Source organism: Rutidosis leptorrhynchoides, chromosome 3 (assembly GCF_046630445.1).
Source record: "Rutidosis leptorrhynchoides isolate AG116_Rl617_1_P2 chromosome 3, CSIRO_AGI_Rlap_v1, whole genome shotgun sequence".
Lineage (NCBI taxonomy): Eukaryota > Viridiplantae > Streptophyta > Magnoliopsida > Asterales > Asteraceae > Rutidosis > Rutidosis leptorrhynchoides.
The window spans coordinates 241,598,030-241,670,118 of record NC_092335.1 but is presented as its reverse complement, the minus strand read 5'-3'; the positions used below and the strand labels follow the sequence as shown (position 1 = coordinate 241,670,118).

General features: G+C 35.0%; 1 protein-coding gene across 1 annotated transcript; it reads left to right on the top strand.

The window, feature by feature from the left end:
• Positions 1-50,362: 50,362 nt before the first annotated feature.
• LOC139897309 (zinc finger CCCH domain-containing protein 14-like) lies at positions 50,363-53,786 on the top strand. Its single transcript, XM_071880004.1, has 3 exons — positions 50,363-50,448; positions 51,135-51,195; positions 52,752-53,786. The coding sequence occupies exons 1-3, from the start codon at positions 50,391-50,393 to the stop codon at positions 53,491-53,493; spliced, it is 861 nt and encodes a 286-aa protein (XP_071736105.1). The 5' UTR covers positions 50,363-50,390; the 3' UTR covers positions 53,494-53,786.
• Positions 53,787-72,089: the final 18,303 nt, after the last annotated feature.

Here is a 72,089-nt window from a genome sequence, read left to right as displayed (position 1 = left end):
AAAATAAAATATATAAAATTTTTAATAATGATAGTAATAATAATAAAATAAAAAGGTTGTATTAAAATCACTAATTTTAATAAGATTTAATACTAATAATACTTAATAATAATACTTGCTAATAAATATATTAATGTTAATAGTAGTAATAATAATAATTATGATAATAGTAATTATAAAAATGATAGTAATAATAATATTAATGATAATAATAATTATTTGTATGATTATAGTAATAATACTAATTAACTTAACAATAATAATAATAATAATAATAATAATAATAATAATAATAATAATAATAATAATAATAATAATAATAATAATAATAATAATAATAATAATAATAATAATAATTATTATTATTATTATTATTATTATTATTATTATTATTATTATTATTATTATTATTATTATTATTATTATAGAATACAACCTTTGAAGAACTAAGCATTTAAAAAGATACGCCACTGCCCGGGCTCGAACCCTCGACCTCACGTTAACGTATCATAACCCCAACCATCTGCTCTATCACGTTTTTCTGATTTAAATCAGATTTTAATTCTATATTACTCGTTTTTTTGATTCATCTTCTTGTTCAATTCATTAATCAGTCTCATCATCTAATTACAATTGGGCTTCAGCCCAAATGAAAACTGCAATATAACGGCCAATTAACAGCCCACCAGCAGCAAGACTGTAGCATGGATCAAAACCGTAGTAGGTAACAAGTACGGTTTCTGTGTTCGTGTTGTTTTTTTTTTTAATTTCGACTTTAACAGCTCACGAAGCAGTCAATATATTATTGATCATTATCTTATATCGTCTTTTGATTACCATTCATTATTATCCAACATAGATCATCACCATGCTCTATTACTCGATTAACTCCAACAGGAAACATCCAAACAGAAGCATCCACGAATAATTAGTTGTTATATGGTGTGGGGTTGTTTGCTTGATATTTGTTGACCAAGAAGAATAAAGGAGCACGCTATAAACAGTTTCGGATGATAAAGTTTTTCGGAGATTACAAATTAAAATATATATATATATATATATATATATATATATATATATATATATATATATATATATATATATATATATATATATATATATATATATATATATATATATATATATAGCGATAATGTGGTTTGAGGGTTTACATAACTGCAGCGGTTTAGTAGAATTGTTCAGGATTCTTACGATTTGAAACAGAAGACAGGAAATAAATCACGTGTTCATGTGGTGGTGTTCGTTGATAGTTGCAATCGTAGTAAACCAAACCAGAAGGGTTTTTTTTCATGGTGATGGGTTTTGGTGTTCTTGTTGATGGGTTTTTGGATGGTGGTCTTAGTGATCGACAATAAGCTGCAATAGCAGAATTGGTTCGAGATGGATTTCTAAAGGTGGTAATGGGTTATTTGTTGGTGTTGTAGGTGGCGGTTTACTATAGTTCATTGTGATTGTATGATGATGACATCGATAAAGATGGTGGTCTAGGGTATTTGATCGTTTTACGAAAACAGTAAGCAATGATGGATTTGTAACTGCACATAAATCATACATGGGTTTCGTGGGTTGGTTAATTGGTGGTGAAGAAGGTTGTGGTAACAAGTTGGTTTTCGGTGGGGTGTTGAATTGAAGAGAAAATTTCTTGAATTTGGGTCGGGTTACTTAAGAAGGTAAAATAGGATATTAGTTCTAATGGGTTTTAGTTTTGGGAGTGGCACTTCGACATAATTAGGATCAAGTTTGTATTGATGGGTGTTTGATTATGGTATGCAAAGGTGGTGTTTGTCTTTGTTAGAATTATAAAACAGGAAATGGGTGTTTGGGTTAATATCTCTATATGTATAAGTACCATATGTATATATATAACTTGCAGAGAGAGAAAAGAGATGAGGTGGTTGCCGGTTGCTTAGTAACAGAAGAGATAGAAACAAAGTACGGCAGTAGTGAAAACAGAAGGAGACAGGATCAAGGACCTAAAACCGAAGTGGTTTAATAACAATTCACTTAGTGATAAAATGGTGGCGACTAAATGGGTTAAAGGTGGTGGTTTTGGGTGACGGATTAGTTGCAGAAAACACAACAATAGTGGCGTGGCAGCTGTTGTGGTTTTGAGAAGAATTCACAAGAAAGAATGTGTTTGTTCATGGGTGTTGTGGTTTTTGCATGTAAAGTATGTATATGTGTATATATATATATATATATATATATATATATATATATATATATTTAGAAGTATTAAATGGTAATCAAAAAGAAACGAATGCCTAGTGGGGTTTGCAAATGGTTTAGTTTGTCAAAATGGAATCTAAGAGGCAAACACAAAGACATCAAAAATAAAGGTTGAAAGTGATAAACAACTTCACGGATGTAATTTAACAAATTAAAGTAATAATATAAAATTAATAATAATTAATAATATTAATAATTTAATAATAAATAATATAATAATGATGAAAGAAATATAAACGTGAAAATTGTTAGCCGTCATCTACTATTTCATTCACGGACTGAAATTCATGCCCGTTGTTAATGGATAAAAGTACACCGAAAAATCCCAAGTTTTTACATTAATTATATTTATTTATTTGAGTTATTATTGTATAAAAATTGGTCATCAAATATTTACAATTATTAATTAAAAATTAAATTAATTATTAGCTCCCAACTCCAAGTAAAAATACTAAATGTTAATATCAATCAAATAGATTCTAATTATATTTTTACAAAGCTACAATTCATATAACTTATTTTCGGATCATCGTTTATCTTTAAAATTCATTTTTAACTTGTTTGATCTCCATCGAATGACAATTGAGGGTTACTGTCCTTTACTAAATAGCTTCGAAATCCCAAAATATCTATTTATTATATGTTATTCATATATATAGATATGTTTTAAATAATAATTATCATAATATTATATTTTCATTTTATTTCACATAATTAACTTTAATAACAACAACATATAATCTTTAAAATTATATTTTCCAATTATTATGTATATATATACATACACACATATCTATTTACAATTAATTTTCGTGAATCGTCGAGAATAGTCGAAGGTCAATTGAATATATGAAACAGTTCAAAATTTTTGAGACGCAACATAACGGACTTTGCTTATTGTGTCGGAAACATATAAAGATCAAGTTTAAATTTGGTCAAAAATTTCCGGGTCATCACAGTACCTACCCGTTAAAGAAATTTCGTCCCGAAATTTGAGCGGGATGGTCATGGATGACAATAAGTATGTTTTCATGATACATACAAGCTGAAAATTAGAGTTTTATCATCATCAATTAATATAGATAAAACAATTTGATTTTGTGAAGAGTACGAGTGAAGCTATCACAAAAGAGTGAAATGAGTAAATGGAATTTCGACTTAACCAATAACGTAGTCACGGTTGATTTCCGGGATTTAAGGGATTTAAAGAAAATTTCCATAATAAGATTTGATTCTTCGGTAATTAAGGAAATTAGAATCCTTTTTGGTTAAATGAGATAATCTGTTTTGATTGCTCTGTCGGATATTTCACTATAAATCCACCCTCTTCGTTTCCTTTAAATTTTGGAGTTTCATCCTTTTGTTTTCTCTTCCTGACTTTAAGTCAAGCGAATAATGGTCCATAATTCGTAGGTATGAAGTTTCGAATGAACATGACTAATGTTCTAAGATGGAGATTGTAATAGCATGATATTGATTGGTTAAATTACCAGAATTCAAGAGAAAAGATAAAACTATCAAGAAAATATGTTCTTGATATGTTTATAGATTAGGTAGAATGTAAGAGTCGTGTAACATAGTACATGATGACGTTATAATCTGTGAATCATCACGTTCCATTAGAAACTCAGCATGACTTACTGTAATATAATCACATTGATCAAGTGTCATTATATTATACTAACTCATGCATCAATTCCCAACACTACTTCAAAAACATTCATAATTTAAATTCAATGGTTTACAGAATATAGAAACTAAAACAGTTTCCTTTTATGAGATAACATAGATAGCGAGGAGAGATAATTAATATCGGACGAGAATATTTATGAAGATATCTTCAGAAATATTGAGGATATTTATAATGAAAGATATGATAATATCTTATATTTCTGCAATCAAAATGTGATGAAGAAATTCATTCACAATGATTTAGAACAATTACAGAACAAGGTATTCGCTAAAGATTTCATCAGAAACAGAATCATTAAGATTCTTTATGTACAAGTTTAGTCCTTGTGATTTATTCAGAGTCTCCTTCATGGTTTGCTCAATTCTTTATTATCAAACTTTTGACTATTAAGGCAGTCTCCAGTTTTCACTGCTTCATCAGCTTTTTCAAAACTCAGAAAACTGATTCATAGGCTAAAGCGCTTTTCGAAAATTCAGAATTGAAGTTCGTAAATCCAGGAGATAGAAGTTATATATATATATATATATATATATATATATATATATATATATATATATATATATATATATATATATATATATATATATATATATATATATATATATATATATATAATTGTTGTCGTAGAATCGCTGAGAAATTCGAGATTATTGATTGATGCCTCCCGATATTTGGTATGGTAATTATTGTTACAAGATGTCGATGAGTTCATGATAAGACTTCAATAGATAAATATAGTGATTTATCGAAGAGATTTAAGCCAAGGAGCAATGTGGTTGCTGGTACGTTTGCTGGTAATATGGTGGAATATAAAAGGTTCCCCGGTAACAATAAAAGAGTACGTATATATATCAAGGTTATATTAAGGTTGTTTTGAACGAAAAGTCGAAGTTGACTTGTTGGAGCTGTGACAAAATTTGCTAATTTGGAAAGGGATTGTAATGTTATTTTCGGTAATAACAACGCCAAAGGAGCTAGCACAAATACGTGTTAAACGTTTACTCAGGTTTCGAGTGTTTTCAGGTGCATAACTATATGCATCAATCTTTTCTTCCGTAGATGAAGTGCAGTTGGTTCATCCTCTCGATTGAGGTGTTTTCAAGAATTATGAAAGGTTTGAATGCAGATTGTAATCGTCAAGATACAAATGAGGTTTAAGATGAAATCAAGTGGCAAACTTGAAGAAATGTTTAGTTTCATATGTCATAATCAATATTTTAATTCATTTTAATTGTCCAATGTTATTAGTCTACAGTCGATAGTCCACATTTAACAGTCCAATAATTCATATATAGTTTAATATATAATATTCGAAATAATTAATATGTATCGTGACCCGTGTACATGTCTCAGACTCGATCACAACTCAAAGTATATATATTATTATAGAATCAACCTCAACCCTGTATAGCTAACTCAATCATTAATGCATATAGAGTGTCTATGGTTATTCCAAATAATATATATAGATGCATCGATATGATATGTCAAAACCTTGTATAAAAGTCCCGATATTTAAAGTGCGTAAAATAAATAACAGAAATTAAATGACGATAAATAAAATTGCGAGAATATAAATTGCGATAATTAAATTACGATAAATAAAATGTAATCAGTTAGCTAGGAACAGTTAGCTAGGAACAGTTAGCGTGGATTCTTAACAAAATTTTTCATAGTTAATTTGTTTGTTTCTAACAAATTTTATTTTGTCCAATGTTTTCTTTATTATGCCACTTGTTGGATTCTGATAGGTCAAAATTCAAATATGAAATTGAATGAAAATGGTTATTCTGCGGTGAACGGATTCGTATCTTTGTAGATGTAAGTAGGATAGTAAATGAATGTTGAATCAGATTTGAAGAATGTACAGTGTAACTTATTAATGTGAAATCTAAATATTCCTCGGGTATTACCTACCCGTTAAAATATTTTCACCATTAACAGTTTGTACGAAAGAACTTTTAATTACAATCTTTATGAAAATATATATACATGTATATTTTCTTCAAATGTAATATGGATTTAATGAGTTAATATGATATTAATCTCATTTGCTTTTCGGTTTTAGCTAGAATAAATAATCTCTAAGACTTTAGAGATTACGTAAGCGTCGCCTAATAGTTCTCCAATGAAGTTATGAATCAATACTTCATCGTTGATTCTTATTAGTACTCCTTGGTATCTATGGTACGTACGACGTTGATGCTCGAGGTACAGATTGTGATGTTGAGGCATGTGTTGTTGATAGTACGGGTGTTGTTGCTGAAGCTGGTAAGTTTTGCACCATGTTTTCTAAATTGATTCCTCGAGCGCGAAGCTCGTGACTTCTTCGATTACTCCGGGATGATTGTCTGTCGGAACAAGCGGATGAATAAGGTTTTGAATTAGAGATAGTATATAATCATGGCGATATATTTGGGAAATGAGTGTGAAAATAGTGTCTCGAACAGGTTCGCCGGTAAGTGCTTCAGGTTCACCGCCAAGAGGTGAATTTGGTTGATGGAAAGGATCACCTTCTTTTTGTCTCCAATGATTAAGTAGGCTACGAACCCATCAGATGAATTGGTTGATTCATTCTGGTGACACTGCTTTCGGAGCTTAGGTGAAACTCCATATCGGAATAGCTGTCGAAATCTGAGGAATTCGAACTGGTTGAGGGATTCATCTCATACGATCAGATGAAGGATTTTCGATGAGAAATAGATTATAGGATGTAGATTAATAGCCTGAAATACATAATTTATATATGCATATATAATACTAAAATCCCATAAGTTACGAAGGAATCTACGAAAGCTGTCAGGCAAAGGTAACAATAACAGATACGCTAAGATTTGAATTTTGTCTATACACTATTCATGCAATCAATGCAATAAGATGTGTCTAGACTAAGAATGATAAGCAGGTAATTTTCGACACGAAATGATAAGTAAAACTTTTGACATGCAGACACGGTTGAAGTCCAGACTCACTAATGCATCCTAATGACTATCAGTTAGACACAATAATGCAGACCTGGTTCGCTAAGACCACCGCTCTGATACCAACTGAAAGGACCCGTCCTATTCCATCTGGACGAATACATTACATTTGGTTACATCGCGTGGTACTTGACCTATATATGATACATTTTACAAACATTGCATTCGTTTTTAAAAGACAAACTTTCATTACATCGAAAGTTGATGGCATGCATGTAACGACCCGGATTTTCCGATCATTTTATACTTATGAGATTAATATTTACATAAAATAAACCTTACCAACATGATAAGCAATCCAAACTGTTGAGACTTATGTTTTTGAAAAGAGTTTCACACAACGTTTGACCGTCCAATTTGACCGATGATATCAAGAACTATATAACACACGATAATTATACGATTATGTATATGTACATATCTATACATATTTAACATGATTTAAGGATGGTTTAACATTTCATTGTGAATTAACAACAATGAGTTATAAGAATACTTTGAGACCACAAACTTAAGTTTTCAAAACGATAACTATATGTAACGTTCTTTGACATATATACTTACAATCTATAATGTGTTGGTGATCTATGTCACCAATATGATTTAAGTGTAATGGGATTAATTTGTAACCAAAATAATCTTGATAAATATCGAACAAGTTTGGGGAAGTGTGGAGTGCACACTTGTTTGAAGTTATCTTGATTATGACGGGGGTTCGGGGGCAGCGCCCCCGATAAGCGGGGTCCAAGGGGTGGCAACCCCTGGCGGGGTCCAAGGGGCAGAGCCCCTGGCTGGTGAATCCGAGGACAACCTTGCACTTGTTTAATGCCATCATATGTATTTTTAATATGAAATACAGTATTGTGAGTTTCATTTGCTCCCTTTTTAAATGCTTTTGCAATATATATTTTTGGGACTGAGAATACATGCGCTGCTTTTATAAATGTTTTACGAAATAGAAACAAGTAATCGAAACTACATTCTATGGTTGGATTATCAAAATCGAATATGCCCCCTTTTAGTCTGGTAATCTAAGAATTAGGGAAAAGACACCCTAATTGACGCGAATCCTAAAGATAGATCTATCGAGCCTAACGAGCCCCATCCAAAGTACCGGATGCTTTAGTACTTCGAATTTATCATGTCCGAAGGATGTCCCGGAATGATGGGGATATTCTATATGCATCTAGTTAAGGTCGATTACCAGGTGTTCACCATATGAATGATTTTTATCTCTATGCAGTTTGCGAAATGCCTGATATGAGATGTATGTTTATGAGAAATGGAAATGAAAATCTTGTGGTCTATTAAAATAATGGAAATGATTGTTTATGATAAACTAATGAACTCACTAACCTTTTGGTTGACACTTTAAAGCATGTTTATTCTCAGGTATGAAAGAAATCTTCCGTTGTGCATTTGCTCATTTTAGAGATATTACTTGGAGTCATTCATGGCATATTTCTAAAGACGTTGCATTCGAGTCGTTGAGTTCATCAAGATTATTATTAAGTTAATTATAGTTGGATATATTATGAAATGGTATGCATGCCGTCAACTTGCGATGCAAAGAAAGATTGTCTTTTAAAAACGAATGCAATGTTTGTAAAATGTATCATATAGAGGTCAAATACCTCGCGATGTAATCATATGTTATTGTATTCGTCCTTATGGATTAGGACGGGTCATCTCATAAACTATACCATATCCTAAGCTTATCACTAAGTATGGGATTCCAACCCAATATTGAGCTTAGACACATTTTCCGACATGTTCAAACTCTAAGTGTGGGATTTTAGGTCCCTAAAATCTAAGAATGAACATTAGGGACAATGTTCCTCTAAGTGTGGGATAGCGGTGTAGTACACCGTTATTAGCTATGGGATGCTCGAAAAATGTTCTTAGGTTAAAATTTTACTAAGCTTTTCGAGTATACCTACTATTTAGATTCTTTGTCCTCAACGTAAATTTTCCAAAAATTTTGACTAAATGATACTGTCTGAAAAAGTACTTTCGAAAATCAAGTGTGTTTGTTCTAAAATTAAGACAAATGAGGACATAAATCTTCTTAAGGATGAACCGATTCTCTAAAAGAGCATTGCATGACTAGGCATTATCAACCCAATATAATTATTGTGAGGCACCCCAAAAATGGCCCAATAAGCATTCATTTTTAATGCTTCACTATCTTTTCCGTTAAGAGTGCCGATGTTAGCATTTAGAGTTAGAACTTGACCTTGAAATACATTTCAAGGCCAATGGTTAGTAAGCGCCATACGTGGTGTAGGTGCGATACTTCTTCTGAAATCATTCTGAATAGAGAAGACAAAAACCATCCGTTTTCGTTTTCACTCCACACATTTAAACCGACCAACTCACGCCAAAGAGTTGATGAATCAGAAAATACTCACCCACAAATTCACTATCAAATACGTTACCCTTTCCATCCTCTTTCCTTTCTCATTTCCAAAATCTAGAAATTCAAAGAGATAGATCGACCAAGTTTACTTCAAACACTTGTCGAAAAATTTTGAAATTCCATAGTGTTTTTGATAGGTCATAAAAGACCTATTTCTGGTGAAATACCTTTCTCTCTGGGCACAAGAAGATATAGACAAAGTTATGAAGATGGGATATACAAAAAAAAAAAATGATGAGCAAAGTCTCCAATAAAGAGAAGAGAAAAGTCTTCAAATAAAAGCATAAATCTCCCAAGAAAATGAAGATTGTGACCCAGGAGGATTGCAGAAAAGAAGCTCCCTCTAAAGAAACTCTTCAACAAAAATAGAGTACCATCTTTCTTAGAAACGGTATATCATCATGAAACCGAAATCTATCAAATCTCTCTAAATTTCAATGATTCGAAAATCACCCTTTTCACCATATCAAAACATTTGCTTTTCTTCGCAAACCAGCCTTTAACCTGCTCTTCCACTTGAAAGAATGATTAAGGAGAAGATCAGTGCCGTCCTTATCTAACCGGTGGAGATTTGATTCTTGGTCAAGCATATGACAATACTTGCAACATGACTGGCTATGAGCGAATTCATTTCATAGATTGATAGGGAACCCCAAAACAATTGAGTGATTTGAGTGACCCGTGTATGGAATCCAAAGTCATGTAACCTCCCCTCATGCTTGCAGAGATAGTTTCTAACCCATTTAGAAGACGGTTTGTCTGATCTTGCTCTTATAATAAATAACAAGCCACTTGAATAATAGAATGAAAACCTTAGAAGCACCCTTGAACTCAAAATAAAAGAGAGGTTTGCTTGAGGACAAGCAAAGTCTAAGTGTGAGATATTTGATATCGGCTAAAAAGTCACATTTTTACCCCCGATATTAGCCCCATTTATGATCAAGTAATTGACTTTATCATCCAAATAAGCATTTATTTGCTTCATTTGGTAGATTATGTCATTATTAAGACTATGTTTCAAGAATCACTTAAAACGGATGAAAAACAAGAAAAAACGAGCAAAACCGGCTAAGACGATTAACTCGCGTTTAAATAACTTATTTTATAATTTATGGAAAAGTTTATTTACTTAATCTCATGTTTTAGGATATTTAGTTACGAATGCGTGGGCGCAAGAATCATCAGAATCGGAGCTAAAATGAAGATTGTAGAGCGAAAACGGTGAAAGACCAGAAATCAAGTTACGATCCAGTGAATTCAGCAAACCAGGGCTGGCCAAACGGCTTGCCAAATAGCCTGACACTATGGCAAATAGTCTGCCATATGGGTCAAGCAAACGGGCACATCAAATGGGTAAGGCTGGAAAACGGCCCCTGCAAACGGCCTGCCAAACGGCCTGCCAAACGGTCTGCCAGCTGTTTGCCAGCTAAAATTAATTATTTGGCCTTCAAAATTAAAAGATGCCAAAATGATGCCATAGAGATGCTTTACTTGCCCACCAATTTATAAGATGCCAAAGAATATTCCAAGATGCCTTACTTGGTCACCATGCATGTGCACTTTTCAAGATATTTACAAGACTGCCACCAAGATATTTACAACTTTGCCATCAAGCTTTCCTATAAATAGGTGGCTCATCCCACCATTTCAACACACACCTTCTTCAATTCTCTCTCTAAAACATCTCTCTATCGTCGCTCTCTAGTGATCTATAGGAGATTAGTTCTCTCTCTACTTTCTAGAGAGAGAAAAGTACAGAGATTAGGAAAAATAATTATCTCTTTATTGTCGCTCTCTAGTGATCAATAGGAGAATATTATGTAGTTAGTAGTAGAAGCTATCAAGCATTGTAACGCTATGGATATTATGAAGAAATACAAGTGTTATTCTGCCGACATTATTCGGTAACATTTATCCTTTCTTTTATTAATTTATTATAATATTCTTTTTTGATGTTGTGATTTATTAATATTAGAAATGCTTATTGCCATGATGTGTGAGTAATTGCTTGATTGTTTGCCATAATTTAATAATGTTAGTTAAGGATGATTATCATTTCGTATTCGCTTTCTGTCTATGTTATTAAACCTCGTTATTATCGTCCTTCCACCAATAAACGTGATTAAAACCTTTTATAAAGTCGACATTATAAAGGTAATTAATTATCTGTGTTTATGCATTGGTCAAGGTATGAACCCATCGGAAATACTATAAAGTACATGGGGAATTACCATAGGACCAGATCAAGACATTGATCAAGAGTATAAGACTTGAGGAAATACTGTTGCAACAGTAGAGTACAGTGTTGATGTACTATAGGACCACTTGAGCATGGTTAAGGTTAAAAGCTATGGAACCACTATAAGTCTAGTACATGGTGGATAACTAAGGAATTTATTGGGTAGATTTAAGTAAGGGCTGGTTTAAATCCTAAATGGGAATTCAATGCACTAAAATACAAACTAAGCTTATAAATCTTTAAGGATGACTGAGAACTATCAGATGTTATAATTTGTCTACAAATCCTTAGATTTTACCAAACCATTGACAGAAAGGAATTCGAAACACAATCATAACCACTCACTTGGGTGATACACTAAGGTGTTAAGAAAGGTTGGATATTATATGTATATGGCTATGCTACTTTATTCGTGCGCCCAAGGTATGCACTGCATCCAAGATGGGCTGCTTGTATCCTTAACCCAGATAAAGCGTCGGGAGTTGAGCACAGTCCATCCGATCAGAATCTTCAAAGTCTAGTTCCTCGTGACATGCTAATCGGGAAACCGCTTAGTAGGGAATCTAGTGTTCACACAAAGGTTTATCTATCCAATGAGTGTCTCATAATCATCCCGACACTACGTTATCTTAAATCATGGTGAACCACGTCTTCTCTGTCCTTAGTTGTTGCATGTTAGCTAACTTATTGTAATTATATTGCTTTAATATCTTAAATACAATTATAAATCAAATCAACCCAACTATTGCCTTTACATAATTTGATATTCCGGATAAAGTGGTGTCTAGAATAAACCAGTTGGACTTGGTTGTTGGATTATCTGAACAGTCGCCAATTTATTGGGACCAAAAAGATCATGCCTCTCCACACAAGGTGTACCTGGCCACTAGTCTTGGATACTAAATTGTGTATAAACCCAATCTTAATTACTAAATTATCTTAATAAGCTCCGTTTCAAATTCGACCGCTCAAGGAATGACCCTAGGTCATATTTGCTCTTGCTAACCCATAGGAAGGAATAATAGATCTAGGCCCAGCATATATAAATTAAACAATCAACTTCTTCTGTTGCTATCCTGAATTAACGTTTTGCGACCTAACGACACCGCATAAATAAACCGTCAAATTCGGGCATATCATAGGTAGAGTTAATCAACCAGACGGTTTTATTTGTGCGGTGTCGTTAGGTCGCAGGATGTCCGATTTGGTAGCACACAGTGTCTTTGTTTATATATATTGTGTGGGGCCTAAATTTACTTTTACTTTCTAAGGTGTAGAATGTGTAAGTTAACCTAGTGTCATGTTTTTTCTATGGATTAACGAATTGAAGATCAAATGGATAATTGTCTTTTAGTTAAATTGCCTAGATAAAAGATAGTAGTTGGTTTAAGCTAAAAGTCCTAAGTGCGGAAAAGTAAATAAGTGAAAGGATATCCGGAGTATGCAGATCAGGGAAATGTTGACCAAGATATCAGTGTTGGGTTAGGGAAAGGTAATTATGCTTATGTTAATACTATGCTTGGAATGATGTAGATCTAGTTGGATGAGCCAATTACACAGACCTACTTGTCTCTGAACTCTCGGAGTTCTCTTTGAGCATCGAGAAGTATGTCACTTGGTCGTATAATTTAAAGGTAGCAATACCTCGGAGGTTATCCTCAGTAAAGTACTAGGTTTATTAGTGAGTTATGCTCTAATCCTAACCCTCGTTATTAGTTTAGTTAACTGAATAACAACGTGCCGTGTTGATTGAACACTGATCACAAACGGAAGGAATCTGTCGTTTGAAGTTGGCAAAACTTTAAATAAAAACTAACAACCATTCCATCATACTAATGATATCATATCAATTCAAACATTATAAAGCATCACAGTTAATATACTGATAGTAAGGCAGATAGAAACCTAATGAGTACCTAAACAGTTAATATGACTAAGACCTATGGCAACAATCAAACAAGAACATGCAACAGGCTTGGGTTGTAACATCCCGTCTTTTTCCGTTTACTTTCAGTTATACTAATTTAAAGTCCGTTATATAATTATAACATCCTCCGTTAATAATCGTTTTAAATTATCTCATTTAGGTAATTCACGCACCCGATTCAAACTTGAGGGACTAAACTCGCGAAGATGCCAAACATTTGACTAGGTCAAATGGTCAAGCCTCTCTCATCCATTCATTCTTCACCTCCCTCCCTAATACTTCCATTCTTTTTCTCTCAAATAACCAAACAAAGAATCATCATCTATTTTGAATCGAGCAAGCACTAACTCAAACAAATTACATATTCGGAATCCTTGCATCTTCCTCTTCAAATCCATACCAATCTCATTGCATTTGGATAACTTTCTAAAATCACTAGATTTTGTGTTCTTGCTAATTTTGACTTATAAAAGTGTTAATTAGTGTCTATGGCTCAAGTCTAATATGAATATGTGTTTGGTTTGCTCGATTTGTTGTTTTGAGTAACTAGCTTGAATATGAAAAATGGGTGTGCTTAATCTTGAATTTTGTATGATTAAATGTTGTTTAAATGTTAAAGTTCATGTATTAAATGTGTTACTAGCATCATTAGCTTCAATTTGATGTGTAGGTTGATTTAGAAAAGCTTCATTTACAAAATAGTTGAATTCATGATTTTGGTTAGGGTTTGATGAACTTTAAAATGAACTTTTGATGCATTGAATGCTTGTTAATGTTGTTAGTAAGTGTTTAGTGCAATCTATGTTTAAATACCTTGGAAATGGCATATCGTATGTGTAAATTGGATTCCCAAATCATAAAATATGTTTTACGAACTTGAAACCTTCATAATGAACCTTTAATGATCACTTGATGAGGATTTGGTAATTGTAAATGATATTTTTGTGTGATGAAAAGTGTTTAGTTGTATTCCTCATTAAATTACCTTTCCAAACGATGTATGGTATTCGTTTTAGGTGTTTACGGTTCATTAGTTATGATAAATTGAAGTTTGGTCCGAGACTTGTAAATTTTTTTAAGCAGTTTCACTGAATCAGGTAGGGATGCGGTGCATCTGCCTTGGATGCGACACATCTTCTATTGATGCGGCGCATCACTTGCAGATGCGGTGCATCTGAGGGCTGCTGTCCAAATTTTTTTATTTTTTTCGTTTAATTCCCGGTATGCTATACATGTCCGATTAACATGAAACTTGGCCAACATACTTATATATGCTTATCTTTCATAGAAAAATTTTCGGATACCTGACCCGACCCCGTTGACTTTGACTTTGACTTTGACCAAGTTTGACTTTTAATCAAACTTAACCGAATACTTATACGATCGTTTCTAACATGCTTTTATACTTGAATCTTGCATGAAACTTGACAATTTGATTCACATGCTACATTAATCGAGTCGTAACGAGCCATAGGACTAATTGAACATCTTTGACCAACCGTGTTTACCGTTATTGATACAACCTACTTGTTTAGGTCAAGACTAGTACTTGTTCTTGCATACGTTACTTGTGAAGTACTTTATTTACTCGTGTACTCAAGGTGAGATCATAGTCCCACTTTTACTCTTTTAAACTTACATTTGGGATGAGAAAAACATAAACGTTTCGATTAACAAAGTGAACACAAGTACGAAAACAAACATTCTACATTCGAGTTAGAACAAAATCCTCAATTCGATTATCATTAGTTACATTTGCTGGGTGTAAGCGAGAACTTATGTTGTATGGCCATATGGGTTTGACAAACCCTCATTCGAACGGTTCGCTACCGTTATGCGGATGAAATATATTTTCGAGAAACAGTGTATGTTCTAACACTATTGTGATGGGGTAACGTTAGTTAAGCATTGATAATTGGGTGCTCGCGATAACAACTTTTAGAATGTTCTTACTATTACTTCAACGCTATAAATCTTGTGGTTCAACTTACTTACGTACTCACTTACTAAACCTATGATTTCACCAACGTTTTCGTTGACAGATTTTCTATGTTTTTCTCAGGTCCTTGAATGATATGTGTTACATGCTTCCGCTCACTATTTTGATACTTGCTTGGATGTCGAGTATACATGCATACATGGAGCATCTTTTGAATTTACATTTAAACTGTGTCGCATAGGTTTCATTTGTACGTAAATCGTTGTAACGTCACTAGTTGTTGAACTACTTTTGTAAACTCGAAACATCTTTACATTTGAAATGAATGCGACATATTTTGGTCAAACGTCATATTAACTTATGATCAAGTAATGGGACCCAAGTAGACGGCGCCGTCAATGACAATTTTGTCGGGTCGCTACAGATGGTATCAGAGCGTTGGTTGTAGGGATTTAGAGTTCATTGGTGTCAACCCCGAGTCATAGTGTACATTAGTGAGTCTAGACTACAACCAGCATATAGACTTGAAGTAGGAATTACTTGACTACTTGTGCATTTATACTCGAACGTTTCTACTCATATCTACTCTTATTTCATCTTAATCTCACATTGTTTAATTTGATTGACACACCACCTTGACTTAGTGAAATAATGTCGAATGCACATATGAATTAGGGTAATATAATTTCCGGGATTATATTACGGTGACTCATATGAACGTTCCGACATTATGACATAGAGAATTTAAGGCGAGTCAAGGAAAATTTTCTCTTTATCCTCATTCCATATCACAGTTAGTATTATTAAGAATACTAATCAACGATATTCTTTTGTTTTGAAGGAACAATGCCGCCTCGCCGTGTACCACACCATGAAACACCCGAACAAGCTCTACAACGAATGATAGCCACCGCCGTAAATGCGACCATGGCCGGTCACTCATCCAACAACAACAACAACAATAACAACAACCACAACAACAACAATAATGGAGTCGGTAACTCAAATGAGGGATGCTCCTACAAAGCTTTCATGGGGTGCAAACCTCATACTTTTGATGAGACCGGGGGACCGGTTATGCTCACCCGATGGTTTGAACAAACAGAAGCCGTCTTTAGCATAAGCGGTTGTCGGGACCAAGACAATGTCAAATATTCCACCCACACTTTCGCCGGTATCGCTCTCACGTGGTGGAACACGTATGTACAATCGGTGGGTACCGATGAAGCCCACGCACTCTCTTGGTCTGACTTAAAGAAAAAGATGATCATCGAATACTTCCCACGTGAAGAGACTCGCAAGCTCGAACAAGAGCTAAGGACTCTAAAAGCGGTCGGAAACGACCTCAAGGCTTATAATCAACGATTCACCGAGCTATCCTTAATGTGCCCAAACCTCGTGAACCCCGAGTCTTTAAGGGTTGAACTTTAAATGGATGGTCTTCCAAAGAGCATCAAACATGGGGTAATGTCATCCAAACCTACCAATCATCAAGAAGCTTTGAATATGGCCTGCAAATTAATAGAAACGGTGGACAAAATCGATGTACCGGAACCTAAAGTCGAGGATAAGTCGGGTAACAACAAAAGAAAATGGGAAGCCCCCCAATCAAGCAACAACAACTTCACCAAAAAGCCTCTCACCTCCGACGGCAAGAAAAGTTATGCCGGAACCAAACCTTTTTGCAACAAATTCCACAAGCATCATTTTAGTGAATGTGGCACGCTAGTTTGCCACCGGTGCAAGGAATTGGTCACATGGCCAAAGATTGTAAAAACGTCGCCCCCGTCGTTCAAAAGGGGCCCAATGCACCAAAGGCGGTCACTTGTTACGGATGTGGCCAACAAGGTCATTATAGAAATGAATGCCCAAAGAAGAAAGATAACCCCAATACGCGTGGCCGAGCTTTCAACATTAACACCGAGGAAGCCCGAGATGACAATGAACTAGTCACGGGTACGTTTCTTCTCAACAACACTTATGTTACTTGTTTATTCGATTCGGGTGCCGACAAGAGTTTTGTATCCAAGACTTTGACTCATTCTTTTAGCACTCCACCCCTTTCACTAGATACCACTTATACCATTGAAGTGGCCAACGAGAAACTATTGAGTGCCGATAAATTTTATCGGGGGTGTACGTTAAACTTAATGGGTAAAGAGTTTGAAATTGACTTGATACCTATATAACTAGGGAGCTTTGATGTAATCATTGGTATGGATTGGCTAGCCAAAATGAAATCTCACATTCTTTGCGATCTTAAAGCGATTCAAATTCCTATCGAGAATGGTGAACCCTTGATTGTCTATGGCGATAAGAGTTGCACTGGACTCAACATCGCCTCGTGCCATAAAGTTCAAAAATACCTTCGTAAAGGTTGTTTCGCGATTCTAGCCCATGTTAAGAAAGTCGAGATCGACGAGAATCATATCGACGATGTGCCAATTGTTAGTGACTTTTTCGATGTATTTCCCGACGAATTGCCGGGTCTTCCACCTCATCGGCCGATAGAATTCCAAATCGATCTTATTCTGGGAGCCGCACCCGTAGCACGTGCACCGTATAGACTTGCTCCATCCGAAATGCAAGAACTGCAAAGTCAAATCCAAGAACTACTTGACCGTGGTTTTATCCAACCTAGCCATTCACCATGGGGCGCTCCGATTTTATTCGTTAAGAAAAAAGATGGATCCCTACGAATGTGTATCGACTATCGTGAACTAAATAAATTGACGGTTAAGAACCGATATCCTCTTCCACGCATCGATGACCTCTTTAATCAATTACAAGGATCTCGTGTATATTCGAAAATCGATCTCCGCTCAGGTTATCATCAATTAAGGGTTAAGGGGGAAGTTGTCTCCAAAACCGCTTTCCGGACTCGTTATGGTAGTTATGAATTTCTTGTAATGCCATTTGGTCTTACTAACGCACCGACAGTGTTCATGGACCTTATGAACCGTGTGTGCAAACCGTATCTCGATAAATTCGTTATTGTGTTCATCGATGACATCTTGGTCTATTCTAAAAGCGAAGAAGAACACGAACAACACCTTCGACTCGTACTCGAACTCTTGAGACAAGAACGACTCTATGCCAAAATCTCCAAGTACGAATTTTGGTTGAAGGAAGTTCAATTTATTGGTGATGTTGTAAGCGATCAAGGTATTAAAGTCGATCCCATAAAAATCGAAGCCATTAGCAAATGGGAGACCCCTACTACTCCTACCCACATTCGTCAATTCTTGGGTCTCGCCGGGTACTATCGTAGATTCATCGAAAACTTCTCTTTGGTTGTACGTCCTCAAACCACGTTAACCCACAAGGGAAAGAAATTCATTTGGGCGACCGAGCAAGAATCCGCGTTTCAAATCTTGAAGACAAAACTAACCACCGCTCCTATCTTGTCACTTCTCGAAGGCAATGATGATTTTGTTATATATTGCGATGCCTCAAAACATGGTTTTGGTTGTGTATTGATGCAACGAAAGAAAATCATTTCTTATGCCTCTCGACAATAGAAAATTCATGAACGGAACTACACAACACATTATATCTAACTCGGAGCCGTTGTCTTTGCACTCAAAATGTGGAGACACTATCTTTATGGAACCAAGAGTACTATCTTCACCGATCACAAAAGCCTTCAACACATCTTCGATCAAAAACAACTAAACATGAGACAACGATGGTGGATTGAAACTTTGAACGATTACGATTGCGAGCTTCGTTACCATCCCGGAAAGGCAAACGTAGTAGCCGATGCCTTAAGTCGAATGGAAAGAGCGGTGCCTCTTCGTGTCCGAGCTTTAAACATCACCATTCACACCAACCTCAATAGTCAAATTCGGGTAGCCCAAGATGAGGCTCTCAAGGATGAAAACATCTCTCTCGAACACTTGAACGTCCTCACCTCTCAATTCGAAGTTAAGGAGACCGGACTTCGATATTTCACCGGGAGGATTTGGGTGCCTAGTTATGGGGACTTACGAAGCCTTATTTTAGACGAAGCCCATAAGTCAAGATATCCGATTCACCCCGGTGCCAATAAGATGTACCACGACCTTAAGAAATAATATTGGTGGCCGAACATTAAAAGGGATGTCGCTACTTATGTTGGAAAATGCCTAACTTGCTCCAAAGTCAAAGCCGAACATCAAAGACCGTCCGAACTACTTCAACAACCCGAAATTCCACAATGGAAGTGGGAGAGAATAACGATGGATTTTATCACAAAACTACCAAGAACGGCGAGCAGTTATGATACTATTTGGGTTATTGTAGACCGTCTCACCAAGTCCGCCCACTTCCTAGCCATGAAGGAAACCGACAACATGGAAAAACTTGCACAACTTTACATTAAAGAAATCGTAGCCCATCACAGTGTACCTTTATCGATTATTTCCGACCGAGATGGCTGTTTTATTTCTAGATTTTGGCGTACTTTACAAGAAGCGTTGGGAACGTGTTTAGACATGAGCACCGCATACCATCCGCAAACCAACGGAAAAAGCGAGCGCATAATTCAAACTTTGGAAGACATGCTACGAGCTTGTGTTATCGACTTTAGAAAAGCTTGGGACAAGCACTTGCCTCTCGCCGAATTCTCTTACAACAATAGTTACCACGCGAGTATCAACGCCGCACCTTTCGAAGCTTTGTATGGCCGAAAATGCCGTTCTCCTCTTTGTTGGGCCGAAGTAGGCGACACACAAATCACCGGACCCGAGCTCATTCATGAAATAACCGAGAAGATTGTTCAAATCTGAGATAGGCTTAGGACGGCCCGAAGTCGTCAAAAGAGCTATACCGACAAAAGACGCAACGACCTCGAATTTCAAGTCGGTGACCACGTAATGTTAAAAGTCGCACCTTGGAAAGGTGTAATCCGTTTCGAGAAATGCAGAAAGCTAAATCTGCGGTATATTTGTCCTTTCAAAATCTTGGAGCATGTTGGAACCGTTGCTTATCGTTTAGATCTTCCGCCTCAACTGAGCTCCGTTCATCCTACTTTCCATGTATCGAACTTGAAGAAGTGTTTTGCCGAACCTGAACTCGTCATCCCTCTCAAGGAACTTACTATTGACGACAAACTTCATTTTGTAGAGGAACCGGTTGAAATTGTGGACACCTCCGTCAAGACACTAAAACAAAGTAGAATTCCGATCGTTAACGTCCGTTGGAATGCCAAAAGGGGACCCGAGTTTACTTGGGAAAGGCAAGATCAAATGCAAAGGAAATACCCTCATTTATTCGTGGATTCGGAAACGCAAGATCCCGAGGAAGAAACAACCACTACTGCGCCTACTTAAATTTCGGGACGAAATTTCTTTTAAGGAGTAGGTAATGTAACATCCCGTCTTTTTCCGTTTACTTTCCATTATACTAATTTAAAGTCCGTTATATAATTATAACATCCTTCGTTAATACGCGTTTTAAATTATCTCGTTTAGGTAATTCACGCACCCGATTCAAACTTGAGGGACTAGACTCGCCAAGATGCCAAACATTTGACTAGGTCAAATGGTCAAGCCTCTCTCATCCATTCATTCTTCTCCTCCCTCCCTAATACTTCCATTATTTTTCTCTCAAACAACCAAACAAAGAATCATCATCTATTTTGAATCGAGCAAGCACCAACTCAAACAAATTACATATTCGGAATCCTTGCATCTTCCTCTTCAAATCCATACCAATCTCATTGCATTTGGGTAACTTTCTAAAATTACTAGATTTTGTGTTCTTGCTAATTTTGACTTATAAAAGTGTTAACTAGTGTCTATGGCTCAAGTCTAACATGAATATGTGTTTGGTTTGCTCGATTTATTGTTTTGAGTAACTAACTTGAATATGAAAAATGGGTGTGCTTAATCTTGAATTTTGTATGATTAAATGTTGTTTAAATGTTAAAGTTCATGTATTAAATGTGTTACTAGCATCATTAGCTTCAATTTGATGTGTAGGTTGATTTAGAAAAGCTTCATTTACAAAATAGTTGAATTCATGATTTTGGTTAGGGTTTGATGAACTTTAAAATGAACTTTTGATGCATTGAATGCTTGTTAATGTTGTTAGTAAGTGTTTAGCTGCAATGTATGTTTAAATACCTTTGAAACGGCATATCGTATGTGTAAATTGAATTCCCGAATCATAAAATACGTTTTACGAACTTGAAACCTTGATAATGAACCTTTAATGATCACTTGACGAGGATTCGGTTATTGTAAATGATATTTTTGTGTGATGAAAAGTGTTTAGTTGTATTCCTCGTTAAATTACCTTTCCAACGATGTACGGTATGCGTTTTAGGTGTTTACGGTTCATTAGTTATGATAAATTGAAGTTTGGTCTGAGACTTGTAAATTTTTTTAAGCAGTTTCACTGAATCAGATAGGGATGCGGCGCATCTGCCTTGGATGCGGCGCATCTGCTACTGATGCGGCGCATCACTTGCAGATGCGGCGCATTTGAGGGCTGTTGTCCAAATTTTTTTATTTTTTTCGTTTAATTCTCGCTATGCTATACATGTCCGATTAACATGAAACTTGGCCAACATACTTATATATGCTTATCTTTCTTAGAAAAATTGTCGGATACCCGACCCGACCCCGTTGACTTTGACTTTGACCAAGTTTGACTTTTAATCAAACTTAACCGAATACTTATGCGATCGTTTCTAACATGCTTTTATACTTGAATTTTGCATGAAACTTGACAATTTGATTCACATGCTACATTAATCGAGTCATAACGAGCCATAGGACTAATTGAACATCTTTGACCAACCGTGTTTACCGTTATTGATACAACCTACTTGTTTAGGTCAAGACGAGCACTTGTTCTTGCACACGTTACTTGTGAAGTACTTTATTTACTCGTGCACTTAAGGTGAGATCATAGTCCCACTTTTACTCTTTTAAACTTACATTTGGGATGAGAAAAACATAAACGTTTCGATTAACAAAGTGAACACAAGTACGAAAACAAAAATTCTACGTACGAGTTACAATAAAATCCTCAATTCGATTATCATTAGTTACACTTGTCGGTGTAAGCGAGAACTTATGTTGTATGGCCATATGGGTTTGACAAACCCTCATTCGGACTGTTTGCTACCGTTATGCGGATGAAATATATTTTCGAGAAACAGTGTATGTTCTAACACTATTGTGATGGGGTAACGTTAGTTAAGCATTGATAATTGGGTGCTCGTGATAACAACTTTTTCTATTTTTTTCTCAGGTCCTTGAACGATATGTGTTACATGCTTCCACTCACTATTTTGATACTTGCTTGGATGTTTAGTATACATGCATACATGGAACATCTTTTGACTTTACATTTAAACTGTGTCTCATAGGTTTCATTTGTACGTAAATCGTTGTAACGTCACTAGTTGTTGAACTACTTTTGTAAACTTGAAACATCTTTACATTTGAAATGAATGCGACATATTTTGGTCAAACGTCATATTAAAGACTTATGATCACGTAATGGGACCCAAGTAGACGGCGCCGTCAATGACGATTTTGTCGGGTCGCTACATGGGTCACACAGTGAAGGCACTAACTAGATCTTAACAGCTGCTAAGAAGTCTCTTTGGAACATCAATAGGCATACTAGGTCATTCATGTCTCAATTCCTAAGTTCCGTGTCCTAAACGCGCATTAAATGCCTCTCGGGAACTCCGATCATACCGAGTTCATAGAATCTTCAGATACAGTATAAATAGGGGCTTAATCCTATGAACTAGCTAATTTCATATAGGTGGACAAGTCCTTATCACAACCTAGGTTGGTCAATCCTTAAGATGCTAGCATACAAATCTATCAGACTTCCTAGTTCAGTATTATAACAGTAATCGTACTAATTTAACATAATTACGCTAACCCAAACTTCTATCACGGCAACATACAGATTAATTAAGCTATCATGGTAATATCAGAACGCATTATTAAACATAAAAAGTAAGAACACATGTTTAATACAAAAGACAAGCGTTTCGGATAAAAACCTGAAAAGGCCGAAGAAATCTGCCCGAGATCGCAGGGACTCGCCGGGATATCCTCCAGAAAATAAAAGCTAAGCTAACTACTACTAAAAACTAGCTAAAAGCTTGAAAATATGAAATGAATTATAAATTGAGTGTGTGTTGAAATGGATGAAGAAAGCCCTTTAAATAGACTTGGAATGTAACGACCCGGAAATTTCCGACCAAATTTAAACATTATTCTCTATATATCTCCGACATGATAAGCAAAAACCTTAACATTGAGTCTCGAAAGCTTTGAAATCTATGTCATGTATCCAATTACATTCGACCCCTGATTAATCCCAACGATTCACGAACCATTAATTATGGAATATATAATTATATAATGTATAATGAATATATATATTATATTTTTTTTTTCCACATAATTATTATTATATGTATAATGTAAAATATACTAAAAGATATATACTCAAAATATGATATTAAAAATAATCACTAAATATTATATGATTAATAATATATATTTTTATCATTAAGATTATTATTATTATTATTATTATTATTATTATTATTATTATTATTATTATTATTATTATTATTATTATATTATTAATTTGTAATATTAATTAAATATGAAGTGGAAAATTTAAAAGGCATAATTTACGGGTAATTATTACCCCAATCAGATTTATTAAATGGTTCCTGCTCCCCACTATTTTACCCGTGATTTTTTTTCTTTTTGTCATCTATCAGCAAAACCTAAACACTTGATCCTCTTATAAATCTTCACACTAAAACAATCAGGTTCTTCAATTCCATTTATAAACCCAGATTACAAGTATCATTCTTTCTCTATATATTTGTAAGCACATATACATAAACAATGAGAATTCTTTCCTCTTGCTATCGTCTTCTTCAAACCGTAACACCACCGAAGCTTCCATCACCACTCGAGCTCTTTCTGTTTTTATTCGTATGTACACCTACGAACTAAACCTTTAACCATCTCCAACAAACCACAGGCCACCATGTCGTCTATTATCACCACCCTAACAGCCATCAAGAACCGTCACCTCATAATCACCCTACAACCACCACCAGCTCCTACATCTCTTCTCTCTCTTAAATTACAACTATCTACAATCACCACCAAGGTCTCCATCGAACACCATAACACCACGAAACCCCTTTCAGTTTTGCTACTTCTGATTCCGTGTTAGACAGTCACCACTTCAACCTCAACACAATTGTTGGACCACTGCTACTGTTCAGTTTCTGTTTCTTCACGCAAACAATCATCACCTTCAAACCACCAAGACAATCACCATCATCACTCATCTATATATATTTCCTTTTTGTACTTCCTGTTTGATTCGAATTTAATACCAAACCACCATTCAAACCGATACCACAATTATTTCTGTTTCTTCCTTTCAGTTTCGTGAAACCAACCAACCATCTTCGAAACCCATTTGAAACGTTGCTGCGTTTGTTCCTTTTCTATCGAGCCCCAAACAACAAACCACACCCACTACGTTCTATTTCTAGTTCTTTAACCTGCTAATGATCAATGATGATTTGAAGAGGATAATGATTACAGGTGACCTTGATAAAAGATAAACGAGTTAATAAAGTTAACGATATATTGGTGAAAACAGCGATGTCGATGATAATGATGTATGATGATCATGGTTTATAATATAAGATAAAGATAATGAAAAAAAAAAAAAAAAAGAAACAATGAGTGCTTCATTACCTGTTTGATGTCGGTAAAAAAAAAAAAAAGGGGAAACAGTACAACATCGAAACCCTACTTGTTTTCCCCACTACGGTTATGATCTGGCCAAGGTGTTGCAACTTGTGGGCTGTCATTGGATCATAAGTGTTCTTGGGCCGTGAATCAAAATCATGGTTTGGGCTTGAGCATATTAAAGGACTAAATGGAAATAAAACCCGAATTAAAACAGAAAAACAGCATAGCTTGGACGGTTAGGTGTTGGTGTGTGTAATCGGGAGGTCTTGGGTTCAAGCCGGGCATAGGCATTTATTTTTGGAGCTTTTTCTTATGAGGTAGTATTATTATTATTATTAATAATTAATAATATTATTATTGTTATTATTCTTATTATTAAGTAAAAAGTGTTATTATTAAAATTTTTATTAAACTTATCATTATTAAAATTATTTTTAAAAGTTATTATTATTATTATTATTATTATTATTATTATTATTATTATTATTATTATCATTATCACTACTAATATTATTATTATAATTATTATTATTACTAATAAAGGTATTAACCTATAACATTTTATTATTAGTATTATCATTATTTTATTAATATTAATATTGTTATTACTTTAACAAACAAAAGATATTCATATAAAAATATATTTTACTACATATATCATGACTATATTAATATTTTAATGGAACATATGAGTTCTAAGAGGTTATCACTAATAATATATAAATTTGTTCGATTACCATTTTATGTGTTAATATATATATATATATAATGATATAGGTTCGTGAATCTGAGGCCAACCTTATACGTGTTCGATGATGTTATATGTATTTTTGCTACAAAATACAGTATGGTGAGTATATAGTTCCCTTTTAAACTCTAAATATTTTGGGCTGAGAATACATGCACTGTTTTTATAAATGATTTACGTTATGGACACAAGTGACTAAAATTACGTTCTACATGGGTTTGAATCAAAAATCCCCTAGCTTGGTAACTTTAACTATTGGTTTATGAACTGGTAGGCGCGAATCCTAAAGATAGATCTATCGGGTTTTACACCCCCACCCAGATGTTGTTCTAGTAAACTAGAAGAACGGGTGTTTAGTACTTCGAGGTTAACGGAACGCACTTGATTCGGTGCATATATTATTATAACTCAGGGGTACACACTCTTGTTAAGGCTAGTTACCGGGTGCTCACTGCTTGGAATGCTTTTCATACACTTGCGAGTGTATTATGTTTATAAATATGAAATCTTGTGGTCCATAGTTATAACGCTGCTAGCATCAAACCTATATATCTCACCAACTTTATGTTGACTTTTAAAGCATGTTATTCTCAGGTACGAATTAAGTCTTCCGCTGTGCTTTTGCTCATGTTAAGGACCTTACTTGGAGTCGATCATCGCAATGGAACCAGATGTTGTTGATTTCGTCCAGGGGGATAAGGACGGGTCACTACAGATGGTATCAGAGCGTTGGTCTTAGCGAACCAGGTCTTGCATTAGTGTGTCTGACTAGTAGTTGTTAGAATACATTAATGAGTCTGGACTTTGACCGTGTCTACATGTCAAAAGTTTTGCTTATCACATTTAGTCGGAAATCATCTGCTTATAATCCTTAGGGAATTGCCTGCTTATCATTCATAAGTCTAGACACGTCTTACTGCATTTAGTGCATCGATAGTGTATAGACAAGATTCATATCTTAGCATATCTGTAGACTTGCCTGATATATGCCGTAAATTCCTCTGTAGTCTACGAAATATATATAGATATTCTATATAGTTATAATATCATCCGATATCTGAAAATCATTTCACATTGAAAATCCTTTCCATCCATCCAATTACCCCTTGGCGATGAACCTGAAGCACTTACCGGCAAACCTATTTGAAACACCATTTTCTCGCTCATTTCTAGAGTATCTCGTCACGATTACATAATATCCCATATCACAAATCTTGATCATCCGCTCGCTTAGACCGCCAATCATCCCGGTGTACTAGCAGAAGTTAACAAACTACACGCTCGTGTGACGGCTTTGGGGAACCTGGTACGAAGGTTACAAACACCAGCGGCAGCACCGACAGCATAACCAGTACCTCCAGTAACATCAACATCGCAATTTTCAGTACCAGCACCATCAATATCATCAACGTCAATGATATCCTTATCCTCCTCTAACCACAATCACGTCGTAAATCTCAATGACACAAATTACATCTCGAGTATAATCACCGTTCTACGTATCGCTCTATCCACTTTATTTCCGTTCTACATATCGTTCTACATCGATTATCTTCGATTTACGTACCATTCTACCTCACTACCTTCATTCAATATGACGACTAAGTAATCTCTAATGCTTTAGAGATTATGTAATCTAGTATTAACAATAAACCTGACGAGTTTAATATCTTATTGACTCATTAAATCTATGATTACATCCGAAGAAAATATATATGCCAGTATATTTTCATAAAGATCGTAATTAAAAATTCCTTTGTACAAATTATTAATGATAAAAATATTTTAACGGGTGGGTAGTACCCGAGGAATATTTAGAATTCACATTAATAAGTTACACTGTACATTTTTCGAATCTGATTCAACGATCATTTACTATCCTACTTACAACTACCTATATACGTATCCGTTCACCACCGAATAACCATTTCTATTCACATTTCATATTTGGATTTTGACCTATCAGAATCCAACAAGTGGCATAACGAAGAAAACATTGGACAAAAATAAAAAGTGTTAGAAACAAACGAATTAATTAATTGAAATTGAGATAGGATTACACGCTAACTGTTCCGGCTAACTGTTCCCAGCTAACTGATTAACATTTAATTTATCGCAATTTATATTCTCGCACTTTACATTCTCGCAATTTTATTTATCGTCATTTATTTTCTGTCATTTACTTTTACGCACTTTAAATAACGGGACACGTATACAAGGTTCCGACCTATCATATCGACCCATCTATATATATATTTCGGAACGACCATAGACACTCTATAGTTGACTATACAGGGTTGAGGTGGATTCCAAAATATATATATGGTTTGAGTTGTGATCAATACTGAGACCGGTGCACGGGTCACGATACGTATTATTTAATTCGAACATTATATGTATCTAATTTATATATGAATCTATTGAACCATTAGACAATCGGACTATTAGACTGCTAACTTTGGACAATTAAAATGAATTAAAATATTGATTATAACATATGAAACTAAACAATTCTTCAAGTTTGCCACTTGATTTTATCCTAAACCTCATTTGTACTTCGACAATTACAATTCGCGTTCAAATCTTTCATGATTCTTGAAAACACCTCGATCGAGAAGTTGAACCAGTCACACCTCGTTTATGGAAGAGAGATTCATGCATACAGTTATGCACCTGAAAAACTTTCAAAAACCAAAGTTATAGTTAAAACGTATCCGCGTCAAAATTCCTTATCATCCATTAGTAAAAGCAACCCTACGATTCCTTTTCAAGTAGCCAATTTTGTCACAGCTCCACTTCGACTTCTCAGTAAAACTAGTCTTACTATCATCTTGATATAAATACGTTGTCCTTTCACCGTCGTTACTGGAAAACCTTTTATATCCCCGACATTATCGGTAGATATACCAGCAGCTCGTTATCTCTTCGACGGAATCCGCAATTAGTATCTTGAAAATCTCGTAGCATTTCTTCAGCTATACATATAATATTTATTCCTAAGAAATTCATACTCCGAATGTGAAGTTTCTGAAAACACCCTGAACAATGAAGTAGTTCTTAAAATGCTGATGAAGCAGCAAAAACTTTGAATGAATTTAGCAGTCAAAAGATGACGATAAAGTATCATGTGTTGGTAAAGCTCAGAAAAAGGTTGGAACTAGAAAACAGATTGAGCAAAGTATGAAGGAAACCGTGAGCAAATCATAAAAACTAAACTCGACTTCAAAGGATTCAAATGATTCAGTGCCTGCTGAAATCGTTAGTAAGAACCCTACTCCTTATTCTAAATCTTTTCGGATGATATTCTTCATCAACATTTTATCTTAGAGATTACAAGATATTTTCATATCTTCCGTTATGCATATTCTTCAAATTTCTGGAGATATTATTCCCATCTGAAATCATTTATCACTTCGTAACATATGCGTTACAATATAAAAGAATCTGTATTAGTTTCTAAATTCTGAAACCTCTGAAGTTAAAATAGGAATGTTCTGAAGTAGTATTGGAAACTGATGCATGAATTAGTATAATATAATGAAACTTGATCAACTTCATTATATTACAGTAAGTCATGTTAAGTTTTTAATGGAATGTGATGATTCACAGTACCGTCATCATGTGCCATGTTACACGGCTCTTACATTCTATCCAATTCTCAAATGTATTAGGAACGTATCATCTTGATAGTTCTATCTTTCCCAAGATAATCTGGTAATTTGACAAATCAAAATCATGCCAATACCCTTTCTTTCTTAGAGCATTAGCTATGTTCATTCCAAATCTCATACCTACGAATTTCGGACCATTACTCGCTTGACTCAAGGACGGGAAGAAGAAACGAAGGGGGTAGTTTATAAGTGAAATATCCGACAAAGAAATCACAACAGATTTGCCGCATTAAATCAAAAGGAGATCCTATTTCCTAAATCGCTGAAGAACCAAATCTTATTACGAAAGATATTCTTTAAATCTCGTGAATTCCGGAAATCAATCATAACCACGTCATTAGTTAAAACGGAACCATGTTACTTATTTCACTCTTTTGTGATAGCTTCACTCGTACGCATCACATGATCGAATCGTTTTATCTATATCTTTCAATAATGATAAAACTTCATTTTTACCTCATACTCGTCACAAAAACATTCTTATTGTTATCCGTAACGACCTCTATCAAATTTCGGGGACGAAATTTCTTTAACGGGTGGGTACTGTAACGACCCGGAAATTTCCGACCAAATTTAAACATTATTCTCTATATATCTCCGACATGATAAGCAAAAACCTTAACATTGAGTCTCGAAAGCTTTGAAATCTATGTCATGTATCCAATTACATTCGACCCCTGATTAATCCCAACGATTCACGAACCATTAATTATGGAATATATAATTATATAATGTATAATGAATATATATATTATATTTTTTTTTTTCCACATAATTATTATTATATGTATAATGTAAAATATACTAAAAGATATATACTCAAAATATGATATTAAAAATAATCACTAAATATTATATGATTAATAATATATATTTTTATCATTAAGATTATTATTATTATTATTATTATTATTATTATTATTATTATTATTATTATTATATTATTAATTTGTAATATTAATTAAATATGAAGTGGAAAATTTAAAAGGCATAATTTACGGGTAATTATTACCCCAATCAGATTTATTAAATGGTTCCTGCTCCCCACTATTTTACCCGTGATTTTTTTTCTTTTTGTCATCTATCAGCAAAACCTAAACACTTGATCCTCTTATAAATCTTCACACTAAAACAATCAGGTTCTTCAATTCCATTTATAAACCCAGATTACAAGTATCATTCTTTCTCTATATATTTGTAAGCACATATACATAAACAATGAGAATTCTTTCCTCTTGCTATCGTCTTCTTCAAACCGTAACACCACCGAAGCTTCCATCACCACTCGAGCTCTTTCTGTTTTTATTCGTATGTACACCTACGAACTAAACCTTTAACCATCTCCAACAAACCACAGGCCACCATGTCGTCTATTATCACCACCCTAACAGCCATCAAGAACCGTCACCTCATAATCACCCTACAACCACCACCAGCTCCTACATCTCTTCTCTCTCTTAAATTACAACTATCTACAATCACCACCAAGGTCTCCATCGAACACCATAACACCACGAAACCCCTTTCAGTTTTGCTACTTCTGATTCCGTGTTAGACAGTCACCACTTCAACCTCAACACAATTGTTGGACCACTGCTACTGTTCAGTTTCTGTTTCTTCACGCAAACAATCATCACCTTCAAACCACCAAGACAATCACCATCATCACTCATCTATATATATTTCCTTTTTGTACTTCCTGTTTGATTCGAATTTAATACCAAACCACCATTCAAACCGATACCACAATTATTTCTGTTTCTTCCTTTCAGTTTCGTGAAACCAACCAACCATCTTCGAAACCCATTTGAAACGTTGCTGCGTTTGTTCCTTTTCTATCGAGCCCCAAACAACAAACCACACCCACTACGTTCTATTTCTAGTTCTTTAACCTGCTAATGATCAATGATGATTTGAAGAGGATAATGATTACAGGTGACCTTGATAAAAGATAAACGAGTTAATAAAGTTAACGATATATTGGTGAAAACAGCGATGTCGATGATAATGATGTATGATGATCATGGTTTATAATATAAGATAAAGATAATGAAAAAAAAAAAAAAAAAAGAAACAATGAGTGCTTCATTACCTGTTTGATGTCGGTAAAAAAAAAAAAAAGGGGAAACAGTACAACATCGAAACCCTACTTGTTTTCCCCACTACGGTTATGATCTGGCCAAGGTGTTGCAACTTGTGGGCTGTCATTGGATCATAAGTGTTCTTGGGCCGTGAATCAAAATCATGGTTTGGGCTTGAGCATATTAAAGGACTAAATGGAAATAAAACCCGAATTAAAACAGAAAAACAGCATAGCTTGGACGGTTAGGTGTTGGTGTGTGTAATCGGGAGGTCTTGGGTTCAAGCCGGGCATAGGCATTTATTTTTGGAGCTTTTTCTTATGAGGTAGTATTATTATTATTATTAATAATTAATAATATTATTATTGTTATTATTCTTATTATTAAGTAAAAAGTGTTATTATTAAAATTTTTATTAAACTTATCATTATTAAAATTATTTTTAAAAGTTATTATTATTATTATTATTATTATTATTATTATTATTATTATTATTATTATTATCATTATCACTACTAATATTATTATTATAATTATTATTATTACTAATAAAGGTATTAACCTATAACATTTTATTATTAGTATTATCATTATTTTATTAATATTAATATTGTTATTACTTTAACAAACAAAAGATATTCATATAAAAATATATTTTACTACATATATCATGACTATATTAATATTTTAATGGAACATATGAGTTCTAAGAGGTTATCACTAATAATATATAAATTTGTTCGATTACCATTTTATGTGTTAATATATATATATATATAATGATATAGGTTCGTGAATCTGAGGCCAACCTTATACGTGTTCGATGATGTTATATGTATTTTTGCTACAAAATACAGTATGGTGAGTATATAGTTCCCTTTTAAACTCTAAATATTTTGGGCTGAGAATACATGCACTGTTTTTATAAATGATTTACGTTATGGACACAAGTGACTAAAATTACGTTCTACATGGGTTTGAATCAAAAATCCCCTAGCTTGGTAACTTTAACTATTGGTTTATGAACTGGTAGGCGCGAATCCTAAAGATAGATCTATCGGGTTTTACACCCCCACCCAGATGTTGTTCTAGTAAACTAGAAGAACGGGTGTTTAGTACTTCGAGGTTAACGGAACGCACTTGATTCGGTGCATATATTATTATAACTCAGGGGTACACACTCTTGTTAAGGCTAGTTACCGGGTGCTCACTGCTTGGAATGCTTTTCATACACTTGCGAGTGTATTATGTTTATAAATATGAAATCTTGTGGTCCATAGTTATAACGCTGCTAGCATCAAACCTATATATCTCACCAACTTTATGTTGACTTTTAAAGCATGTTATTCTCAGGTACGAATTAAGTCTTCCGCTGTGCTTTTGCTCATGTTAAGGACCTTACTTGGAGTCGATCATCGCAATGGAACCAGATGTTGTTGATTTCGTCCAGGGGGATAAGGACGGGTCACTACATGGAATTTGCCTGCAAACGGCTGGCAGGCCGTTTGGCAAGCTGTTTGCAGGGCCCGTTTGCTAAGGCAAGCCGTTTAACGAGGCCGTTTGATCTGGGCGTTTGGTAGGCCATTTGACATACTGGCAGGCTGTTTGGTAGCCCGTTTGACTTGCTGATTTGCTGGATCGTAACTTGATTTCTTGTCTTTCACCGTTTTCGCTCTAGAATCTTCGTTTTAGCTCCGTTTTACTTGATTCTTTTTGCATTGCCTTCGTAATTAGTTAATCTACAAAATCAGCTGAAAAAGCAATAATTTTGCCGAAAAAGTTTAAATCTTTATTGTTCTAGGGCTTAATATTGGAGATAAAAATGTGACTTTTTGACCGATATCAGTAGTTTAGGGGTGATGTTAAGTAGCATTAGTTATATACATTGACACAATGGCTATGGCTATTGTCTTAACATACTGATGCCATACTACTGCTACTAATACTATTGTCACAAAATACTGCATACTATTGTCTTAACATATTACATACACTGCCATTATGGATACTACATGCATACTAACATATTATATAGTATTGTATTTGCTACCATTACATGACATTGCTATTACCATGAACTATTCTTTCTTTTTCTTTGGTTCTTTGTCATCGCTGTTGTAGTAACCCGAACTTTTCCATGTTTATATATATATTAAATGAAATTGTTATTTACATAATTAAGTGTTTCCAACATGTTAAGCAATCAAACTTGTTAAGACTTGATTAATTGAAATATGTTTCATATAGACAATTGACCACCCAAGTTGACCGGTGATTCACGAACGTTAAAACTTGTAAAAACTATACGATGACATATATATGGTTATATATATAGTTAATATGATTTTATTATAAGTATGTATCTCATTAGGTATTTTAACAATGAGTTATGTACATAAAAATAAGACTATTAATTTAAGAAACTCGAAAACGATATATATAACGATTATCGTTATAACAACGTCTTACTAGGTACATATGAATCATATTAAGATATTGATACACTTGGTTAATTATTTTAAATTATAAGTAAATATATTATTAAGTGTATTAACAATGAAATACATATGTAAAAATAAGACTACTAACTTAATGATTTCGAAACGAGACATATATGTAACGATTATCGTTGTAACGGCATTTAACTGTATATATATCATACTAAGATATATTATATATCATAATATCATGATAATATAACAATTTAACATCTCATTTTTTATAATAAACAATGGGTTAACAACGTTCAACAAGATCGTTAACCTAAAGGTTTCAAAACAACATTTACATGTAACGACTAACGATGACTTAACGACTCAGTTAAAATGTATATATATGTAGTGTTTTAATATGTATTCATACACTTTTGAAAGACTTCAAGACACTTATCAAAATACTTCTACTTAATAAAAATGCTTACAATTACATCCTCGTTCAGTTTCATCAACAATTCTACTCGTATGCACCCGTATTCGTACTCGTACAATACACAGCTTTTAGATGTTTGTACTATTGGTATATACACTCCAATGATCAGCTCTTAGCAGCCCATGTGAGTCACCTAATACATGTGGGAACCATCATTTGGCAACTAGCATGAAATATCTCATAAAATTACAAAACTATGAGTAATCATTCATGACTTATTTACATGAAAACAAAATTACATATTCTTTATATCTAATCCATACACCAACGACCAAAAACACCTACACACACTTTAATTCTTCAATTTTATTCATCTAATTGATCTCTTTCAAGTTCTATCTTCAAGTTCTAAGTGTTCTTCATAAATTCTAAAAGTTCTAGTTTCATAAAATCAAGAATACTTCCAAGATTGCAAGTTTACTTCCAAGTTTTCTAAATCCATTCCAAGTAATCATCCAAGATCAAGAAACCTTTGTTACTTACAGTAGGTTATCTTTATAATACAAGGTAATAATCATATTCAAACTTTAATTCAATTTCTATAACTATAACAATCTTATTTCGAGTGGAAATCTTACTTGAAATTGTTTTCGTGTCATGATTCTGCTTCAAGAACTTTCAAGCCATCCAAGGATCCTTTAAAGCTAGATCTATTTTTCTCATTTCCAGTAGGTTTATCCAAGGAACTTGAGGTAGTAATGATGTTCATAACATCATTCGATTCATACATATAAAGCTATCTTATTCGAACTTGTAATCACTAGAACATAGTTTAGTTAATTCTAAACATGTTCGCAAATAAAAATTAATCCTTCTAACTTGACTTTTAAAATCAACTAAACACATGTTCTATATCTATATGATATGCTAACTTAATGATTTAAAACCTGGAAACACGAAAAACACCGAAAACCGGATTTACGCCGTCGTAGTAACACCGCGGGCTGTTTTGGGTTAGTTAATTAAAAACTATGATAAACTTTGATTTAAAAGTTGTTATTCTGGGAAAATTATTTTTATTATGAACATGAAACTATATCCAAAAATTATGATTAAACTCAAAGTGGAAGTATGTTTTCTAAAATGGTCATCTAGACGTCGTTCTTTCGACTGAAAAGACTACCTTTACAAAAATGATTTGTAACTTATTTTTCTGACTATAAACCTATACTTTTTCTGTTTAGATTCATAAAATAGAGTTCAATATGAAACCATATCAATTTGATTCACTCAAAACGGATTTAAAATGAAGAAGTTATGGGTAAACCAAGATTGGATAATTTTTCTCATTTTAGCTACGTTAAAATTGGTAACAAATCTATTCCAACCATAACTTAATCAACTTGTATTGTATATTATGTAATCTTGAGATACCATAGACACGTATGTAATGTTTCGACCTATCATGTCGACACATCTATATATATATTTCGGAACAACCATAGACACTCTATATGTGAATGTTGGAGTTAGCTATACAGGGTTGAGGTTGATTCCAAAATATATATAGTTTGAGTTGTGATCAATACTGAGATACATATACACTGGGTCGTGGATTGATTCAAGATAATATTTATCAATTTATTTCTGTACATCTAACTGTGGACAACTAGTTGTAGGTTACTAACGAGGACAGCTGACTTAATAAACTTAAACATCAAAATATATTAAAAGTGTTGTAAATATATTTTGAACATACTTTGATATATATGTATATATTGTTATAGGTTAGTGAATCAACCAGTGGCCAAGTCTTACTTCCCGACGAAGTAAAAATCTGTGAAAGTGAGTTATAGTCCCACTTTTAAAATCTAATATTTTTGGGATGAGAATACATGCAGGTTTTATAAATGATTTACAAAATAGACACAAGTACGTGAAACTACATTCTATGGTTGAATTATCGAAATCGAATATGCCCCTTTTTATTAAGTCTGGTAATCTAAGAATTAGGGAACAGACACCCTAATTGACGCGAATTCTAAAGATAGATCTATTGGGCCTAACAAACCCCATCCAAAGTACCGGATGCTTTAGTACTTCGAAATTTATATCATATTCGAAGGGTGTCCCGGAATGATGGGGATATTCTTATATATATGCATCTTGTTAATGTCGGTTACCAGGTGTTCACCATATGAATGATTTTTATCTCTATGTATGGGATGTGTATTGAAATATGAAATCTTGTGGTCTATTGTTACGATTTGATATATATAGGTTAAACCTATAACTCACCAACATTTTTGTTGACGTTTAAAGCATGTTTATTCTCAGGTGAATACTAAGAGCTTCCGCTGTTGCATACTAAAATAAGGACAAGATTTGGAGTCCATGTTTGTATGATATTGTGTAAAAACTAGATTCAAGAAACTGATTTCAATGTAACATATTTGTATTGTAAACCATTATGTAATGGTCGTGTGTAAACAATATATTTTAGATTATCATTATTTGATAATCTACGTAAAGCTTTTTAAACCTTTATTTATGAAATAAAGGTTATGGTTTGTTTTAAAAATGAATGCAGTCTTTGAAAAACGTCTCATATAGAGGTCAAAACCTCGCAACGAAATCAATTAATATGGAACGTTTTTAATCAATAAGAACGGGACATTTCAGTTGGTATCCGAGCGTTGGTCTTAGAGAACCAGAATTTTGCATTAGTGTATCTTATCGAGTTTGTTAGGATGCATTAGTGAGTCTGGACTTCGACCGTGTTTACTTGAAAAATGATTGCTTAACAAATTTTGTTGGAAACTATATATTTTTAACATGTGAATATTATGTGATATATTAATCTCTTAACCTGTTTGATATTATGTGATAGATGTCTACCTCTAGAACAAGTCCCATTGACTCACCTAATAATAATGAAGAGTCAAATGTAAATTGGAATGATGCGTGGACTGATTCACAAGTTCCCGAAGAGGAACCGGAAGAAGAGTCGGAACCGGAAGAAGAATCAGAACCGGAAGAGGAGGAACCAGAGGAGGAAATAGAACCGGTGGGGGAAATAATAAAACGGTTAAGTAAAAGAAAATCCTCAACCAACCGACCAAGATTAATTATGGTCAATGGTGTTTCCGCCAAGGAAGCAAAATATTGGGAGGATTACCAATTCTCCGATGAATCGGATTCTGACGAGAATTCCGATGATGTTATAGAAATTACCCCAACTGAATTTAAAAAGGCAAAAGAAAATAATAAGGGAAAGGGCATAAAAATAGAGAAATCTAATTCCAACCCCGATGAACTTTATATGTATCGTCAACCCCCGAAGCCCTTAAGTTGTAACAATGACCCGGGAACCTCTAAACCACCAGGTTTTTCTAAACCAATGTGGAAAACGACGGCTCGTATTAGGGGAACATCATATATCCCTAGAAACTTGGCAAAACGAACCAAAACCAAAGTAGAAGAAACGAGCGTGTCGAAATAAGATAGTCGTATTTGTGTGGTGTAATATATGTAATATAGTGTGCTTATGCTTTATGATATATGTAAAAATTGCTTGTATTAATAAGTAATTTTTTTTATGAATCTAACTCTTGTCTATTTTACAGTTTAAAAACACAAAATGGATAGACAACCCAATATTTTAAGAGACCTACCCGGAGACATGATTGATGAAATCTTGTCTAGAGTCGGTCAGAATTCCTCGGCACAACTATTTAAGGCGAAATCAGTTTGTAAGACATTCGAAGAACGTTCCAAGAATGTCTTGGTTTATAAGAGACTTTCGTTTGAAAGATGGGGGATATCACATTGGGAAACCCATAAGTTACGATGTGTTTACTTTGACGCATATATTGCGGGGAACCCAAATGCTATTTTACGCAACGGGTTAAGAAATTATTTTGACTCAATGTATCCGAATATAGGACTTCATGATTTAGAAAAAGCGGCTAACATGCAACATAAAGAAGCATGCTATGCTTACGGGTTAGTAATGTTCGCTTCTCACCAAAGTGAGAACAAGAACATCGGGCTACAAATATTAAACAAAACGTTCCCACAAGTAACGGAGTCGGTAATTGGGGTAAGAAATGAGGTTTTTAGATTGTTACGGGACTGTTGGACATTACGTAACCCTTGTCCCTTTGACGCCGTTACAACACGCTGTCTTATCAACGGCCATAACGGTTATGTTCCACAAGACCAAGGATGGGAAGTAGTCCTAGTAAAACCAGAATGCATGACTTGTTTCTGGACGTATGAATTACGTGTCTTTATTGCCTTTGCTGAACGACTTGTGTACTAGCTAGAATTATCTTCACAACTATCTTGTATCAAAGTTATTGTGTGCTATATTTCATGCTTTATGTAAAATAAGCGGTATTGTAAGTTTGTAAAATATTATATAAAAGTTTGAACGCGAAATATTATTATAATCAGTTTTTCATATAGAATTGTAGTAGTTGAATTGTATATTAGCTACTAAATATGAACTTAACGGGTAGGTACTAACCGAATTTAAACTTATAAAACGCTAATATGAAGAAAAAGCTTTTATAAATGAGTTCATATTATGCTACGAAATACTATTAACTACTCTTAATATTCTGTATGATTAACTTGTTCCATTTGACTATTTTGAAGGAAATGGCACCGACTACTCGACACACCGTGAATATGAATGAAGAGGAATTCCGTACTTTTCTAGCTTCAAACATAGCCGCAGTACAGGCTGCGCTACATACCAACAATAACCTTAGATCTAGCAGTACAGGAAATCGTGTAGGATGCACCTACAAAGAATTCACTGCCTGCAAACCTTTGGAATTTGATGGAACCGAAGGACCGATCGGATTGAAACGGTGGACCGAGAAGGTCGAATCGGTGTTTGCCATAAGTAAGTGTACTGAAGAGGACAAAGTGAAGTACGCTACGCATACCTTCACAGGTTCTGCGTTAACATGGTGGAATACCTATCTAGAGCAAGTGAGACAAGACGATGCGTACGCACTACCGTGGTCAGCATTCAAGCACTTGATGAACGTGAAGTACCGTCCCAGAACCGAGGTCAATAAGCTCAAGACAGAACTTAGAGGGTTACGAACCCAAGGATTTGATATTACCACGTACGAAAGACGATTCACAGAATTGTGCCTATTGTGTCCGGGAGCGTTTGAAGATGAGGAAGAGAAGATCGACGCGTTTGTGAAAGGATTACCGGAAAGAATCCAAGAAGATATAAGTTCACACGAGCCCACTTCCATACAACAGGCATGTAGAATGGCTCACAAACTAGTGAACCAGATTGAGGAAAGAATTAAAGAACAGACGGCTGAAGAGGCCAATGTGAAGCAAGTCAAAAGAAAGTGGGAGGAAAATGGTGATAAGAATCACCAATACAACAACAACAGCAATTACAATAATAATCGCAACAATTATCCCAACAATCGCAACATCAATCGCAACTACAACAAACGGCCCAACAACAACAACAACAACAACAACAACAACAATAACAACAACAGCAACAACAGCAACTACAACAATCATCCCAACAATAATAACAACCGCAACAACAACAACAATCAGAAGCAGCTATGCCAAAGGTGTGAAAAGTATCACTCGGGGTTCTGCACCAAATTTTGCAACAAGTGTAAAAGAAATGGTCATAGCGTGGCGAAGTGTGAGGTCTACGGACCAGGGGTTAACAGAACGAAAGGAACAAATGGTGTCGGAACGAGTAATGGCGGAGCAAGTAGTGTCAGAGCAAGTTATGCCAATGTAGTTTGTTATAAATGTGGAAAACCGGGCCACATTATTAGAAATTGCCCGAACCAGGAGAACAGGAATGGACAAGGCCGCGGAAGAGTTTTCAATATTAATGCGGCAGAGGCACAGGAAGACCCGGAGCTTGTTACGGGTACGTTTCTTATTGACAATAAATCTGCTTACGTTTTATTTGATTCGGGTGCGGATAGAAGCTATATGAGTAGAGATTTTTGTGCTAAATTAAGTTGTCCATTGACGCCATTGGATAGTAAATTTTTACTCGAATTAGCAAATGGTAAATTAATTTCAGCAGATAATATATGTCAGAATCGAGAAATTAAACTGGTTAGCGAAACATTTAAGATTGACTTGATACCAGTAGAGTTAGGGAGTTTTGATGTGATAATCGGTATGGACTGGTTGAAAGAAGTGAAAGCAGAGATCGTTTGTTACAAAAATGCAATTCGCATTATATGAGAAAAAGGAAAACCCTTAATGGTGTACGGAGAAAAGGGCAACACGAAGCTACATCTTATTAGTAATTTGAAGGCACAAAAACTAATAAGAAAAGGTTGCTATGCTGTTCTAGCACACGTCGAGAAAGTACAAACTGAAGAAAAGAGCATCAATGATGTTCCCGTCGCAAAAGAATTTCCCGATGTATTTTCGAAAGAATTACCGGGATTACCCCCACATCGATCCGTTGAATTTCAAATAGATCTTGTACCAGGAGCTGCACCAATAGCTCGTGCTCCTTACAGACTCGCACCCAGCGAGATGAAAGAACTGCAAAGCCAATTACAAGAACTTTTAGAGCGTGGTTTTATTCGACCAAGCACATCACCGTGGGGAGCTCCTGTTTTGTTTGTCAAGAAGAAAGATGGTACATTCAGGTTGTGTATCGACTACCGAGAGTTGAACAAACTTACCATCAAGAACCGCTACCCACTACCGAGAATCGACGACTTATTTGATCAACTACAAGGCTCGTCTGTTTATTCAAAGATTGACTTACGTTCCGGGTATCATCAAATGCGGGTGAAAGAAGATGATATTCCAAAGACTGCTTTCAGAACACGTTACGGTCATTAAGAGTTTATGGTCATGCCGTTTGGTTTAACTAATGCACCAGCTGTGTTCATGGACCTTATGAACCGAGTGTGTGGACCATACCTTGACAAGTTTGTCATTGTTTTCATTGATGACATACTTATTTACTCAAAGAATGACCAAGAACACGGTGAACATTTGAGAAAGGTGTTAGAAGTATTGAGGAAGGAAGAATTGTACGTTAAATTTTCAAAGTGTGCATTTTGGTTGGAAGAAGTTCAATTCCTCAGTCACATAGTGAACAAAAAAGGTATTAAGGTAGATCCGGCAAAGATAGAAACTGTTGAAAAGTGGGAAACCCCGAAAACTCTGAAACACATATGCCAGTTTTTAGGACTAGCTGGTTACTACAGAAGGTTCATCCAAGACTTTTCCAGAATAGCAAAACCCTTGACTGCATTAACGCATAAAGGGAAGAAATTTGAATGGAAGGATGAACAAGAGAAAGCGTTTCAGTTATTGAAGAAAAAGCTAACTACGACACCTATATTGTCATTGCCTGAAGGGAATGATGATTTTGTGGTTTATTGTGACGCATCAAAGCAAGGTCTCGGTTGTGTATTAATGCAACGAACGAAGGTGATTGCTTATGCGTCTAGACAATTGAAGATTCACGAGCAAAATTATACGACGCATGATTTGGAATTAGGCGCAGTTGTTTTTGCATTAAAGACTTGGAGGCACTACTTATATGGGGTCAAAAGTATTATATATACCGACCACAAAAGTCTTCAACACATATTTAATCAGAAACAACTGAATATGAGGCAGCGTAGGTGGATTGAATTATTAAATGATTATGACTTTGAGATTCGTTACCACCCGGGGAAGGCAAATGTGGTAGCCGACGCCTTGAGCAGAAAGGACAGAGAACCCATTCGAGTAAAATCTATGAATATAATGATTTACACTAACCTTACTACTCAAATAAAGGAGGCGCAACAAGGAGTTTTAAAAGAGGAAAATTTAAAGGATGAAATACCCAAAGGATCGGAGAAGCATCTTAATATTCGGGAAGACGGAACCCGGTATAGGGCTGAAAGAATTTGGGTACCAAAATTTAGAGATATGAGAGAAATGGTACTTAGAGAAGCTCATAAAACCAGATACTCAATACATCCTGGAACGGGGAAGATGTACAAGGATCTCAAGAAACATTTTTGTTGGCCGGGTATGAAAGCCGATGTTGCTAAATACGTAGGAGAATGTTTGACGTGTTCTAAGGTCAAAGCTGAGCATCAGAAACCATCAGGTCTACTTCAACAACCCGAAATCCCGAAATGGAAATGGGAAAATATTACCATGGATTTCATCACTAAATTGCCAAGGACTGCAAGTGGTTTTGATACTATTTGGGTAATAGTTGATCGTCTCACCAAATCAGCACACTTCCTGCCAATAAGAGAAGATGACAAGATGGAGAAGTTAGCACGACTGTATTTGAAGGAAGTCGTCTCCAGACATGGAATACCAATCTCTATTATCTCTGATAGGGATGGCAGATTTATTTCAAGATTCTGGCAGACATTACAGCAAGCATTAGGAACTCGTCTAGACATGAGTACTGCCTATCATCCACAAACTGATGGACAGAGCGAAAGGACGATACAAACGCTTGAAGACATGCTACGAGCATGTGTTATTGATTTCGGAAACAGTTGGGATCGACATCTACCGTTAGCAGAATTTTTCTACAACAACAGCTACCATTCAAGCATTGAGATGGCGCCGTTTGAAGCACTTTATGGTAGAAAGTGCAGGTCTCCGATTTGTTGGAGTGAAGTGGGGGATAGACAGATTACGGGTCCGGAGATAATACAAGAAACTACCGAGAAGATCATCCAAATTCAACAACGGTTGAAAACCGCCCAAAGTCGACAAAAGAGCTACGCTGACATTAAAAGAAAAGATATAGAATTTGAAATTGGAGAGATGGTCAAGCTTAAAGTTGTACCTTGGAAAGGCGTTGTTCGATTTGGTAAACGAGGGAAATTAAATCCAAGGTATATTGGACCATTCAAGATTATTGATCGTGTCGGACCAGTAGCTTACCGACTTGAGTTACCTCAACAACTCGCGGCTGTACATAACACTTTCCACGTCTCGAATTTGAAGAAATGTTTTGCTAAAGAAGATCTCACTATTTCGTTAGATGAAATCCAAATCAACGAAAAACTTCAATTTATCGAAGAACCCGTCGAAATAATGGATCGTGAGGTTAAAAGACTTAAGCAAAACAAGATACCAATTGTTAAGGTTCGATGGAATGCTAGTAGAGGACCCGAGTTCACCTGGGAACGAGAAGATCATATGAAGAAGAAATACCCGCATTTATTTCCAGAAGATACGTCAACACCTCCAACTGCTTAAAATTTCGGGACGAAATTTATTTAACGGGTAGGTACTGTAGTGACCCGAACTTTTCCATGTTTATATATATATTAAATGAAATTGTTATTTACATGATTAAGTGTTTCCAACATGTTAAGCAATCAAACTTGTTAAGACTTGATTAATTGAAATAGGTTTCATATAGACAATTGACCACCCAAGTTGACCGGTGATTCACGAACGTTAAAACTTGTAAAAACTATACGATGACATATATATGGTTATATATATAGTTAACATGATTTTATTATAAGTATGTATCTCATTAGGTATTTTAACAATGAGTTATATACATAAAAATGAGACTATTAATTTAAGAAACTCGAAAACGATATATATAACGATTATCGTTATAACAACGTCTTACTAGGTACATATGAATCATATTAAGATATTGATACACTTGGTTAATTATGTTAAATGATAAGTAAATATATTATTAAGTGTATTAACAATGAAATACATATGTAAAAATAAGACTACTAACTTAATGATTTCGAAACGAGACATATATGTAACGATTATCGTTGTAACGGCATTTAACTGTATATATATCATACTAAGATATATTATATATCATAATATCATGATAATATAACAATTTAACATCTCATTTGTTATAATAAATAATGGGTTAACAACATTCAACAAGATCGTTAACCTAAAGGTTTCAAAACCACAATTACATGTAACGACTAACGATGACTTAACGACTCAGTTAAAATGTATATACATGTAGTGTTTTAATATGTATTCATACACTTTTGAAAGACTTCAAGACACTTATCAAAATACTTCTACTTAACAAAAATGCTTACAATTACATCCTCGTTCAGTTTAATCAACAATTCTACTCGTATGCACCCGTATTCGTAATCGTACAATACACAGCTTTTAGATGTATGTACTATTGGTATATACACTCCAATGATCAGCTCTTAGCAGACCATGTGAGTCACCTAACACATGTGGGAACCATCATTTGGCAACTAGCATGAAATATCTCATAAAATTACAAAAATATGAGTAATCATTCATGACTTATTTACATGAAAACAAAATTACATATCCTTTATATCTAATCCATACACCAACGACTAAAAACACCTACAAACACTTTCATTCTTCAATATTCTTCATCTAATTGATCTCTCTCAAGTTCTATCTTCAAGTTCTAAGTGTTCTTCATAAATTCCAAAAGTTCTAGTTTCATAAAATCAAGAAAACTTCCAAGATTGAAAGTTTACTTCCAAGTTTTATAAATCCATTCCAAGTAATCATCCAAGATCAAGAAACCTTTGTTACTTACAGTAGGTTATCTTTATAATACAAGGTAATAATCATATTCAAACTTTAATTCAATTTCTATAACTATAACAATCTTATTTCGAGTGGAAATCTTACTTGAAATTGTTTTTGTGTCATGATTTTGCTTCAAGAACTTTCAAGCCATCCAAGGATCCTTTGAAGCTAGATCTATTTTTCTCATTTTCAGTAGGTTTATCCAAGGAACTTGAGGTAGTAATGATGTTCATAACATCATTCGATTCATACATATAAAGCTATCTTATTCGAAGGTTTAAACTTGTAATCACTAGAACATAGTTTAGTTAATTCTAAACTTGTTCGCAAATAAAAGTTAATCCTTCTAAATTGACTTTTAAAATCAACTAAACACATATTCTATATCTATATGATATGCTAACTTAATGATTTAAAACCTGGAAACATGAAAAATACCGTAAAACCGGATTTACGCCGTCGTAGTAACACCGCGGGCTGTTTTGGGTTAGTTAATTAAAAACTATGATAAACTTTGATTTAAAAGTTGTTATTCTGGGAAAATGATTTTTATTATGAACATGAAACTATATCCAAAAATTATGGTTAAACTCAAAGTGGAAGTATGTTTTCTAAAATGGTCATCTAGACGTCGTTCTTTCGACTGAAATGACTACCTTTATAAAAATGACTTGTAACTTATTTTTCCGACCATAAACCTATACTTTTTCTGTTTAGATTCATAAAATAGAGTTCAATATGAAACCATATCAATTTGATTCACTCAAAACGGATTTAAAATGAAGAAGTTATGGGTAAACCAAGATTGGATAATTTTTCTCATTTTAGCTACGTGAAAATTGGTAACAAATCTATTCCAACCATAACTTAATCAACTTGTATTGTATATTATGTAATCTTGAGATACCATAGACACGTATACAATGTTTCGACCTATCATGTCGACACATCTATATATATTTCGGAACAACCATAGACACTCTATATGTGAATGTTGGAGTTAGCTATACAGGGTTGAGGTTGATTCCAAAATATATATAGTTTGAGTTGTGATCAATACTGAGATACGTATACACTGGGTCGTGGATTGATTCAAGATAATATTTATCAATTTATTTCTGTACATCTAACTGTGGACAACTAGTTTTAGGTTACTAACGAGAACAGCTGACTTAATAAACTTAAAACATCAAAATATATTAAAAGTGTTGTAAATATATTTTGAACATACTTTGATATATATATGTATATATTGTTATAGGTTCGTGAATCAACCAGTGGCCAAGTCTTACTTCCCGACGAAGTAAAAATCTGTGAAAGTGAGTTATAGTCCCACTTTTAAAATCTAATATTTTTGGGATGAGAATACATGCAGGTTTTATAAATGATTTACAAAATAGACACAAGTACGTGAAACTACATTCTATGGTTGAATTATCGAAATCGAATATGCCCCTTTTTATTAAGTCTGGTAATCTAAGAATTAGGGAACAGACACCCTAATTGACGCGAATCCTAAAGATAGATCTATTGGGCCTAACAAACCCATCCAAAGTACCGGATGCTTTAGTACTTCGAAATTTATATCATATCCGAAGGGTGTCCCGGAATGATGGGGATATTCTTATATATATGCATCTTGTTAATGTCGGTTACCAGGTGTTCACCATATGAATGATTTTTATCTCTATGTATGGGATGTGTATTGAAATATGAAATCTTGTGGTCTATTGTTACGATTTGATATATATAGGTTAAACCTATAACTCACCAACATTTTTGTTGACGTTTAAAGCATGTTTATTCTCAGGTGAATACTAAGAGCTTCCGCTGTTGCATACTAAAATAAGGATAAGATTTGGAGTCCATGTTTGTATGATATTGTGTAAAAACTGCATTCAAGAAACTGATTTCGATGTAACATATTTGTATTGTAAACCATTATGTAATGGTCGTGTGTAAACAGGATATTTTAGATTATCATTATTTGATAATCTACGTAAAGCTTTTTAAACCTTTATTTATGAAATAAAGGTTATGGTTTGTTTTAAAAATGAATGCAGTCTTTGAAAAACGTCTCATATAGAGGTCAAAACCTCGCAACGAAATCAATTAATAGGGAACGTTTTTAATCAATAAGAACGGGACATTTCAGCTGTCTTCAAAGAGGATTTTTTTTTTTTTTTTTTGCGGTTGCATTTTCATTTGATTTTGCTGGAGTCAGTGGTATTGGTATTGTGGATTCTGGGGTCGATATTTCTTCATGTTATCCTGTTGTTTCATATAGTTTATGTTACAGTGTATATAGATAATATTTCTTTAGGTATTGAGAATGGTGCTTACCTGTGTCTATCAGCTGGTGGTAGTCCAATCAATTTTTGTGGCTGTATCGTAAAGCTCCACAAATTACATACTTAGTAAACTCAACAAATTACATACTTAGTAAAAAAATGGTAATAAAACACTTGGTACTCATAAACCTTTTTGTGTCTCACAATAGAAAATCGCCAAATAGATTATAAAGCTAAAAAAACTACAATGCTGAAAATATTATTGTAAAACATAAACTATAGATTAGAAGAAGATATACCTTCTTCCAAAGCTTCAAAGGGTTGGCGACATCGCAATAAAGTAGTATTGCTCCATTGTCATACATGCTTCTTCTAAGGCGTTAGTCCATTCCTTATCATTGCCCACTAACCCCATTGTCAAACATGTCTCCCGATAACTTGGATAAGTGTTTCTGCTCGGTATTGGAGTTTTCTTCACCACTTGTCAATGAATGAAATCGTGCTAGATATTTGATTCGTGTAACATATTTGCAAATTACAAAACGAAACCATCCTACATGATAATGCACCACTTGTGAATGAATGAGTTGCTTATAATACACAAAAACATTAGAGCTTTACATAATGAAATTCCAAAATCTAAACAGGAACCACATAAGCCAACAACGATTTTTGACAAACTCTCATAACCCAATAGGTGCAAATGACTTAATATGTACCTATGAGGCACTTCTATATATAACTTCGTGGATAAAAAGATTAAGTGTTACCGTTGCAACTCAAAATCATCACAGATTCATCATTTTGACGACACAAAAGTAAAAAATTTCAAAGATTATCAAAATCCCAAAAGGATTTTCATTTTTTGGTAAGAACAGCACAACAGTAAAAAAAAAAAAAAAAAAGTGTGTGCACACAGTAACAATAAAATTTAATTTTGAAAAAAATAGTATCAAATAAAGAAAAAGATAACTGAGGCTCAGTAATTTGCATACATTCAAGCATGAGAACATGAAATGTCATGGCAGCAACCCGTAAGTCTCCCCGCCACGCAATGGCTGCAACTCGTAGGTTGCCACGCCACTCCATGACTGCAAATTGTAGGTTGCCATGCGACGCCATGGCTGCTAACCCCTGCCAATATAGTAGCCATTTATTCTCATTATACTCAATTAAATTGCCACAAATTAATCATCACAGCCTCCCATTGTAAAACTTTTCAAAATAAAGGAACTCAACATACAATCTATTGCAATACTAAAATGACAAAGCAGGCTAAATTGAGTCAGATGCATATATATAGCTCCAAGCAAAAATAAATAAAAAATCGTCATGGATGCAACTAATTGGTTGCCCTGCCAAGATATGACATATCTATTCCATTGCAACTATATGCTTTTCAGTTCATCATCAGAATGTCGTTATTGGAGTTTTTTTGAACAAAACGACCAATACTCGGGTGTCTATTAGTATATAAGGCTGCCAACATACAACTTATTTTTGGTCATCCAGAAGTACATGAGCTGCCATGGCCGCAACTCAGTTGCCTTGCCAAGATACAACTCATTTTATCCAATCGTAGCCCACAATCGAAAAAATCTAGTAATAGTCGTAAGTCCTAAAACATTAGCCACAATTTCAAGCATTCATATCATAATAACGAAGTGCTTAAAACAGTAAAAGAACAAATGTAAACGAAAGTGGCCATTTAATGCAAACAGCGACAACCACCAACAACACCATTGCAACCGGTTCCTTGCAACCATTTTCAAGCATATTTGGTGCAAAACCTAACAAAAAAAAAATATCCATAAAGTCAGCAACATAAATTTTTTTTTAGACTTGCAAAAACCTCATTACTTAAGTAAAAAACAGTAGACAATACCTTCTAATGCTTGGAAGGACAGAAATATCTCAAATTGCGGCAACGATGGTTACAACGGTGGTGGCTATGGCGGTAATCTTTTCAGCCGTATTTGAATCGATTGTAATGAATCAGAAAAAACAGATAAGCGACCAACAACTTCGCTAGATTTAAATGAATCAGCTACACGAAGCTGATTTGTAACACACGGAACGAAGAGTTGACTGTATTTCCAATCGATTGGAAGAAATCAGAGTAAAAGGGTAGAATTCGTAAGCATCTATACACGATTCCAAGGAATCAGTAAGTAGAAATCAGAAAGAAGAGGAATCGCCCGAATAATTACCCAAATCATAGAGGCGAGGTGAACCCTAATTTTTTATTTTGTTTTAGTCGGTGAGGAAATCCTTTTAAGGAAGAGGAGAATGTTTTATTTGAAGTATTTTGGAATAAAACGACCAAATCTCGGGTGACAATTAGTATATAAGGGTAATGATATTTGGCTATTCTATTTTAAATGTATGACATATTGCCTTTCAAAAAAAAATGTATGACATATCACTCAGTAAAAACTAGAAATTTTCAGAAAATCTTATCTTATCGTTTCCAGATCGCAAGTCACAAATGACCAGTTTGCGACCCAAGTTCTGGTAATTCATCCGATCGGAAATCGCAAGTGGACGCAAGGTAAATTTTGAGTTTGTGATTTACAGGGGCTTTTCAGCAATTTTTATTTTTGGGTTAGTTCTTATACAAAATACACAATTTGTGAAAACACGTTTCGGTTAATATTCCTAATTTTGAAAGTTCATACCAAATACTCCGTACCAATTTATGAATTGTTTGCGGGCTCAATCACTGAGGCTAGTCCAAACTGAGTTACGGGAGCATAAAACAAGACGAGGGCGGGCACGTTTACAAAAGGTAAACCAAATTTAAATCCCCAAATTTTAGTTCCGTCAAACCGCCTTTCTTTTTGGGTTTTCTTTTTTCATCATCTTCACGATTTCTACAAATTTATACTTGCAAAACCTAATTCAACCACCAAAACCTCAGTTTTTGCTTAAATTTGAAATTACTATGGATTTTGATGGACGTAACAGAAGCAGAAACGGAGCTACGAAACGAACTAGAGAAGGTTAGTTTTAATTTTAACTTGTATTATCACTTTACTATTTTAAAGGTTTCTTTCAACTTGCTAATCTTGACTATTTTATAGTTATATATGTTCTATGTATCTATGAATCTATAGGATATATTAATCATTATTCTGTGTTAAAAGTTGGAAAGTTTGGGACTAAACTTAGAAGAAGCTTTTTTGTAATAAGTGGATGAACTGACTAGTTAAGAAAGTATATTAAATTTCGGGTATATGTGATGTGCTACTTTTTTGTTAGTTGATACTCCAATAATTACTAATATGCAACGGCGAATCTATGTGTTGAACCGTGATGTTACGGAATACTACTAGTTTAAAAAATTTTAGCAGAAAAAATCCTTTAAATTGTTTAGGACACCACTAAATTTAAGTGTAGGACCCAATATATTTTTCAAATTTATAGTTTTTCCTTTTAAATTGCACATCACACTATCAAATTTAACCACTCAGACTACATATATTTTTCGAATTTGTAGTTATTTAAAGGTAAACTAACATAAAAATATCATTAAAATGTAATTGGTACTGAAAAAATTTTCAGGACCTGCTTATATGGCTAATTAAAAGTATAATAAATGAACTAATTCTATGATGCTACTCGAAAGATACATAATTGAATTCAGTTAAATATCAGCTAAAACAAGGTAATTAATCTTATGTAACAGAAATGGAGAGCTTTACACCTGGTGTAGGAAGCAAATCAAAGCCATGCATGAAGTTTTTCAGGTTAAAATCTTACCCTATACAAGAGAAACACATTGGAGTATAATCGTTTAAAATGTAATCGTGTCTTTTCAATCTTGTGCCTTGTCTTAATAATGTCAAGTGGTGCTATTTGAGAGCAATTTTGTAAGTAAATGTGGCTGTAGCTAGTTATGCAATATTGTTTAACTACTAGTTATGCAAAGTGTAGTACTTGATAAGGTATGGTAATATGATATTCTTTTGATCAACTTTTTCTCATATACTGAGAATGCGTTTGACCAGTTCCATGGTTTTAATTAATTTGTAATAATCCCATGTGTCATTGTGTACATTTTACTAGTGTCCATACTAAGGGTACTTTTGGTAATTGGGAATTTTGTTGAATGGAATGAAATAGAGAATGGAAATAAAGAGAGTGCTGAGAAACATAGTTAGTATCCTTGTTTCGTACGAATAGGTTATCGATAGAGATCAGGACTAGAAAACAACCAAATTGGTTGTTAACATTCTCTAGCAGGATTATATTACAATTTGGTAGCACGAAACTATGACAACACACTTTTGTATCCTTGTTTCGTACGAATAGGTTATCGATAGAGATCAGGACTAGAAAACAACCAAATTGGTTGTTAACATTCTCTAGCAGGATTATATTACAATTTGGTAGCACGAAACTATGACAACACACTTTCAAAAAACACACCAAGACTTTTATTCTCCTTTACACACTTTAACACCATCTCCACTGCCGTCACACTGCACGATTACGAGGCTAGTTTACAATAGATTATCATTCTCTTTTGAGCGTATGGTGTAGACAGTAAGAGTCCGAACTGATGAATAGTATCAAAATAACTAAAGAGGTGAACTTGCATTGAGATGCTGCATCCTGTTAGTGGTATAACTGGGCGTTGTCTTTTGTACTCAACTGACCTCACCGGTGTTTTGTTATTATCACTGTTTGATCGAATATCTAAGAGCTGATGAGTTTTTCGATTTAAGCTTGCTTTTCTAGCCTAGTTGTCCTGGAACCCATTCATCCTAGTTTGAGATGTTTCATGTTTCACTCAATCTGTTCATGAGTTGTAGTGTTTGATGGGATTTGGTGCTGAAGGGTGATACTAATTACATATCAGATAGTTATATTTAATATTCCTGGCCTATAAATTTGATGTTTTGGACCAAAATTCTTATTATTCATGGAAATTGAAATTCATGTACGTTTTACTTGAAAAGGTTTGCTAACAGAATTCCTTAGCATTTTTATGCGATTGACATGGTAGACATTGTTAAGAATGAAATGTTTACTGTTTATATGCTTAAGGTTCATAGGCTCATGTAGTGGTGAATTGTTGAAGGGATTGTATTTTAGCTGGTTGTTTATCCATTTTTGTTTTAGACCTGTAAATTTTCGATATGTAGATATCAAATGAATTTACTCTGATTGTCTTCTACACTATCTTTTTCTTTTTCTTTTGCCTTTGCTGCTTATGTCTATATTCATTTTTGTAGCCCATTTTGCTATTTATTTGTATTATATACCTTGGATCAACTAATTGGTTTCCTGGTTAATGCAGTTTCTCTGGCTGTCCGTTTGGTGAAGGATGCCATTTCTCACACTACGTTCCTGGTGGCTACAAAGCTCCAGACCAGTTCACAAACGTGGGTGGGCCCCTCAGTAGAAAACCCTTTATACAGCAATCCTTCACTGATGGTCCGGCTCCTCCAATGAAAAGCAAGTTATGCAACAAGCTTAATACACCCGAGGGATGCAAATTCGGTGATAATTGTCGTTATGCCCATAGCGAGGCTGAACTTGGTGGTAGACCATATGAAAACCCCCGTGGCCCAATGAATTACAGTGGCCATGGTGGGTACCAAGGGCAGTTTGAACCATCTTTACCTGCTGTGGCCAACTTTGGTCAGTCGGCTACAGCCAAGATCAGCATCGACGCAGCCTTGGCGGGGCCCGTTATAGGCAAAGGTGGGGTGAACTCGAAGCATATATGCCGGCAAACTGGGGTGAAGCTGCATGTAAGAGACCATGAGACAGATGAGAAACAAAAGAATATTGAGCTTGAAGGTAGTTTTGATCAGATACAAGAAGCAAGTGCCATGGTTCGTGATATAATTGTGAGCCTTAGTGCGACAACTGGAGGTGGAAGGAAAGGAAGTGGGTTTCAGCTGCAGCAGCAGCAGCAGCAACCTGGTGGAGGAAACAATTTTAAGACGAAGATGTGTGAGAATTTTGCGAAAGGGCAGTGTAGTTTTGGGGATCGGTGTCATTTTGCGCATGGAGCAGATGAGCTTCGTACTTAATTATGTGTGAGTATATGATTGGGATTGAAACTAAAAATTTTGGTAATTTTTTTGGTTTTCACTATAGTATATGATGATGATTAGGTGTTTACTTACTTGACCGGTGATCAAAAGTGAGACTTTAGCCTTCTTTTTAGCAAAAAGTTAATCTAGTTTGGTTGTGTTTACATTCTTAATGAAATATATTAGGTCTTAAATATAGTGAACTCTAAGGTTGATTGGTGGTTAGAATAGTAACATAAGCGATATTCTTACTTTTTGGTGATTACTATTTTATTTTAACCTTTTGTTTTGCTGGCGGTTCGTTTGTTTGTTGTTGATGCTTGTTTTTTTTATTTTTATACTAATGCAATCGTTGTATTAGGATTTCTTTGTTGGTATTGTTAGTCATTTTTAGTTTCCTTGTATTTGTGTTTCATTCTGTTGGCGTGACCTCTTGTTTTGGTTTTTAGATCTGTTGAGCTAGGTTTGAATTGTACTTGTTGATTCTCGAATCTGTTTAATCTTAAAAAAATCTAGTAAGATCAAATGACCAATCAACGGCATTTGATATTTTCTTCCCCTAGTTGACGTGAATTTGACATACAGTTACTTATTGCTCGATTGTAAACTATGAATCTGTCATTAGTTTGTCAAACATTTGATTAGTTAGTATTACTGTATTAGTAGGGAAAATGAAACCACTGCCGCAAGTGACCACTTAGTTCCCAATGAAGTACGAAACCCAAGTTCAATTCTTGATAGCGTACAATATTGAATTAATTGGGCTCTTGAATAGAGGGGGTGCTAATGGGCGCAGTTCACCTGGTCTCGTCAGGGAGGCTAAACGATGAAATCTATGAATGATTAATAGCGATAAGGATTAAGATCTTGATTCTAACAATAAAGATTGCATAACAAAAAGTATTATTTTTCAAGAATTACAAGAAAAACGAAAGACAGAACACGATGATCAGTCCGGTTAACATTTACAATTTGCAATTTTTTAAAGCTTGAAAAAGAAGATGAAGCAATATAGAAAGATGAATAATTTTAAAAACCAAAACCTCTCAATCCAGCCCCCATTAATCCACCAAAATCACAACCATTTCCAAGAATCGAACTTAAATCCAGCCCTCCACCACCGCCTCCCATCATCGCTTGAAGAATCTGATTACTTGCACCACCACCACCACCACCTCCTCCACCACCACCTCCCATCATCGCTTGAAGAATCTGATTACTTGCACCACCACCACCACCTCCGCCACCACCACCGCCTCCGGCCATCATCGCTAGAAAATTTTGATTACTTGCACCACCACCACCACCGCCGCCACCACCCGTCATTGCTTGCAGGAAGTGATTATTCGTGTTACTACTACTAGCAACACCACTCATTATTTGTTGCAAATATTGATCTTTCAGATTAGTGAATTGGTTCAAGAACAAATTATCCGGAGGGGCAATAATACTTTTTGGAACTCCAGTCACAACATGTGGCTTATTAGACGACGTCGCACATGACAAATGAGCATCAAATCCACACGCTTTACAAGTATACAACCACGAATAACCGCCATTTACACCACACACATCACAAGAAAAAACATTAGTCCCATACGGGGACGAAAACACAAGATTAAGTTGGTGACAATGTCTTAAATGTGATAAAGACAACGGCAAGATAGCACACATAACATGGACACTAACATTGCAATCTTTGCAATTGTACGAAAAACCGTCACCATGTATACCACAAGCATTGCAAGCGAAAACGCCATTAGGGTTTTGTGGTTTTACGAGTAAAGAGAGGGGGTGGTTGTGGTGGCATGGGTGGGTGATTTTGTATGGTAATTGGGAGCATTTGAGGTGGAGTGAGTAGGTGTTGCATGATGCTAATTTGCATGTATAAAATGGTTGATCAGTTTGTAGAGTTTGTTTACAAGCTGAACATATTTGAGATGGGTAAGGGTTAGAAGCGAGATGTAGAGGATGTTGGTGGCTAAAATGGTTGATTATGGCTTCTAATTGTCTTCCCATTTTCACAAATGTGTTAAGTTTCTTCTTAATTATTATGTGGTGAGATGTGAACTGTTCTGTTTATTTTGTTACATATATATATGATTCTTAATCACATCGAGTTATATACGTTTAATTACTTGTTTAAAACTGAAAAGGAACGTTCCTGTTTTTCATAAACATAAATAAAAATGAAGTATTGACGTATTCCAAGTTGAGAATTGATGATGTCATTTAAATAAATACTAGTGACCATGTATCTAATTTTTTTTTTTTATTGCAGTTTGGCCAATCCCACAATCCTTGTGATTATTTCATAATAATAATAGTACCGGAGGAAACCCGGACTAATTCGAGGGCATCACCAGTAAAACCTCCTTCCCGCTGACCCCGGAACGCAATGTGCGAAATGCGACTTTGAGTGGATTCAAGATCAAGGAATATCCTTGTGTGCAACGTGGAAACCCGGACCAATTCGAGGGCATGACCAGTAAAACCCCCTCCCCGCTGCCCCCCGCAACGCAATGTGCGAAATGTTACTTTGAGTGGATTCAAGATCAAGGAATATCCTTGTGTGCAACGTTCGCCTCAGGGAATCGAACTCCCAACCTCTAACGAAGAGCTATGGGTCATTACCATTGGACCAACACACAAGGATACCATGTATCTAATCTAATCTAATTAATTAATTAATTAATTAATTAATTAATTAATTAATAACATGATTAAAAATGACCTTTGCGGCACTATGTATATTCTTCAAGTTAATTTAACATGTTATGAAATAATGGCTTAGCTAGCTTCGAATATAGCAAATCACATGTGGTTGGACTCGGTCCTGATACATTTTTTTTTAAAGGTGAGAAACAATTTATTACAAAAGTTACAAAAAATGTACAATATATGGGTTCCCATTACAAAGAAAACAAGAATAAGAAGACGAAATATATATAAACAAAAAATAAGAAAGATCAAAGGTAAAAATAAGAAAAGCTGTGAAACCAGCAAGAAGGAAGAAACATGACAAGAGAATGGACTTGGAAAAAACCAAGTAGAGCTAAGAGGCGAACCACAGTACTGAGTTTACAACGACAAGGCGATCCGACCCCAACCGTTTGACTCTATCTTGAACAACCCCTTCCAGGTTGCAAACAGCTAGCCAAGATCCAAAACTAGTGGAATTCTAAGCATGCATATAGCTTGAAATAAACAGCACTCAGAGCAAGGCGAAGTAATCTAGAAACTGCGAGTATGTAATGATCGAAGAGGACCCAGAATTAAAAAGAGATGGGAGCATGATGATTATCAACCAACGCCCACCCTATTTGATAGAGAAACATCAAAGGCAAGAGGGTTGGTGATCCCTAGATGCCAATCGATGCTTTTTTTTTTCTTTCAACGTATTCGATATTCATTCGAAGCTCTTTAACTGAATTTCACTTAAAATTGAAGCACTCATGGAGTACTTCTTAATAAACGCGACCATATTCCTATACATCCAAATCATATAGTCCGTAATCCACTCTACGGATTGTGCCATAGATTCTTACCCAACGATGTTGAGAAATTGTGTCCATTTCCTATAAAAGCATTGGACGTGCATAGCCTATGATGATGAACCAATTTCCACCATTTAAACACACGATCTCAAATTTTCGATGCCAATTTGCAAGAAAAGATAGTATGATCAAGACATTCTAATTCATCATCACAAATCGGGCCTCTAATGGTACCAAGATCCTGATACAAATTACTATTTTCATGTTTTATGAGCATACGTGGAATTATGGATAGATATTTTTCAAGAAATTGGTACTTTCATTTCTTTAAAGTTGTTATACATCAGTGCAATAATATGTATTATTAGTGGAAGCTATCCAACCAGACTAGATGAGTTTTATATCATGTGTACTCAATTGTTAGGTTGCTGCTTTCTAGGTATGAATCTCATCGGAGTTTCTATCGTTGTATCTTTGTTGAAGATGTTTTCTATTTGAAAACGTTTTCCGTATTTATAAAAGTTTTTGTTTTTGGCACAAGAAAAAAAAAAAAAAAAAACAAAAAACAAAAAAATAGCTCGCCTTTTTATCGCCTAAATGACAAAATGGCACATTTTTTATGCATGCTTTGAAGATGGTAGTGGCTTTACCTATCATTGTTCAGTATCTCAAGTGTGCAACTTATTAAAGAAACAATGAAACATGATGACTCATGATCATGATCAAACTGAAGACTATTCACAAAAGCATCTACAGAAAGAGTTGACAATCTGAATTATATTAGCTTCCCGCCAATTTTATTTTCATTAAACTATTGCCATTGCAAAAAGAGCTGACTTTGACTTTTTATAAGTTGACCAAACCCATTCCAACCCATTATTCACTAAGTTACTAATTGGCAAAAACAGTCCTATTTACACCCATCTCATGCCATTAAACACATAAACTCATACCCAAAAAAAAAAAAAAAAAAAACCAACAAAAATATGGATGATGGGTACAAACATTTTACTCATGTGCATAACCTCACAATGCACCAAGAACATGATCAAGTTGCGAAAAAGTCATGCTCCGGCTGCAACTCGTTAGTCAGTGGGACTACGTACGTTTGTTGGCAATGCAATTTCATATTACATGAACAATGCTTTCGAGCAACTCGATCACTAAAACACCCATCACACCCATCTCATCCTCTTACTTTATTTCCTTACCCAACTTATCCCTCCAATTCATTTTACTGCAATTCATGTAAACTCATTGGAAACGGATTATGTTATTCATGTTCAGATTGTGAATTTGACCTTCACGTCCATTGCGCATATTCCAACGTTCATCAGCACTCAAGTGTCACCCCAGTGTTAGGAAGAGAGAATCGCCTGGACGTTGGGAGATACAAATTTGAGAGAAAATAACTCTATTACTTACAAGTATAGATTTACAGAGTATTACAAAACTCTTACAAAAAACTCTCAAACTCACACACACTCTCTAGGTTGTGATTACACTTCTCTGAGTGATTTTGGGATGATTTACAACTGAGGTTTGCACCTCTATTTATAGCAAAAATTCTATGGCGGTGAATGGTGTGAACGAAGAAGGTTGGTGGAAGTTGGCGGCCGTCATCGTGTTCAAGTTTGCTACTTCCGTATGAGTTGTTCAAAGCTGTCTTCTTTGAATATCTAGAAACAAATCTTGATTACGGCATCTAGAAGGTGAAGCTGGAATATGGCTGGAAACCATCAATTCTCCCCCTCCAGCCGAATCCACGAACATTCCAGTTATGTCTCTGCATAATTCCAACTTCTCTCGAGTCACCACCTTTGTTAACATATCCACAGAATTCTCCTTTGTATGGATCTTCACTAGTCTCAACAGTTGTCGATCAATTATCTCGCGTATCCAATGATAGTGAATATCAATATGTTTTGTACGGGAATGGTACATGGAGTTCTTGCTCAAATCTAGAGCACTCTGACTGTCACAATGTACCTTGTACTCCTTTTGCTTGATTCCAAATTCTTGAAGATAACGCTTTAACCACAACATTTCTTTTTCAGCTTCTGCGGCAGCAATATACTCTGCTTCAGTTGTGGATAATGCAACACACTTCTGTAGTCTTGACTGCCATGAAACAGCTCCTCCTGCAAAAGTGTAAATGAATCCTGAAGTAGATTTCCTACTATCAAGATCTCCGGCCATATCCGCATCTGTATAGCCTTCCAAGATTGGATCAGCTCCCCCGTAACAAAGACATAGATTCGTTGTACCCTTAAGATATCTGAGAATCCAGTTTACCGCATTTCAATGCTCTTTCCCGGGGTTCGAGAGAAAACAACTCACTGTTCCCACTGCGTGAGCAATATCGGGCCTTGTACACACCATTGCATACATCAAACTTCCAACTGCTGAAGAATATGGTACTGAAGACATCTCCCCGATCTCTTCCTTGGATGAGGGACAAGAACTCTTGCTTAACTTGAAATGGTTGGCTAATGGAATGCTAACAGGTTTGGCATTGTTCATATTGAAACGTGAAAGCACTCGTTCAATATACTTCTCCTGAAATAGCCATAACCTTTTATTCTTTCTGTCTCGGGTTATTTGCATTCCCAAAATCTGTTGAGCCTGTCCTAAGTCTTTCATGTCAATAGACTTAGAGAGTTCTTTCTTCAGCTGGTTGATCTTCGTTGCATCTTTCCCTACGATCAAAATATCATCTACATATAGTAGAAGAGCAACGAAATCTCCTTCAGAAAACTTCTGAATGTAGACACACTCATCTGCTGTAGTTTTCTTGTACCCTTGACTCATCATGCACGAGTCAAACTTCTTGTACCACTGCCTAGGTGCCTGCAAACTTTTCTTCAACTTGCATACGAGGTTATCTCCTGAAACCTCAAAACCTTCTGGCTGCTCCATGTAAATTTCTTCATGTAAATCTCCATGAAGAAAAGCTGTCTTTACATCCATCTGTTCAAGCTCCAAGTTCATACTTGAAACCAATCCAAGTATGACTCTAATTGAAGTCATCTTGACTACTGGTGAAAATATCTCGTCAAAATCAATCCCTTTCTTCTGTTGGAATCCTTTGACTACAAGTCGTGCTTTGTATTTCACCACTTTTTCGCTGCCATCCTTTTTCAGCTTGAACACCCATTTATTTTTCAGTGCCTTCTTCCCGCGTGGAAGTTCTACAATCTCATAAGTTTGATTTTTCTGCAGAGAATCCATCTCATCCTGCATTGCGAGCAACCATTTTTCTTTATCCTTATGAGCTACTGCTTCATGAAAACTCTCTGGTTCTCCATCTTCAGTAAGTAGAAGGTATTCGGATTCTGGATATCTACTCGATGGAATCCGGCTCCGTTCAGATCTACGAACTTCTGAAACATTCTGAGGAGATCCACCATCATCTTGACCTTGTGATGGTGCTGGAACGTCTGGCAAATGGGGTTGTGGCTCCCCCTGCTTAGCACCGTCATTTTCCTCATTATCTTCTACTTCTGGCATTTCTTCTTGCACTGAAAATTCATTTCTCATGAATGATTCCATTGTTGCCTCTAGCACCTGAGCAGCAACATTTGTCTTCTGAGATATTGTGAGCTTTTCAATATCTTCTATTGTCTGGCTTTCATGGAACACCACGTCCCTACTTCTGATCACCTTTTTCTCCTTTGGATCCCATAATCTGTATCCAAATTCTTCATCTCCATAGCCTATGAATATGCATGGAGTAGATTTTACATCCAACTTTTGCCTGAGCTCCTTGGATACATGTGCGTACGCCAAACATCCAAATACTCTTAAGTAGCCAATGAGGCCTTGCTTCATTGGTATCCATGTTTCATGGATTCGAGAGTGACCCAGGTTCGATTCTAACAACTAACAACTAACCTTGCCTTTCAAAAAAAAAAAAAAAAAATACTCTTAAGTGAGAGTATGGTGGATCCTTTCCAGACCAAAGTTTCTCCGGAACTTCAAAATTCAGTGGTACTGATGGAGATCGATTGATCAAATAACAAGCGGCTCTGACCGCTTCTCTCCAGAATGGCTTTGGCAGCTTAGCCGTACTGAGCATACTCCGAACACGTTCCATGATTGTTCGATTCATTCTTTCTGCTATACCATTGTGTTGAGGGGTACGTGGAACTGTCTTCTCATGTCAGATGCCATATGATCTGCAATAGGCATCGAACTTCCTGGAAGAGTATTCACCGCCGTTTTCGGATCGAAGATACTTTAACTTCTGTGACGCCCCGTACAAAACCATCGTGTACGATTCGCCAACAACCGAATCTTTACACAGTTGAATACTACATGCTGTTTGAAAACCAGTTTGCATTCATAAAAAGATAGCGTTTTACAAAAGATAGCGCGCATCCTATGTAGTGACCCAAACTTTTCCATGTTTATATATATTAATTGAGATTGATATTTACATGATTAAATGTTTCCAACATGTTAAGCAATCAAACTTTTTAAGACTTGATTAATTGAAATATGTTTCATATAGACAATTGACCACCCAAGTTGACCGGTGATTCACGAACGTTAAAACTTGTAAAAACTATATGATGACATATATATGGATATATATATAGTTAACATGATACTATGATAAGTAAACATATCATTAAGTATATTAACAATGAACTACATATGTAAAAACAAGACTACTAACTTAATGATTTTTAAATGAGACATATATGTAACGATTATCGTTGTAAAGACATTTAATGTATATATATCATATTAAGAGATATTCATACATGATAATATCATGATAATATAATAATTTAAAATCTCATTTGATATTATAAACATTGGGTTAACAACATTTAACAAGATCGTTAACCTAAAGGTTTCAAAACAACACTTACATGTAACGACTAACGATGACTTAACGACTCAGTTAAAATGTATATACATGTAGTGTTTTAATATGTATTTATACACTTTTGAAAGACTTCAATACACTTATCAAAATACTTCTACTTAACAAAAATGCTTACAATTACATCCTCGTTCAGTTTCATCAACAATTCTACTCGTATGCACCCGTATTCGTACTCGTACAATACACAGCTTTTAGATGTATGTACTATTGGTATATACACTCCAATGATCAGCTATTAGCAGCCCATGTGAGTCACCTAACACATGTGGGAACCATCATTTGGCAACTAGCATGAAATATCTCATAAAATTACAAAAATATGAGTAATCATTCATGACTTATTTACATGAAAACAAAATTACATATCCTTTATATCTAATCCATACACCAACGACCAAAAACACCTACAAACACTTTCATTCTTCAATTTTCTTCATCTAATTGATCTCTCTCAAGTTCTATCTTCAAGTTCTAAGTGTTCTTCATAAATTCTACAAGTTCTAGTTACATAAAATCAAGAATACTTTCAAGTTTGCTAGCTCACTTCCAATCTTGTAAGGTGATCATCCAACCTCAAGAAATCTTTGTTTCTTACAGTAGGTTATCATTCTAATACAAGGTAATAATCATATTCAAACTTTGGTTCAATTTCTATAACTATAACAATCTTATTTCAAGTGATGATCTTACTTGAACTTGTTTTCGTGTCATGATTCTGCTTCAAGAACTTCGAGCCATCCAAGGATCCGTTGAAGCTAGATCCATTTTTCTATTTTCCAGCAGGTTTATCCAAGGAACTTAAGGTAGTAATGATGTTCATAACATCATTCGATTCATACATATAAAGCTATCTTATTCGAAGGTTTAAACTTGTAATCACTAGAACATAGTTTAGTTAATTCTAAACTTGTTCGCAAATAAAAGTTAATCCTTCTAACTTGACTTTTAAAATCAACTAAACACATGTTCTATATCTATATGATATGCTAACTTAATGATTTAAAACCTGGAAACACGAAAAATACCGTAAAACCGGATTTACGCCGTCGTAGTAACACCGCGGGCTGTTTTGGGTTAGTTAATTAAAAACTATGATAAACTTTGATTTAAAAGTTGTTATTCTGAGAAAATAATTTTTATTATGAACGTGAAACTATATCCAAAAATTATGGTTAAACTCAAAGTGGAAGTATGTTTTCTAAAATGGTCATCTAGACGTCGTTCTTTCGACTGAAATGACTACCTTTACAAAAACAACTTGTAACTTATTTTTCCGACTATAAACCTATAATTTTTCTGTTTAGATTCATAAAATAGAGTTCAATATGAAATCATAGCAATTTGATTCACTCAAAACAGATTTAAAATGAAGAAGTTATGGGTAAAACAAGATTGGATAATTTTTCTCATTTTAGCTGCGTGAAAATTGGTAACAAATCTATTCCAACCATAAATTAATCAACTTGTATTGTATATTATGTAATCTTGAGATACCATAGACACGTATACAATGTTTTGACCTATCATGTCGACACATCTATATATATTTCGGAACAACCATAGACACTCTATATGTGAATGTTGGAGTTAGCTATACAGGGTTGAGGTTGATTCCAAAATATATATAGTTTGAGTTGTGATCAATACTAAGATACGTATACACTGGGTCGTGGATTGATTCAAGATAATATTTATCGATTTATTTCTGTACATCTAACTGTAGACAACTAGTTGTAGGTTACTAACGAGGACAGCTGACTTAATAAACTTAAAACATCAAAATATATTAAAAGTGTTGTAAATATATTTTGAACATACTTTGATATATATGTATATATTGTTATAGGTTCGTGAATCAACCAGTGGCCAAGTCTTACTTCCCGACGAAGTAAAAATCTGTGAAAGTGAGTTATAGTCCCACTTTTAAAATCTAATATTTTTGGGATGAGAATACATGCAGGTTTTATAAATGATTTACAAAATAGACACAAGTACGTGAAACTACATTCTATGGTTGAATTATCGAAATCGAATATGTCCCTTTTTATTAAGTCTGGTAATCTAAGAATTAGGGAACAAACACCCTAATTGACGCGAATCCTAAAGATAGATCTATTGGGCCTAACAAACCCCATCCAAAGTACCGGATGCTTTAGTACTTCGAAATTTATATCATATCCGAAGGGTGTCCCGGAATGATGGGGATATTCTTATATATGCATCTTGTTAATGTCGGTTACCAGGTGTTCACCATATGAATGATTTTTATCTCTATGTATGGGATGTGTATTGAAATATGAAATCTTGTGGTCTATTGTTACGATTTGATATATATAGGTTAAACCTATAACTCACCAACATTTTTGTTGACGTTTAAAGCATGTTTATTCTCAGGTGAATACTAAGAGCTTCCGCTGTTGCATACTAAAATAAGGACAAGATTTGGAGTCCATGTTTGTATGATATTGTGTAAAAACTGCATTCAAGAAACTGATTTCGATGTAACATATTTATATTGTAAACCATTATGTAATGGTCGTGTGTAAACAGGATATTTTAGATTATCATTATTTGATAATCTACGTAAAGCTTTTTAAACCTTTATTTATGAAATAAAGGTTATGGTTTGTTTTAAAAATGAATGCAGTCTTTGAAAAACGTCTCATATAGAGGTCAAAATCTCGCAACGAAATCAATTAATATGGAACGTTTTTAATCAATAAGAACGGGACATTTCAATTGGTATCAGAGCGTTGGTCTTAGAGAACCAGAAAATTTGCATTAGTGTGTCTTATCGAGTTTGTTAGGATGCATTAGTGAGTCTGGACTTCGACCGTGTTTTCTTTAAAAATGATTGCTTAACATTTTTGTTGGAAACTATATATTATTAACATGTATATATTATATGATATATTAATCTCTTAACATGTTTGATATTATGTGATAGATGTCTACCTCTAGAACAAGTCCCATTGACTCACCTAATAATAATGAAGAGTCAAATGTAAATTGGAATGATTCGTGGACTGATTCACAAGTTCCCGAAGAGGAACCGGAAGAAGAGTCGGAACCGGAAGAAGAATCGTAACCGGAAGAAGAATCGGAACCGGATGAAGAAATAGAACCGGTGGGGGAATAATAAAACGGTTAAGTAAAAGAAAATCCTCAACCAACCGACCAAGGTTAATTATGGTCAATGGTGTTTCCGCCAAGGAAGCAAAATATTGGGAGGATTACCAATTCTCCGATGAATCGGATTCCGACGAGAATTCCGATGATGTTATAGAAATTACCCCAACTGAATTTAAAAATGCAAAAGAAAATAATAAGGGAAAGGGCATAAAAATAGAGAAATCTAATTCCAACCCCGGTGAACTTTATATGTATCGTCAACCCCCGAAGTCCTTAAGTTGTAACAATGACCCGGGAACCTCTAAACCACCAGGTTTTTCTAAACCAATGTGGAAAACGATGGCTCGTATTAGGGGAACATCATATATCCCTAGAAACTTGGCAAAACGAACCAAAACCGAAGAAGAAGAAACAAGCGAGTCGGAATAAGATAGTTGTATTCGTGTGGTGTAATATATGTAATATAGTGTGCTTATGCTTTATGATATATGTAAAAATTGCTTGTATTAATAAGTATTTTTTTTTTATGAATCTAACTCTTGTCTATTTTACAGTATAAAAACACAAAATAGATAGACAACCCAATATTTTAAGAGACCTATCCGGAGACATGATTGATGAAATCTTGTCTAGAGTCGGTCAGAATTCTTCGGCACAACTATTTAAGGCGAGATCAGTTTGTAAGACATTCGAAGAACGTTCCAAGAATGCCTTGGTTTTTAAAAGGCTTTCGTTCGAAAGATGGGGGATATCACATTGGGAAATCCATAAGTTACGATGTGTTTACTTTGACGCATATATTGCGGGGAACCCAAATGCTATTTTACGCAATGGGTTAAGAAATTATTTTGACTCAATATATCCGAATATTGGACTTCGTGATTTAGAAAAAGCAGCTAACATGCAACATAAAGAAGCATGTTATGCTTACAGATTAGTAATGTTCGCTTCTCATCAAAGTGAGAACAAGAACATCGGGCTACAACTATTAAACAAAACGTTCCCACAAGTGACGGTGTCGGTAATTGGTGTAAGAAATGAGGTTTTTAGATTGTTACGGGACTGTTGGACATTACGTAACCCTCGTCCCTTTGACGACGTTACAACACGTTGTCTTATCAACGGCCATAACGGTTATGTTTCACAAGACCAAGGATGGGAAGTAGTCATAGTAAAACCAGAATGCATGACTTGTTTCTGGACGTATGAATTACGTGTCTTTATTGCCTTTGCTGAACGACTTGTGTACTAGCTAGAATTATCTTCACAACTATCTTGTATCAAAGTTATTGTGTGCTATATTTCATGCTTTATGTAAAATAAGCGGTATTGTAAGTTTGTAAAATATTGTATAAAAGTTTGAACGCAAAATATTATTATAATCAGTTTTTCATATAGAATTGTAGTAGTTGAATTGTATATTAGCTACTAAGTATGAACTTAACGGGTAGGTACTACCCGAATTTAAACTTATAAAATGCTAATATGAAGAAAAAGCTTTTATAAATGAGTTCATATTATGCTACAAAATACTATTAACTACTCTTAATATTCTGTATGATTAACTTGTTCCATTTGACTATTTTGAAGGAAATGGCACCGACTACTCGACACACCGTGAATATGAATGAAGAGGAATTCCGTACTTTTCTAGCTTCAAACATAGCCGCAGTACAGGCTGCACTACATACCAACAATAACCTTGGATCTAGCAGTACAGGAAATCGTGTAGGATGCACCTACAAAGAATTCACTGCCTGCAAACCTTTGGAATTTGATGGAACCGAAGGACCGATCGGATTGAAACGGTGGACCGAGAAGGTCGAATCGGTGTTTGCCATAAGTAAGTGTACTGAAGAGGACAAAGTGAAGTACGCTACGCATACCTTCACAGGTTCTGCGTTAACAAGGTGGAATACCTATCTAGAGCAAGTGGGACAAGACGATGCGTACGCACTACCGTGGTCAGCATTCAAGCACTTGATGAACGAGAAGTACCGTCCCAGAACCGAGGTCAATAAGCTCAAGACAGAACTTAGAGGGTTACGAACCCAAGGATTTGATATTACCACGTACGAAAGACGATTCACAGAATTGTGCCTATTGTGTCCTGGAGCATTCGAAGATGAGGAAGAGAAGATCGACGCGTTTGTGAAAGGATTACCGGAAAGAATCCAAGAAGATATAAGTTCACACGAGCCCGCCTCCATACAACAGGCATGTAGAATGGCTCACAAACTAGTGAACCAGATTGAAGAAAGAATTAAAGAACAGACTGCTGAAGAGGCCAATGTGAAGCAAGTCAAAAGAAAGTGGGAGGAAAATGGTGATAAGAATCACCAATACAACAACAACAGCAATTACAACAATAATCGCAACAATTATCCCAACAATCGCAACATCAATCGCAACTACAACAAACGACCCAACAACAACAACAACAACAACAACAACAATAATAACAACTACAACAATCATCCCAACAACAATAATAACCGCAACAACAATAACAATCAGAAGCAGCTATGCCAAAGGTGTGAAAAGTATCACTCGGGGTTCTGCACCAAATTTTGCAACAAGTGTAAAAGAAATGGTCATAACGCGGCGAAGTGTGAGGTCTACGGACCAGGGGTTAATAGAACGAAAGGAACAAATGGTGTCGGAACGAGTAATGGCGGAGCAAGTAGTGTCGGAGCAAGTTATGCCAATGTAGTTTGTTATAAATGTGGAAAATCGGGCCACATTATTAGAAATTCCACGAACCAGGAGAACACGAATGGACAAGGCCGCGGAAGAGTTTTCAATATTAATGCGGTAGAGGCACAGGAAGACCCGGAGCTTGTTACGGGTACGTTTCTTATTGACAATAAATCTGCTTACGTTTTATTTCATTCGGGTGCGGATAGAAGCTATATGAGTAGAGATTTTTGTGCTAAATTAAGTTGTCCATTGACGCCTTTGGATAGTAAATTTTTACTCGAATTAGCAAATGGTAAATTAATTTCAGCAGATAATATATGTCGGAATCGAGAAATTAAACTGGTTAGTGAAACATTTAAGATTGACTTGATACTAGTAGAGTTAGGGAGTTTTGATGTGATAATTGCTATGGACTGGTTGAAAGAAGTGAAAGCAGAGATCGTTTGTTACAAAAATGCAATTCGCATTATACGAGAAAAAGGAAAACCCTTAATGGTGTACGGAGAAAAGGGCAACACGAAGCTACATCTTATTAGTAATTTGAAGACACAAAAACTAATAAGAAAAGGTTGCTATGCTGTTCTAACACACGTCGAGAAAGTACAAACTGAAGAAAAGAGCATCAATGATGTTCCCGTCGCAAAAGAATTTCCCGATGTATTTCTGAAAGAATTACCGGGACTACGTCCACATCGATCTGTTGAATTTCAAATAGATCTTGTACCAGGAGCTGCACCAATAGCTCGTGCTCCTTACAGACTCGCACCATGAAAGAACTGCAAAGCCAATTACAAGAACTTTTAGAGCGTGGTTTCATTCGACCAAGCACATCACCATGGGGAGCTCCTGTTTTGTTTGTCAAGAAGAAAGATGGTACATTCAGGTTGTGTATCGACTACCGAGAGTTGAACAAACTTACCATCAAGAACCGCTACCCACTACCGAGAATCGACGACTTATTTGATCAACTACAAGGCTCGTCTGTTTATTCAAAGATTGACTTACGTTTCGGGTATCATCAAATGCGGGTGAAAGAAGATGATATTCCAAAGACTGCTTTCAGAACACGTTACGGTCATTACGAGTTTATGATCATGCCGTTTAGTTTAACTAATGCACCAGCTGTGTTCATGGACCTTATGAACCGAGTGTGTGAACATACCTTGACAAGTTTTTCATTATTTTCATTGATGACATACTTATTTACTCAAAGAATGACCAAGAACACGGTGAACATTTGAGAAAGGTGTTAGAAGTATTGAGGAAGGAAGAATTGTACGCTAAATTTTCAAAGTGTGCATTTTGGTTAGAAGAAGTTCAATTCATCGGTCACATAGTGAACAAAAAAGGTATTAAGGTGGATCTGGCAAAGATAGAAACTGTTGAAAAGTGGGAAACCCCGAAAACTCCGAAACACATACGCCAGTTTTTAGGACTAGCTGGTTACTACAGAAGGTTCATCAAAACTTTTCCAGAATAGCAAAACTCTTGACTGCATTAACGCATAAAGGGAAGAAATTTGAATGGAAGGATGAACAAGGGAAAGCGTTTCAGTTATTGAAGAAAAAGCTAACTACGGCACCTATATTGTCATTGCCTGAAGGGAATGATGATTTTGTGATTTATTGTGACGCATCAAAGCAAGGTCTCGGTTGTGTATTAATGCAACGAACGAAGGTGATTGCTTATGCGTCTAGATAATTGAAGATTCACGAGCAAAATTATATGACGCATGATTTGGAATTAGGCGCGGTTGTTTTTGCATTAAAGACTTGGAGGCACTACTTATATGGGGTCAAAAGTATTATATATACCGACCACAAAAGTCTTCAACACATATTTAATCAGAAACAACTGAATATGAGGCAGCGTAGGTGGATTGAATTGTTGAATGATTACGACTTTGAGATTCGTTACCACCCGGGGAAGGTAAATGTGGTAGCCGATGCCTTGAGCAGGAAGGACAGAGAACCCATTCGAGTAAAATCTATGAATATAATGATTCATAATAACCTTACTACTCAAATAAAGGAGGCGCAACAAGGAGTTTTAAAAGAGGGAAATTTAAAGGATGAAATACCCAAAGGATCGGAGCTGCATCTTAATATTCGGGAAGACGGAACCCGGTATAGGGCTGAAAGGATTTGGGTACCAAAATTTGGAGATATGAGAGAAATGGTACTTAGAGAAGCTCATAAAACCAGATACTCAATACATCCTGGAACGGGGAAGATGTACAAGGATCTCAAGAAACATTTTTGGTGGCCGGGTATGAAAGCCGATGTTGCTAAATACGTAGGAGAATGTTTGACGTGTTCTAAGGTCAAAGCTGAGCATCAGAAACCATCAGGTCTACTTCAACAACCCGAAATCCCAGAATGGAAATGGGAAAACATTACCATGGATTTCATCACTAAATTGCCAAGGACTGCAAGTGGTTTTGATACTATTTGGGTAATAGTTGATCGTCTCACCAAATCAGCACACTTCCTGCCAATAAGAGAAGATGAAAAGATGGAGAAGTTAGCACGACTGTATTTGAAGGAAGTCGTCTCCAGACATGGAATACCAATCTCTATTATCTCTGATAGGGATGGCAGATTTATTTCAAGATTCTGGCAGACATTACAGCAAGCATTAGAAACTCGTCTAGACATGAGTACTGCCTATCATCCACAAACTGATGGGCAGAGCGAAAGGACGATACAAATGCTTGAAGACATGCTACGAGCATATGTTATTGATTTCGGAAATAGTTGGGATCGACATCTACCGTTAGCAGAATTTTACTACAACAACAGCTACCATTCAAGCATTGAGATGGCGCCGTTTGAAGCACTTTATGGTAGAAAGTGTAGGTCTCCAATTTGTTGGAGTGAAGTGGGGGATAGACAGATTACGGGTCCGGAGATTATACAAGAAACTACCGAGAAGATCATCCAAATTCAACAACGGTTGAAAACCGCCCAAAGTCGACAAAAGAGCTACGCTGACATTAAAAGAAAAGATATAGAATTTGAAATTGGAGAGATGGTCATGCTTAAAGTTGCACCTTGGAAAGGCGTTGTTCGATTTGGTAAATGAGGGAAATTAAATCCAAGGTATATTGGACCATTTAAGATTATTGATCGTGTCGGACCAGTAGCTTACTGACTTGAGTTACCTCAACAACTCACGGCTGTACATAACACTTTCCACGTCTCGAATTTGAAGAAATGTTTTGCTAAAGAAGATCTCACTATTCCGTTAGATGAAATCCAAATCAACGAAAAACTCCAATTCATCGAAGAACCCGTCGAAATAATGGATCGTGAGGTTAAAAGACTTAAGCAAAACAAGATACCAATTGTTAAGGTTCGATGGAATGCTCGTAGAGGACCCGAGTTCACCTGGGAGCATGAAGATCAGATGAAGAAGAAATACCCGTGTCTATTTCCAGAAGATTCGTCAACACCTTCAACAGCTTAAAATTTCGGGACGAAATTTAATTAACGGGTAGGTACTGTAGTGACCCGAACTTTTCCATGTTTATATATATTAATTGAGATTGATATTTACATGATTAAATGTTTCCAACGTGTTAAGAAATCAAACTTGTTAAGACTTGATTAATTGAAATATGTTTCATATAGACAATTGACCACCCAAGTTGACCGGTGATTCACGAACGTTAAAACTTGTAAAAACTATATGATGACATATATATGGATATATATATATATATATATATATATATATATATATATATATATATATATATATATATATATATATATATATATATAGTTAACATGATACTATGATAAGTAAACATATCATTAAGTATATTAACAATGAACTACATATGTAAAAACAAGACTACTAACTTAATGATTTTTAAACGAGACATATATGTAACGATTATCGTTGTAAAGACATTTAATGTATATATATCATATTAAGAGATATTCATACATGATAATATCATGATAATATAATAATTTAAAATCTCATTTGATATTATAAACATTGGGTTAACAACATTTAACAAGATCGTTAATCTAAAGGTTTCAAAACAACACTTACATGTAACGACTTATATATATATATATATATATATATATATATATATATATATATATATATATATATATATATATACACTTAACGACTCAGTTAAAATGTATATACATGTAGTGTTTTAATATGTATTTATAAACTTTTGAAAGACTTCAATACACTTATCAAAATACTTCTACTTAACAAAAATGCTTACAATTACATCCTCGTTCAGTTTCATCAACAATTCTACTCGTATGCACCCGTATTCGTACTCGTACAATACACAGCTTTTAGATGTATGTACTATTGGTATATACACTCCAATG

What these genes read in the sequence shown, in the direction of transcription:
- LOC139897309 (XM_071880004.1), top strand. Translation starts at nt 50,391, where the DNA reads ATGGATTTTGATGGACGTAACAGAAGCAGAAACGGAGCTACGAAACGA. An exon ending in TACGAAACGAACTAGAGAAG is followed by an intron (nt 50,449 to 51,134) that starts GTTAGTTTTAAT and finishes CTTATGTAACAG; the next exon opens with AAATGGAGAGCTTTACACCT. An exon ending in CCATGCATGAAGTTTTTCAG is followed by an intron (nt 51,196 to 52,751) that starts GTTAAAATCTTA and finishes TGGTTAATGCAG; the next exon opens with TTTCTCTGGCTGTCCGTTTG.